This window comes from Leucoraja erinacea, chromosome 38 (genome assembly GCF_028641065.1).
Source record: "Leucoraja erinacea ecotype New England chromosome 38, Leri_hhj_1, whole genome shotgun sequence".
Classification (NCBI taxonomy): domain Eukaryota; kingdom Metazoa; phylum Chordata; class Chondrichthyes; order Rajiformes; family Rajidae; genus Leucoraja; species Leucoraja erinaceus.
The window spans coordinates 9960411-10032163 of NC_073414.1; the positions used below are offsets into that span (position 1 = coordinate 9960411).

General features: G+C 51.5%; 2 protein-coding genes across 2 annotated transcripts in view; one reads left to right on the plus strand and one right to left on the minus strand.

Moving 5' to 3' along the window:
• Positions 1 to 20463: 20463 nt before the first annotated feature.
• Positions 20464 to 58513, minus strand: spred3 (sprouty related EVH1 domain containing 3). The gene is made up of 6 exons (XM_055663522.1): positions 58376 to 58513; positions 38078 to 38234; positions 32884 to 33052; positions 30373 to 30443; positions 27801 to 27973; positions 20464 to 21702 (listed from the first exon to the last, which is right to left on the minus strand). The coding sequence occupies exons 1-6, from the start codon at positions 58384 to 58386 to the stop codon at positions 21165 to 21167; spliced, it is 1119 nt and encodes a 372-aa protein (XP_055519497.1). The 5' UTR covers positions 58387 to 58513; the 3' UTR covers positions 20464 to 21164.
• Positions 58514 to 71385: 12872 nt separating this feature from the next.
• The window catches only part of LOC129714269 (basic proline-rich protein-like), a 6381-nt gene continuing 6013 nt past the window's right edge, over positions 71386 to 71753 (plus strand). The window contains exon 1 of the mRNA XM_055663819.1: positions 71386 to 71567. The gene's annotated coding sequence lies outside the window, so the exon portion shown is untranslated. The remainder of the gene's footprint in view (positions 71568 to 71753) is intronic.

The following is a 71753-nucleotide window of genomic DNA, read 5'->3' on the forward strand; positions in this document are numbered from 1 at the left end:
TCATGTATCTGTACACTGTGAATGGCTCGATTGTAATCATGTATTGTCTTTCTGCTGACTGGTTAGCATGCAACAAACAAAAGCTTTTCACTGTATCTCGATACAATAAACTAAATCCCACTTTCTCATCTACTCCCTGCACACTGGAGGCAATTAATCCACAAACCTGCACGTCTTTGGGAAGCTTGAGGAGGCCGGGGCCCCTGGTGGAAACCCACGCGGTCCCGGGGAGAACGTGCAAACTCCACCTGCCTCTTTATTGGAGGTTTCTCCCTCTGCAAGTACCGCACCTTTGGCTATAAGAGCCGGGCGGGTTGTGGGCGGCACGGTGGCGCAGCGGTAGAGTTGCTGCCTCACAGCGCCAGAGACCCGGGTTCGATCCCGGCTACGGGTGCTGTCTGTACGGAATTTGCACGTTCTCCCCCTGACCTGCGTGGGTTTTCTCCGAGATCTTTGGTTTCCTCCCACACTCCAAGGACGTGCAAGTGTGTAGGATAGTGTGGTCACTGGTCGCTGGTCGGCACGGACTCGGTGGGCCGAAGGGCCTGTTTCCACCCTGTATCTCTAAACTAAACTAAACTAAACTACTGCTGATGTAACTATCTGACACTCACTCCATGAGAAGGGACCCATCTATCTCCAGCAATCTAGCAGTCTCCATTAGTCCTGGGACTCTCACTTTAAAGCCTTATAATTACATATCAAAGGCTCTATTTCCTCATTAATATATTCAAATTGGATATTAAAGGTAGTGCACCCTCATTAATATTTAATGATTGTGTATTAAAAATTATGACATTAATACATTATATAATTATGCTAAAGGTATGACTCATAAATATTTTTAGTTATTAAAGGTGTAACTATCTTTAATATAATTAGGTTTTAACTGTATGTCTCATAAATATATTTAGATATTGAAGGCGGAACTATATTTGATATTATGAAAGTTTAAAATTATGCATCATGAATATATTTAGATATTAATAGTGGAACTGCACTTAATATCGTTAGATTTTAAATGTCTGCTTCACAAATATATTTAGATATTGAAGGTAAATATCTGCCAATAATATGTTAGAATTAGGATTTGGATGATAACTGCATCATATCCAGGTATGCACAAAAAGCTGGAGTAACTCAGCGGGTCAGGCAGCATCTCTGGGAAAAGGAATAGGTGATGTTTCGGATCGAGACCAGACTTCAGACTTGACCCGAAACGTCACCCATTTCTTCTCACCAGAGATGCTGCCTGACCCGCTGAGTTCCTCCAGCTTTTTGTGTCTATCTTCGGTTTTATAGACAATAGACAATAGTATTTAAAAAAGTATAAAAGTATCCTTTATTGTCATTCAGACATTTCAGTTTGAACGAAATTGTGAACCTTGCAGACATGACAGAGAATAAAATAACAGAACACACACTTAACACAGTTTAACATCCACCACAGTGAGTCTACCAGGCACCTCCTCACTGTGATGGAAGGCAAAAGTCTTAAAGTCTTTGTCTCTTCCCTCCTTGTTCTCCCTCTGCGTTGAGGCGATCCAGGCTTCCGATGTTGTGACCCCGCTAGGCGATGGTAAGTAAATCCCGCGGCTGAATCCGAGCTCCGCGAACGTGCCGGTTCAAACTCCACGGCCCGGGGCGGTCGAAGCTGCCGCCCTCCAGTCCAGCGGACGAAGCTGTCGTTGCGGGAGCTCCGGAAAAACAGGTCACCAACCTGGGACCTCCCTCCACTGGGCCCGCGGCCGAGCCTCCGAGGCTCCGAAGTCGGGTCGCCGCCGACTCATAATAGGTGCAGGAGTAGGCCATTCAGCCCTTCGAGCCAGCACCGCCATTCAATGTGATCATGGCTGATCATCCCCAATCAGTACCCCGTTCCTGCCTTCTCCCCATATCCCCGGACTTCACTATCTTTAACCCAGCATCTGCAGTTCCTTCCACTATATGCAAGTATGAATCTTCCTGTTTCTTTAATTACATATAATTAGATATTAAAGGTATTTCTTATCAAATATTATAATTGGATATGAAATATAAAATAGATCATGTATTATGTTATGAAAGGTATGACTTATTAATACAATATGATTAATATTTTAGTTATATCTTAAATATATTACTCATTAATGCTTTATAATTAGGGATGATAGGTAAGCATTTTATTAATTCATTCTAATTGAATTTTCAGTCTCCCCGTCATTTTTATATTCTATTGGTTAATATTCAAGGCAATTATGTAATTCTCAAGATAAGGCTGCCAACCATTTTACATCCCTCTCCCATTCCCACACTGACATTTCTGTCCTGGGCCTCCTCCACTGTCAGAGTGAGGCCACACTCAAAATGGAGGAAGGAACTGCACCTCATATTCCGCTTGGGTAGTTTACACCCCAGGTGGTGAATCTGTGGAATTCTTTGCCACAGAAGGCTGTGGAGGCCAAGTCAATGGATATGTTTAACGCAGAGATACATACAGTCTTGATTAGTACGGGTGTCAGGGGTTATGGGGAGAAGGCAGGAGATTGGGGTTAGGAGGGAAAGATAGATCAGCCATGATTGAATGGCAGAGTAGGCATGATGGGCCGAATGGCTTAATTCAGCTCCTATCACTTATGAAGCCAGCGGTAAGAATGTTGAATTCTCTAATCTTCATCGCATAAACTTCATTGCATACACTTTGGTGGCAAGAACAGGAAGGCAGATTATTATCTGAATGGTGTCAGATTAGGAGAAGGGGAGGTGCAACGAGACCTGGGTGTCCTTGTACATCAGTCACTGAAAGTAAGCATGCAGGCAGTGAAGAAAGCTAATGGCATGTTAGCCTTCACTGCCAGAGGATTTGAGTTGAGGAGCAAGGAGGTCTTACTGCAGTTGTCCTGGTGAGACTGCACCTGGAGTATTGTGTGCAGATTTGGTCTCCTAATATGAGGAAGGACATTCTTGCTATTGAGCGAGTGCAGCGTAGGTTCACCAGGTTAATTTCCGGGATGGAGGGACTGACTCCATGATGAAAGAATGAGTCAACTGAACTTGTTATCACTGGAATTTAGAAGAATGAGATGAGCTCTTTTAGAAACATATAAAATTCTTAGAGGATTGGACAGGGTAGATGCAGAAAAATGTTCTCCATGTTGAGGGAATCTAGAACCAGAGGTCACACAGTTTAAGAATAAGGGGCAGGCCATTTAGGACTGAGATGAGGAAAAACCTTTTCACCCAGAGAGTTGTGAATCTGTGGAATTCTCTGCTGCAGAAGGCAGTGGAGGCCAATTCACAGGATGTTTTCAAGAGAGAGTTAGATTTAGCTCTTAGGGCTAACGGAATTAATGGATATGGGGAGAAAGCAGGAACGGGGTAGTGATTGTGGATGATCAGCCATGATCTTATTGAATGGTGGTGCTGGCTCAACACACTGCAGGCAATTTACCGAAGCCAATTAACCTACAAAACCGCACGTCTTTGGAGTGTGGGAGGCAACTGGAATGCCTGGAGGAAACCCACGCAGGTCACGGGGAGAACGTACAAACTCCGTACAGGTATCACCCATAGTTAGGATTGAACGTGGGTCTCTGGTGCTGTGAGGCAGTAACTCTACCGCTGCGCCACCGTGCCGCTCCACAGATGCTGCCTGACCTGCCGAGTGTTTGCTGGATTCCGTGTGCGTGTGTCACTGGGTGAGGGGGTCTCCCACCACAGTGGGGGGCTGGGGAGCCTGCGATGGGCACCACTTGCCAGCCTTCACCCCCCACGTCTTCACACACCCCCCCCCCCACCCTCCGCTCCTGTTGCCCCCGAGAATCCCTCCTGCCCTCCTGCCCTGGTGGGGTACTGTTCCTCGCTCTCCCCCCCCCCCCCCACCCCCACCACCACCTGGGACTTCTCTGGCCCCCCCCCCCCCCCCCACAGTGTGTACATTCCCGTACCCCCATCCTCTCTCTCCTCACCCCCACTCCAGCTCACACCCGACGTTTCCTTTGCAAACCTCCGTCCTCAGAGACCAATGGGCAGCACGGTGGTGCAGCCAGCGGTAGAGTTGCTGCCTCACAGCGCCAGGGTCCCAGGTTCGATCCTGGCCACGGGTGCTGTCTGTACGGAGTTTGCACGTTCTCCCCGTGACCGGCCTGTGTTCTCTGTTTTCCTGCCACACTCCGAAGACGTACAGGTTTGTAATCATAGAGTGATACAGCGTGGAAACAGGCCCTTCGGCCCAACTTGCCCACACCGGCCAACATGTCCCATCTACACTAGTCCCACCTGCCTGCGTTTGCCCCTCTAAACCTGTCCCACCCATGTACCTGTCTAAATGTTTCTTAAACGTTGCAATAGTCCCAGCCTCAACTACCTCCTCCGGCAGCTCGTTCCATACACCCACCACCCTTTGTGTAAAGATGTTGCCTCTTAGGTCCCTGTTAAATCTTTCCCCCCTCACCTTAAACCCCTACTCTGTGTGTGTGTCTACCTGATCTATTCCTCTTTTGATTTTGTTCACCTCTATAAGATCACCCCTCATCCTCCTGCGCTCCAAGGAATAGAGACCCAGCCTGCTCAACCTCTCCCTATAGCTCACACCCTCAAGTCCTGGCAACATCCTTGTAAATCCTCTCTGCACCTTTTGCAGCCTGGTTAATTAGTAATAGGTTAATTGGCTTCTGTAAATTGTAAATTCTCCCTAATGTGTAGGATAGTGCTGGTGTATTTGGTGATCGCTGGCCGGCATGGACTCGATGGGCCGATGGGCCCAGTGGACTTGCTGGGCTATTTTCACACTGTATCTCTAACGTTCAGTTTAGTTTAGTTTAGAGATACAGCAAGGAAACAGGCCCTTCAGCCCACTGAGTCCATACCGACCAGCGATCCCCACACACTAACACAAGGAACAATTTTACATTCACACCAAGCCTATTAACCTACAAACCTGTGTGGGAGGAAACCGGAGCACCCGGAGGAAACCCACGCAGGTCACAGAGAGAACGTGCAAACTCCGCACAGACAGCACCCGTAGTTAGGATGGAACCCGGGTCTCTGGCGCTGTGAGGCAGCAACTCTACTGCTGCCCGAAGTAATCTTCCCCACGGTCTATCACCCATTTAGAAGCTGCTGTGACATCCACTCAAACAAGAGAAACAAGTCTAACAAGTGCAAAACATGTTTTACTATAAAAAAAAACCTTTGTTTTGTTTTAAATACATTTTTGTTAAAATTTCATTTGCCACAAATCGGTCGACTTCATCGCTCACATTTTTAAATAACATTTTTTTTTCCCCCTCTTTTTAAAATAAAAAAAAAGACCCATTGCAGGGTGAGACAGGGGGTGTCTGTGAGTGGGCAGAGGCTGGTGGAGTTACACCCACTATCTCCCCCCCCCCCCCCCCCCTCCCTCCCCTCCCCCCTCACATCACCAGAGAGGCTTCACAACATGGGTGTGTACAAAGCAGCTGATATGGAACAATATTATATATCACAACACACACACACACACACACACACACAAGGCCCGTCGTATCTGTGTAAAAACACCAGCCCCCCGGACATGAGATGTGTTCAGGCCGGTGAAAGTGCTGGCCTGACAATAGTGCAAGGGTGTTGTGTCTGTACAATTATTTGCACATCTTCACTTACACGCGCCACCACAAAGATAAGGGCCAGATCACACTTTCTCCAAACCGTCATTGGTATTTTAAGAAGCATTCACTTTCCTCGCCTCCCCCCCCCCACTCCATTGCAGGGCTTTTGCCTGTAAGTGTCCATGAGTTTGTAAGTGTGGGGGTAGTATTAGGCCATTCGGCCCAATAGGTCTACTCCGCCGTTCTATCGTGGCTGATCTATCTATCCTAACCCCATTCTCCTGCCTTCTCCCCTTCACCCGACACCCGGTTTCCTGCAGGGACAACGTCTTAGATATTCCCCGCACACTGTGAGACACAGCTGCCTGGCTTTCACTTAGCGTGCTGCTCTCTCACTCTCTCTCTCTCCCTCTCTCCCTCTCTCTCTTTCTCTCTCTCTCCCCCACCCCCTCTCTCTCCGCTGAGAGACCAAGTCGTGTGTGTGCCTCCTATGGGCGACGGAGGGAGTTAGCTCAGCCCCCACCCCGTGGTGTGTGACCCTAGGGTTACACCCCCACCAGCACTGGCACTGCCACTGGCACTGGCACTGGCACTGCCAACAGGGAATTGGTGAAAGGTGCCGCCAGGTAACGAGATGTGCAAATGTGGTCTTGTCATTTCTCGGTCAATATAGTGTGTGTGCACCTGAGAGGTCTCCTACTGATTAAAGTCATCATCTTCTAGGTCTTGCACTAATGTGTAGGAAGGAACTGCAGATGCCGGCTTACACCGAAGATAGACACAGTAACTCAGCGGGACAGGCAGCATCTCTGGAGAGAAGGAATGGGTGATGTTTCGGGTCGAGACCCTTCTTCAGACTCAAGGGTCTTCAGTCTGAAGAAGGGTCTCGATCCGAAACGTCGCCCATTCCTTCTCTCCAGAGTTCTTGCAGTAAACTGGGTTCTTTACACGTTGGAGATTGCCAGACTGAAATATTTCTTTAACAAATAGCAATGGAGGCTGAAAACACAGTCTTTTGATCTGCCTGCCCTGTGTTTCAGATCAAGTCATACTTAGCATATCCAATGACATCATCAAGACTTTTATGACATCATAGAGGACATCCTGTGACACCATAGGATATCCCGTGACATCATAGAGGGTATCCTGTGGCATCATAGTATCATGTGACATCATAGAGGTATCCTGTGACATCATAGTGTATCCTGTGACATCATAGTGTATCCTGTGACATCATAGAGTATCCTGTGGCATCATAGTATCATGTGACATCATAGAGGTATCCTGTGACATCAGAGTATCATGTGACATCAGAGTATCCTGTGACATCATAGAGTATCATGTGACATCATAGTGTATCCTGTGACATCATAGTGTATCCTGTGACACCATAGTATCCGTGACATCATAGTATCCCGTGACATCATAGTATCCCATGGCATCATGGAGGGTATCCTGTGACATCATAGAGAGTATCCAACAGCACCATCAAGAATATCCTGTGGAGCCTGAATTCACAAGACAACCTATCCCAGGGCACCAGTCTGAAAATATCCATTGACATTGATATCATGCTGCAATGTAACATCGTTACGGGAGGAAGGCAGGAGAATGGGGTTGAGAGGGAAAATAGACCAGCCATGATTGAATGAGGGAGAAGACTTGATGGGTCGAATGGCCTAATTTTGCTCCTATGTTTTATGGAATAAGACACCTTTGTTTTATAAAAAAACCTTTACAGAGGACAGGGTAGAGTCAGGCAGATGGATAACAAAGATGACAAGTTCAAAGGTGGGGGGGGGTGCAGAGAGAGACAAAGAGAGAGATGGACAGAGAGAGAGAGAGAGAGAGAGAGAGAGAGAGACAGAGACAGAGACAGAGAGAGAGAGAGAGAGAGAGAGAGAGACACAGACAGAGAGAGAGAGAGAGAGAGAGAGAGAGAGAGCATCAAGCCCAGTGTCCAAGCAGGCAAGCCGGCAAGTGTGGAAATTAAATTTGCAGACATTGACAGAGAGAGAGAGTGAGAGAGACAGAGAGAGAGAGAGGGCGAGAGAGAGAGAGAGAGAGAGAGAGAGACAGACAGACAGACAGACAGACAGACAGAGAGAGAGGGGAACAGAGAGAGAAAGAGAGAGAGTTCTCAAATGGGAAGAGGAACGCTAGGGAGAAGCGGGAGATGTGAGGTTATCCACTTTGGTGACAAGAACAGGAAGGCAGATTATTATCTGAATGGTCAGACTAGGAAAAGGGGAGGTGCAACGAGATCTGGGTGTGCTTGTACATCAGTCACTGAAAGTAAGCATGCAGGTACAGCAGGCAGTGAAGAAAGCTAATGGCATGTTGGGCCTTCATTGTGAGAGGATTTGAGTTTAGGAGCAAGGAGGTCCCACTGCAGTTGTGCAGGGCTCTGGTGAGACCATATCTGGAGTATTGTGTGCAGTTTTGGTCTCCTAATTTGAGGAATGACATTGTTGCTATTGAGGGAGTGCAGCGTAGATTCACTAGGTTAATTCCAGGGATGGCAGGACTGATTTATGATGAAAGAATGGGTCGACTGGGCTTATATTCACTGGAATTCAGAAGGATGAGAGGAGATATTATAGAAACATATAACATTCTTAAAGGATTGTACAGGCTAAATGCAGGAAAAATGTTTCCGATGTTGGGGGAGTACAGAACCAGGGGTCACAGTTTAAGAATAAGGGGTCGGCCATTTAGAACAGAGATGAGAAAAAACCTCTTCACCCAGAGAGTTGTGAATCTGTGGAATTCTCTGCCACAGAAGGCAGTGGAGGCCAATTCACTAGATGTTTTCAAGAGAGTTAGATTTAGCTCTTTGGGCTAATGGAATCAAGGGATATGGGGAGAAAGCAGGAACGGGGTACTGATTTTGGATGATCAGCCATGATCATATTAGACAATAGACAATAGGTGCAGGAGTAGGCCATTCGGCCCTTCGAGCCAGCACCGCCATTCAATGTGATCATGGCTGATCATCCCCAATCAGTACCCTGTTCCTGCCTTCTCCCCATATCCCCTGACACCGCTATTTGATATTGAATGGCGGTGGTGGCTGTGAAGGGCCGAATGGCCTGCTCCTGCACCTGTTTTCGATATGGAGGGGAAGAGACAGAGGGAGGGAATGGAGGAAAGAAGGGAAGGCGGGAAGCAGAGGGTGGTGTACACGTTACACAGGAAGTGACCAACATGGTTACAGGAGCTCGTTGGAAGAGACAGCTACAGAAGCCACATTCTCTCCAAGGACGTTTCAGACACCACAACCCACAGAGCAAATGGATCTCTTCCCAACAGACGATAACATGACAAGATCAGAGAGGCCACAGGACCAAGGGGAAGGTTCAGCTACTCACTGGAGCTGACTAACATGCAATGTGTCCCCACACTGGGAGATGGAGCAATGAGGGGAACAATCTGATCCTGGCGACTGCCTCACCCGTCCACTGGTCTTGACGTTGGGTCTGGATAGAGCGGATGTGGAGAGTGTGTTTCCACTGGTGGGAGAGTCTAGGACTAGAGGCCACAGCCCCTGAATAAAAGGATGAAGATGAGGAGGAATTTCTTTAGGGTGGTGAATCTGTGCAATCCATTCGTGCAGATGGCTGTGGGAGGCCAAGTCATTGGGTATTTTTAAGGCGGAGATTGGCATATTCTGGATTAGTACGGGTTTCAAAGGATATAAGGAGAATGGGGTTGAGAGGGAAAAATAGATCAGCCTTGATTGGATATGCAGGAAGGAACTGCAGATCTAGTTTACCCTGAAGGTAGACACAAAGTGCCGGAGTAACTCAGCGGGTCAGGCAGCATCTCTGGTGAGAAGGAATGGGTAATGTTGCAGATCTCAGTCTGAAGAAGGGTCCCAGCCTGAAACGTCGCCTATATATTTTCTCCAGAGATGCTGCCTGACCCGCTGAGTTACTCCAGCATTTTGTGTCTAGCCATGCTTGAATGGTGGAGTAGACTCGATGGGCCGAATGGCCTAATTCTGCTGCTGGGACTTGTGGATGCCTGGTGACCAGCCCACATTGTCAGAGGGACCACTCCCAGTACGTACCAGCCCAAAGACCCTATAGCCAGCAAGATATTCCACTCGACGAAAAAGACGTAGTACGGTCATGGGCAGATTCATGGGTCATTTTCGGCCCCATTTCCGTAACCGGCTTCCGTCTCTGCACCAAAGATCCCGTAGCGGAGCAAAGATACTAGTGCGGAGACGGAATCCGGTTACGGAAACATCCTCGTAAAAATAAAAGTTATTTGGTGAAAAATCTTCTCATTTTCAGAATTATAATTTATTAACACAAACTGTTCCCCCGCAACGTTGATTACACTGCGAGTCGGGTCGGGTTACTGCAATGGATGGCGAAAAGGCCCACGTTGCGTACTACACGTCAGCCCATTGCATTTAGCAGGAGTGGTCTATCTTGCTCAGCTATAGGATCTTTGTGCTCTCCCTCTGAAGCTCCATCTCCGAAACCACTGCCAATGGTGGCCGGAGACTGGTGGTGCACGAGCCAATAATCACACACACTCTCACGACTCTCTCAAATGGAACGCACACTCAGAGATCTTCCATCCATTAAACACAAGTCACGGCCTTACTGAAAAACACACCAGGATGATAAGTGATAGGAGCAGAATTAGACCATTCGGCCCATCTAGTCTACTCCGCCATTCAAACATGGCTGATCTATCTCTCCTTCCTAACCCCATTCTCCTGCCTTCTCCCCATAACCCCTGACACCCGCACTAATCAAGAATCTATCTATCTCTGCCTTAAAAATATCCATTGACTTGGCCTCCACAGCCCTCTGTGGCAACGAATTCCACAGGTTCACTAAAGAAATTCCTCCTCATCCCCTTCCCAAAGGAGCGTCCTTTAATTCTGAGGCTGTGACCTCTAGTCCTAGACTCTCCCACTAGTGGAAACATCCTCTCCACATCCACTCTATCCAGTTTACACTGCAAAACACAGAGTGCTGGAGGAACTCAGCAGGTCAGGCAGCATCTGTGGAGGGAAGAGACAGGTGACGTTTCGGGCCGGGACCCTTCTTCACATTTCTAGCCCCCTGACACGTCTAGTTCCTCCAGCACTTTTTTTGGCTCAAGATTCCATCAACTTCAGTTCTTCATGTCTCCAGATTACACAGCGGTTTTCGTTTCAGAGATACAGCGTGGAAACAGGCCCTTCGGCCTATCGAGTCCGTGCCGACCAGCGATCCCCGCACACACTAACACTACCTTACACAAACTAGGGACAATTTACAATTTTATACCAAGCCAATTAACCTACAAACCTGTACGGCTTTGGAGTGTGGGAGGAAACCGGAGAAAAGAAAACCCACGCAGGTCATGGGGAGAATGTGCAAACTCCGTACAGACAGCACCCGTGATAACAGTCTCTGGCATTGAGATGTGCAAAGAAAAATTAAAGTGCGCATGATGAATCTAAAACAAGATGTAAAGGGGTGCAGGGAACAAGAAACTGCAGATGCTGGTTTACAAAAAAACCCCACAAAGTACTGGAGTAACTCAGCGGGACAGGCAGCATCTCTGGAGAGAAGGAATGGTTGACGTTTCGGGTCGAGACCCTTCTTCAGAGAGATAGTGCCTCCTCTAACACTATGTGTGGGTCTCCTGGCTCAACGGTGGTGTGAAAGTTCACAAACACAGCTGGAAATGTTATACACTTGAACAAAGGTGAATGTATCTTCTTAGTTGGTTAGACAATATGGATAGTGGGCGGCACGGTGGTAATGTTGCTGCCTCACAGGGCCAGAGACCCGGGTTCGACCCCGACTACGGGTGCTGTCTGTACGGAGTTTGCACGTTCTCCCCGTGACCTGCATGGGTTTTCCCCAAGATGTCTGGTTTCCTCCCACACTCCAAAGACGTGCAGGTTTGTAGCTTAATTGGCTTGGTATAAAAAGTAAATTGTCCCTAGTGTGTGTAGGGTAGTGTTAGTGTGCGGGGATCGCTGGTCGGCGCGGACTCAGTGTTCTGGATGATTGGTGGTGGGCTGGTGATGACCAGTCGTCAATGAGAGCCGGTGAACCTGGCTCCATGACCACTGGTCCTTGACGGTGGGATGTTGGCAATTGGACTGGTCGGTGCTGGATGCTGAGCAAGTCTGGTCCCAACCAGCGGAGTTGCCAAATAGCCGGTGGTGTTGGTATGGGATGGTGCCGATGAACTGGCCAGAGCTGGTCTATGAGGAGGGGGCTGGTTTAGTATAATTTAGTTTAGTTTATTGTCATGTGTACCGAGGTACAGTGAAAAGCTTTTGTTGCGTGCTAACTAGTCAGCGGAAAGACAATACATGATTACAATCGAGCCGTCCACAGTGTACAGATACATGATAAGGGAATAACGTTTAGTGCAAGGTAAAGCCAGCAAAGTCCAATCAAGGATAGTCCGAGGGTCACCAATGAAGTAGATAGTAGTTCAGGACTGCTCTCTGGTTGTGGTAGGATGGTTCAGTTGCCTGATAACAGCTGGGAAGAAACTGTCCCTGAATCTGGAGGTGTGTGTTTTCACACTTCTGTACCTTTTGCCCGATGGGAGAGGGGAGAAGAGGGAGTGGCCGGGGGTGCGACTGGTCCTTGATTGTGCTGCTGGCCTTGCCGAGGCAGCGTGAGGTGTAGATGGAGTCAATGGTAGGGAGGTTGGTCTGTGTGATGGTCTGGGCTGCGTCCACAATTCTCTGCAATTACTTGCGGTCTTGGATGGAGCTGTTCCCAAACCGAGCCGTGATGCTTCCCGGCAAGATGCCTTCTTTGGTGAATCTGTAGAGTTGGTGAGAGTTGTAGGGGACATGCCAGGCTTCCTAAGCCTCCTTGGGACAGTTGAGGTGTTGGTGAGCTTTCAGTGTGGGTCAGGGTGGGACAGTCACTTGGTGTCTGCCAGGGGTGGTGGTGGAGGCAGATACGATAGTGGTGTTTAAGAGGCACATGGATATGCATTTTGTTGTCTCTGTACACTGACAATGACAATTGAAGTTGAATCCGATGCAGGGAATGGAGGGATATGGATCACATGCAGGCAGAGGAGATTGGCTAACCTTGGCATCATGTTCAGCATGGACATTTTGGGCCGAAGGGCCTGCTCCTTTGTTGTACCATTGTCCCATCTACGTCCTATCTACCATAAAACCTCCACTAAATATTGTGTAAATTCCAAATAATATATTATTCTATTTTATAAGTGAGGTGGTGTTCGTTTTTTAATCTTTTTGTTTTTTTAGCGTTTGTTAAAAGTTTGTTTTAATGTACTTAGGTTTGTTTTGTGTGGGGGGGGGGGGAGGAGATCGGGGGAAACTTTTTTTCAGGTTCCTACCTTCCCGGGGATGTGATCAATTTTCGGATCACATTCTCTGGGCTCTGCAGCCTACCATCGATGGAGGTGGAAGCCTCCTCGGACTGTCGTGAGCCCCACCGCGGGGCGCGGACTTAACATCGGAGCGGGTCCCTTGCCTGGGATCGCTCCCACCGCGGACTTTACCATCAAGGGCTCGTAGTCTCGGGTGAGGCTGAGTCGGGAGCTCCAACGTCGCGGAAGGTTCGACCAGCCCCGACACGAGGTTGGATCGCCCGGCGCGGGGGAGCTGACACCCCCCCGATACAGGAGCTGATCGCCTCGACGCGGAGGGCCCGAACGCCGCCGGCTACGGGAGTCAAGATCGTCCCGTCAACGGGGGCTCGAGGCCCACGACCGGGGAAGAACAAATGGAAGAGACGTGAACTTTATTTCACCTTCCATCACAGTGAGGAATGTGGAGGAGTCACTGTGGTGGATGTTCATGTTAAAATGTGTTTTTGAGTGATCTGTTGCTTTGAATTGTATGACTGACCTGGCCAGTGAAATTCCTCGTATGTTGCAAAACATACTTGGCGAATAAAGTGTGATTCTGATTCTGATTCCAACATATTAACGATGGCTTGCCTCCAGAGTTTTAAATGCATGCATTAATGCCAATACTGTTATTGCTGAGTTGCTATTTGATATTAGTGGTGTTCACTATCAAACATTGGTGATAATTCAGAATAACAATGCTGAGAACAAATAAGATATTCATATAAAATATTACTTATTAACACAATATCGGCTGTGGAAATGTGTAGGAAGGAACTGCACAGATGCTGGTTTAAACCAAAGATAAGACACAAAAAGCTGGAGTAACTCAGCAGGACAGGCAGCATCACTAGAGAAAAAGAATAGTCCACATTTTGGGTCGAGACCAGAGTCTGACCCAATGCGTTACTCCAGCATTTGATGTCTATCTTCTGTGCATTCACCCTATCTAGACCCCCTCATGGTCTTGTACACCTCTATAAGACCACCCCTCGTCCTCCTGAGCTCCAAGGAGTAGAAACATAGAATATACAGTAGGTGCAGGAGGAGGCCATTTGGCCCTTCGAGCCATTCATTGTGATCATGACTGATCATCCACAATCAATAACCCGTGTCTGCCTTCTCCCCATATCCCTTGATTCCACTAGCCCCTAGAGCTCTATCTAACTCTCTCTTAAATCCATCCAGTGACTTGGCCCCCACTGCGCTCTGTGGCAGGGAATTCCACAAATTCACAACTCTCTGGGTGAAAAGGTTTTTTTCTCACCTCAGTTTTAAATGGCCTCCCCTTTATTCTAAGACTGCAGCCCCTGGTTCTGGGCTCCACCCAACATTGGGAACATTTTCCCTGCATCTAGCTTGTCCAGTCCTTTTATAATTTTATATGTTTCTATAAGATTCCCTCTCATCCTTCCAAATTCCAAAACAAGCCTAGTCTTTTCAATCTTTCCTCATATGACAGTCCCGCCATCCCGGGGATTAACCCGGTGAACCTACGCTGCACTGCCTCAATAGCAAGGATGTCCCTCCTCAAATTTGGAGACCAAAACCGCACAAAATACTCCAGATGTGGTCTCACCAGGGCCCTGTACAACTACAGAAGGACCTCTTCAGAGTCCCAGCCTGCTCAACCTCTCCCTATAGCTCAGCTTATAGACGTGTACAAAATCACGAGGGAACTAAATGAGGATGAATGCAGTGAAGATAGGCACAAAGTGCTGGAGTAACTCAGTGAGTCAGGCTCTGAAGAAGCGTCTCGACCTGAAACATCACCTATTCTTTTCCTCCAGAGATGTTGTCTGGCCCGCTGAGTTACTCCAGCGTTTTGTGTCTATCTTCAGCTGTGATCAGGTTCAGCCAACTGTGAGTTACGTGGATAGAGTTATGAAGGGACACAGCTACAAAGTCAAAAGTTTGTGTTATGGTTGGGTTGGGCTGGGGGTACCTGGACGTGGTATCGACGGGCGAGAAGCTGAAGGAAAGAAGTCAAAGCCAAATAGCCGAATGGAAACTGAGCCGAAACGCCAACTAACCGAAAAGTTGCATCGCCTACAAGCCAACTGACCGAATGCCGTTCTGCCGACAAGTCAAATAACGGACATGATGTCACCGGGGGGCGGGACTTGTCAGCGATTGTTCCGGACCCCCGCCTCCATCACATCACTGGCCGGTGGAGGCGGGAGAGTTGGGGTCATTTTCCCACACACGCCATTAGTTGACTTATCGGTCGAGCAGCATTCGGTCCGTTGGCTTGTAGGTGACGTAACTTGTCGGTTAGGTGGCGTTTGGGCAGAGCGGCCATTCAGTGAGTTTGCTTTTAGGCGACGCAGCCTTTCTGTCAGTTGGCTTTTCTGCGTCATGCCCTTTCGGTTCGTTGGCGTTTCGGCTTCGTTTCCATTCGGTTCTTTGGCTTCGACTTTGTTGCTTCGGCTTCTCGTCCGTCGGCGCCATGCCCGCACACGGGGATGGGAGAGGGTGAACATGGAAGGGGATTTGTTACAAATCCAGACGTCTACAGTGGACATCTATCCATTAAAGGTGCAAAATGCAACTGGAAGAAAAGAAATAAAATCAGTAATTGCCCCCAGGAGTGTCCAAACTGTGGTAAGTAACTTGGATACTCTACAATCTACATGCAGGAAGGAACTGCAGATGCTGGTTTACATCAAAGATACACTAAATGCTGGAGTAACTCAGCGGGACAGGCAGCATCTCTGGGGAAAAATGAATGTGTGACGTTTTGTGTCGGGGCCCTTCCTCAGTCTGAAGAAGGTTCTCAACATGAAACATCACCCGTCATTTTTCTGATGCCTGACCCGCTGAGTTACTCCAGCTTTTTGTGTATATCTTCGGTGTAAACCAGCATCTGCAGTTCCTTTTTATGGGGACATGTTTCTTCCCAGCTGTTATCAGGCAACTAAACCACAGAACAGTCCTGATCAGCCATCTGCCTCATTGGAGACCTTCCAACAAGGTTTAATTGGACTTTACTGGACTTATTGCACTAAACGTTATTCCCTTATCATGTATCTGTACACTGTAAATGGCTCGATTGTAATCATGTATTGTCTTTCCGCTGACTGGATAGCACGCAACAAAAGCTTTTCACTGTACCTCGGTACACGTGACAATAAACTAACTATAGTCTCCTCTGACTTCACAATTTACACCTCCTTTTATCTTCGTCCCATCTCTGGCATTTGTCCACCCGTTTGCCAATCAACCCCCTCACCCTTCCTGGTCTCCTGTAACCACCTATCACTCTGTCCGCATTAACCAACCTGATCTCCCGGTGGCTCAGCACTTCAACTCCCCCTCCCATTCTGAATCCGACCTCTCTGCCCTGGGCCTCCTCCATGGCCAGAGTGAGGACCATTGTAAATTGGAGGAGCAGCACCTCTTATTCCGTTTGGGCAGTCTGCACCCTAGCGGCATAAGCATTGAATTCTCCAATTTCCGGTAGCCCTTGCTGTCTCCTCCCCTTCTCCGCTCTCCCTCAGCCCTCGGGCTCCTCCTCTTCCTTTCTCCTTTCTTCTCCCACCCCCCCCCCCCCCCCCCCCCCACCCTACCCGCCGTCCACCCTTCAAGGGTTTTGGCCCGAAACGTTGCCTATTTCCTTCGCTCCATAGATGCTGCTGCACCCCGCTGAGTTTCTCCAGTACTTTTGTCAACCTCCACCTATCATTTTAGTCATGCTTTTTAGAAGGATTTCCAGATCCCCCCCCCCCTCCGCCACAATCAGTCTGAAGAGGAGGCCCGATCTCTGAAACATCACCCATCCATGTTCTCCAGAGAAGCTGCCAGACCCGCTGAGTTACTCCAGCGCTTTGTTGGGTATCATTTTGTAAGCCAGCATCTGCAGTTCCTTGCTCCCGCCAGGACTCTCCTATTTGGGACCCTGACTCACGCTACATTCCCGATCAGTTGAGGTACAGGAGCGAACAGGTTCAATGGACGTCTTCGGGATGTGGGAGGAAACCGGAGCATCCGGAGAAAAACCCACGCAGGTCACGGGGAGAACGTGCAAACTCCGTACAGACAGCACCCGAGGTGGGGATTGAACCCGGGTCTCTGGCGCTGTGAGGCAGTGGCTTTACCCGCCGTGCCACCCTTCAGTTAGTCTCCAGTGCTCCACGGACCACCCACAGCGCCACGCGGACCAAACCCACCAACCAACAATGACCCACCAGGCGCGCGGCACTCTGCAAAGTTTAGGTTAGTTCACTGGAATTTAGAAGGATGATCCTTTAAAACCGAGATGAGAAGAACTTTTTTCACACAGAGAGTGGTGAATCTCTGGAACTCTCTGCCACAGAGGGTAGTTGAGGCCATTTCATTGGCTATATTTAAGAGGGAGTTAGATGTGGCCCTGGTGGCTAAGGGGATCAGGGGGTATAGAGAGAAGGCAGGTACGGGATACTGAGTTGGATGATCAGCCATGATCATATTGAATGGAGGTGTAGGCTCGAAGGGCCGAATGGCCTACTCCTGCACCTAATTTCTATGTTTCTATGTTTCTATGAGTGGGGATCTTATAGAAACATATAAAATTCATACAGGATTGCACAGGCTAGATGCAGGAAAACAAATCCTTATGTTGGGGGAGTCCAGAACTAGGGGTTACAGTTTAAGAATAAGGGGTCAGCCATTTAGGACTGAGATGGGGAAAGCTTTTTCACCCAGAGAGTTGTGAATCTGTGGAATTCTCTGCCACAGAAGTCAGTGGAGACCAATTTACTGGATGTTTTCAAGAGTTAGATTTAGCTCTTCGGGCTAACGGAATCAAGGGGTATGGGGAGAAAGCAGGAACGGGGTACTGATCCTGGATGATTGGCCATTGTCATATTGAATGGCGGTGCTGGCTCGAAGGGCCAAATGGCCTACTCCTGCACCTATTGTCTATTGTCTATTTTTCCTCCATTCCCTACACAATTTACAGAGGGCCAATTAGCCCACAAACCCACGTCCCTCTAGACCTTCCTGTCCAAGTACCTGGCTTTGAGCATCTTTGCTTAATTAAAATATATTAATCTCAGATCAAAAATTCACAATCAATTCCCCAAGGTTCTGCCACTGGCCTGTACAGCAGGGGCAATACAGGGTGGGAGGAAACCGGAGCACCTGGAGGAAACCCACGTGGGTCACATGGAGAACGTGCAAACGCCACACAGCACAGACAGCACGTGAGGTGGGGATCAAACCCCAGTGTCTGGCGCTGTGAGGCAGTGGAACTACCCGCTGCGCCATCATGCCAATTTGTGAAGGCAATGAATGTCAATGGCCACAGGAACTCCGGTGAAACTGGTAGAGGTTAAATAGCGGAGTTACTGGGAATGGGAGCTAGGACTTGGGAATGGGAGCTGGGAATGGGAGCTGGGAATTGGGAATGGGAGATGGGAATTGGAAATGGGAGATGGGAATTGGGAATGGGAGCTGGGAATTGGGAATGGGAGATGGGAATTGGGAATGGGAATTGGGAATGGGAGATGGGAATTGGGAATGGGAATTGGGAATGGGAGCTGGGAATTGGGAATGGGGCAGGGGAATTGCGAATTGGGAATGAGAGCTGGGAATGGTAGTTGGGAATGGCTGGGAATTTGGAATGGGGGTGGGAATTGGGAATGGGAGCAGGGAATTGGGAGCTGGGAATTGGGAATGGGCAGCTGGGAATTGGGAACGGGAGCTGGAAATTGGGAAAGGGAGCAGGGAATTGAGAATGGGGAATGGAATAGGGAATGGGAGCAGGGAATTGGGAATAAGGGCAGGGAATTGAGAATGGGAGATAGGAATTGGGAATGGGGGCTGGGAATTGGGAATGAGGGCTGGGAATTGGGAATGGGGAATGCAATAGGGAATGGGGGCAGGGCATGCACAAGGGACAAGGGGATTTAGTGGCAGGGAGGGTAAAGATGCAGGTTGGGGGGAAAGATGGAGAAAGTATCTGCTTAGTTTAGTTCAGTTCAGAGATGCAGCGTGGAAACAGGCCCTTTAGCCCACCGAGTCCACGCCAACCAGCGATCAACTGCTCACACTCGTTCTACGTTATCCCATTTCCGCATCCACTCCCCACACACAAGGGGCAACTTACAGAGGGGCAATTAACCTGCAAACCCTCAAGGATAAGGGGGTGGACAGAGAGTGTGTGGGGACGGTGGGGGAATGCCCGAGGTAAATGCACGGACTGGTGCCGGTACATGGACTCTCACACACACGCATGCACACACACACGCAGACATAAACACACGCGCACATGCACTAACACACGCACCCACACATACACGTGCACACACACATGTACGTGTACACACGTACATGCACGCATGTGCATGCGCACACAAACGTGCACGCGCACATAAAACACACAAACACGCATGCACACGCATATGCTCACGTACGTGCACAAACACACGTGTGCACATATACGCACGCCCACATATGCACATGCATGCAGACACACTCAAACACACACACACACACACACACACACACACACACACACACACACACATTTGCTGTACAAAGGTAGTTCGGAAGATGAACTGCAAGTGTATAAAAGGAAAAAGTATTCTACAGCAGTGTGTCATCGTTTGGTGGGAGACTGAGCCCCAGCGCTGGGCTGAGAGCCCCCCCCCCCCCCCCCCCCCTACTCACTACAAGCATGGAGGGGGCTGTGACAGATGCCAACCCCTGGCATCTCAGCCTCCAGCAGCTGGTATCCCTGTGCCCCTCGGCAGGGCAAGGTGGTCAAGGCTGGAGTGGTAAATGTGGGTGGGGTAGGAAGGAGTGGGGTAGGGAGCGGTGGTGTGGGAGGGTGGGGGTGGGGGTAGGTGGGGGTGGGGGTGCGGGTGGGGTAGGGGGAGGGGTGGGAGGGTGGGGTGGGAGTGGGGGTGGGGGTGGGTGGGGGGTGGGTGGGGTGAGGGTGGGGGTGGGAGGTGGGGGTGGGGGGGGTGGGGTGGGGGTGGGGTGGGGGTGGGGGTGGGGGGGGGAGTGGGGGTGGGGGTGGGAGTGGGAGTGGGGGTGGGGGTGGGGGTGGGGGGGGGTGGGGGGGGGGGGGGGTGGGGTGGGGGGTGGGGGTGGGGGGGGGGGGGGGGGGGGAGGGGGGGGGGGGGGGGGGGTGGGGGGGGGGGGGGGGGGGTGGGGGGGGGGGGGTGGGGGGGGGGGGGGGGGGGGGGGGTGGGGGTGGGAGGGGGGGGGGGGTGGGGTGGGTGGGGGTGGGGGTGGGGGGGGGGGTGGGGGTGGGGGGGGGTGGGGGGTGGGGGGGGGGTGGGAGTGGGGTGGGGGTGGGGGGTGGGGGTGGGAGTGGGGGGTGGGAGTGGGGTGGGGGGGGGGTGGGGGTGGGGGCGGTGGGGGTGGGGGGGGTGGGGTGGGGGTGGGGTGGGGGTGGGGGGGGGGGTGGGGGTGGGGGTGGGGGTGGGGGGTGGGGGGGGGGGGGGGGGATCGGGGGTGGGGTGGGGGGGGATGTAGGGGGGTCGTGTGGGGGTGGGGGTGGGGTGGGGGGGGGGGGTTTGGAGGTGGGGATGTGACCACGTTCACTTCAACGAGGGGCATCACACAGACGGACTGACCTCCCGCTGAGCTGTGGTCTGGGTAAGGGTCAGTCCACCAGTCCACTCCATCTCCCGACCCAGTGGATCACAGCCCACTCACTCACGGACAAATACCATCCAGTTGGTAAACATCGGCCGGCCAGCTGTTAGATACCATTCCAGCTGTTAAATACAGCTCAGCTCCAAGCTGCCAAAATATGCAGCTGTTAAACGCTGTCCAGCTGTCAAACTCCATCCAGCTGTTAAAATTCCACTCAGCTTTTAAATACTGCCTAGCTGCTAAATAGTGTCCAGCTGTTAAATACTGTCCAGCAGTCAAATTCCATCCAGCTGTTAAAAGTACCAAGCTGCTGTTAAAGTACCATCCAGATGTTGAAATAGCATTCAGCAGTTAAAGTATAATCTGGATGTTAAATAGTGTCCAGCAGTCAAATTCCATCCAGCTGTGGAAGTACCATCCAGCTGTTAAACTACCATCCAGCTGTTAAAGGACCATCCAGCTGTGGAAAGGACCATCCAGCTGTTAAACTACCATCCAGTTGTGGAAGTACCAGCCAGTGGTTAAATGCTTCCAGCTGTGATAAATGGTCCAGATGTTGGACATGTTGCAGCTGTTGAGTGGGTTAGCAGGACGTTGCCGCTCGGCCCGTCTATCCCCTGCTTGCCCGGTGCCGGGTGGGGCTCAGCGCGTGGCCTTGTGCCGCCCTCCGCAGCAGCCCCAGTGCAGCCCGCATCGGTGGCAGGCGTGCAGCGGGAGGTAGCAGCACATGCAAGGGGCCAGCAGAGAGAGGGCAGCGAGCGCCAGCCAGCGGGCACAGAGAGGGCGCCCAGCGGGCTCGCAGGAGCAGGGGTCGGAGTAGTCCCCCTCCGAGTCGGACATGCAGTGGTAGAGCAGGGACTCTGCACACCACATGCAACTGAGACGGTGCACGCAGTGGCCGCCAGGGTCCGGCGCGTCCTGACAGCGACCGCGCCCGTTCTCCCCGCGCACAAACACGTCCCCACAGTACACACAGTGAGCCGGCTCCTCTCCCCACCCCCGCTTCAGCTTGTCCGTCCCCAGGGAGGGCGAGGATGGGCCCCCACTCCCACCCACAGCCTCGGCCCCCTGCCCCACCGCCCCCTCACTCCCCTCCCTGCCCTCGCCACCCGGCCCCTTGGCAAAGCGCACGCACAGGTCCCCACGCTCCCCCGCCGCGCGCCGGTAGTCCTCGTAGCCCCTGGATAGCCACGCATCACGGGCTGGGCTTGTGGAGCCCACATCCTCACCACAGCATGGAATCGCTCTCAACCTGCAGGGGGGGGGGGGAGAGAGGCAGAGGGAGAGGGGGAGAGGGGGAGAGGGGGAGAGGGGAGAGGGGAGAGGGGGGAGGGTGAGGGGGAGGAGGGGTGGGGAGAGGGGGAGAGGGGAGGGGGGAGAGGGAGAGGGGTAGAGGGGGAGAGTGAGAGGGGAAATAGAGAGGGGGAGAGGGGAGAGAGAGAGGGGAGAGAGGAGAGGGGGGAGGAGGGAGAGAGGGAGAGGGGGAGAGAGGGAGAGGGGGAGAGGGGGAGAGGGGGAGAGAGGGGAGAGAGGGAGAGAGGGAGAGGGGGAGAGAGGGGAGAGGGAGAGAGAGAGAGAGGGAGAGGGGGGAGAGAGGGAGAGGGGGGAGGGGAGAGGGGGAGAGGGGGGAGAGGGGGGAGAGGGGGGGAGGGAGTGAGAGGGGGAGGAGAGGGGGATGTGAGGGGAGAGGGGGAGAGGGAGAGGGGGAGAGGGGGAGAGGGGGAGAGGGAGAGGGGAAGGGAGAGGGAGGGAGAGGGGGAGAGAGGGAGAGAGGGGGGGAGTGAGAGGGAGACATGTTTAGTGTGTGTGTGTGTCTTTTTCCTTGAGAGAGAGAAGAGGGAGGGGGAGAGGGGGACTGCCCTTCAAGTACAAGTGGTGGATAAAACTCTCATTGATTGAGGGAGAGGGGGAGAGAGAGAGGGGGAGAGGGGGAGAGGGGGGGAGAAGTGAGGGTGAGAGAGGGGGGAGGAGAGAGGGAGAGAGGGGTGGGGAGAGGGAGAGGGGAGGGGAGAGGAGAGAGAGAGAGGATGGGAGAGATAGTGTGTGAGACAGGGTTATAGAGAGAGAGAGAGGACAAGGGGGGAGAGAGAAAGAGGGAGGGAGAGGGGGAGAGAGGGAGAGGGGGAGAGGGGGAGAGGGGGAGAGGGGGGAGGGGGGAGAGGAGGAGAGAGGGGGAGAGGGGGAGAGGGGGAGAGGGGGAGAGGGGGAGAGGGAGAGGGGGAGAGGGGGGGGAGGGGGGAGGGGGAGGGAGGGGGGGGGAGAGAGGGATGACGGAGGGGGGGAGAGGGGGGAGTAGAGGGGAGGGAGGGGGAGAGGGAGAGGGAGATGGAGAGGGAGGGAGGAGAGAGGGGAAGGGAGAGGGAGAGGGAATGGGAGAGGGGGAGGGGAGAGAGGGAGAGGGGGAGAGAGGGGAGAGGGGGAGAGAGAGGGGAGAGAGGGGAGAGAGGGGAGGGGGGGAGAGAGAGGGAGGGAGAGGGGAAGGGAGAGAGGAGAGGGAGAGAGGGAGAGAGGGGGAGAGGGAGAGTGGGAGAGGTAGAGTGGGAGAGAGAGAGGGACAGAGAGGAGGAGAGAGAGGGAGGGAGAGAGGGCGGGGGGAGGGAGAGAAAAAGAGGGGGAGAGAGAGGGGGGAGGGAGAGGGAGAGAGGGGAGACGGGGGGAGGTAGACGGGGAGAGGGGGGAGGGGGGAGGGAGAGGGGGAGAGGGAGAGAGGAGGGAGGGAGAGTGGGACAGAGAGAGGGGAGGGGAGAGAGGAGAGAAGGGGATGGAGAGAGGGGGGGGGGAAGAAGGAGGGAGGGGGAGAGAAGTGGGGAGAAGGAGGGAAAGGGGAAGGAGGAGGGGTGGGGGGAGAGGAAGGGGGAGGGGATGTGAGAGAGAGGGGGACAGAGTTAGCAGCTTGTTGCCATGCAACCTCCCAGCGATGCCTCGTGGTGTCTCCCACAAGGGGGCAGATTGAGCTTGAAGGCTCTACAGGTTCACTGGTTTGGTAAATTTCAATCCTTCTAAACTCCAGCGAGTACAGGCCCAGTGCCATCAAACGCTCAACATATGTTAACCCACTCATTCCTGGCAAAGCCAACAAACGCCCCACCCCTCTCCCCCCCCCCCTCTTTCCTTTATCCCACATGTATGTGCAGCCAAGTTCCCCCCCAATCCCATCTCTCTCCCCCCCTTCCCCCATCGCCTTCCATCTTCATCCTTTCCTCCGGCTTCATTTTTCTCTCCTCATCTCATGTCCTTTTGTCTTGTCACCTCTAACCTTTGTCCACCCATCCAATCCAAACAACCCTTCCCCCCCCCCCCCCCCCTCACCTGTATCCACCTATCACTCAGCGGGTCGTTTGGACCTCCAGGGGTCCAAATGACAATTAAATTGACTCTTGTCAGGCAGCATTTCTGTAGAAAAGGAATAGGTGACGTTTCGGGTCGGAGTCCTTCTTCAGCCTCGACCCGAAACGTCACCTATTCCTTTTCTCCAGAGATACTGCCTGACCCGCTGCGTTACTTTAGACACTAGACACTAGACAATTAGACACTAGACAATAGGTGCAGGAGTAGGCCATTCAGGCCCTTCGAGCCAGCACCGCCATTCAATGTGATCATGGCTGATCATCCCCAATCGTTACCCCGTTCCTGCCTTCTCCCCATATCCCCTGACTCTGCTATTTTTTAAAAGCCCTATCTAGCTCTCTCTTGAAAGCATCCAGAGAACCGGCCTCCACCGCCCTCTGACTTTGTGTCTATCCTTGGTATAAACCAGCATCTGCAGTTCCTTCCTACACATCCATTGCCAGGCTTTGTCCTGCCCCCACCTCTTCCCCCCCCCCCCCCCCCCCACCCTCCCTCCACCATCACACACAGGGGCTCGACCCAAAACATCACCTATCCATGTCCCCCAGAGATGCTGCCTGACCCGCTGAGTTACAGTGAAGATAGACACAAAATGCCGGAGTAACTCAGCGGGACAGGCAGCTTCTCTGGAGAGAAGGAACGGGTGACGTTTCGGGTCGAGACCCTCCTTCAGACCGAGTCAGGCGATAGGGAGACTAGAGATATGGAAGGGTAAGGTGTGAAAACACAGATCAAAGGAGATGATGAACAAGGAAATGTAGAACGGTTCATTGTTGGCTGTTGGGAAGGTGACAACGAGGCTTACAGACAGTAAAATTAATCAGGAGGACAGTGAAACTAGTCAGAGAAATAGGGTGGGGGAGGGATGGAGAGAGAGGGAAAGCAGGGGTTACTTGAAGTTAGAGAGGTCAATGTTCATACTACTGGGGTGTAAGCTGCCCAAGGTGCAGTTCCTCCAATTTGCGCTGGGCCTCACTCTGACAGTGGAGGAGGCCCAGGACAGAAAGGTCAGTGTGGGAATGGGAGGGGAGTTAAGGTGTTTGGCAACTGGGAGATCAGGTTGGTTTGGGCGGACTGAATGGAGGTGTTCAGCAAAATGATCGCAGAGTCTGTACTTTAATCCAGTCTGAGGAAGAGTCTCGACCCGAAACGTCACCCATTCCTTCTCTCCAGAGATGCTGCCTGTACCACTGTTACTCCAGCATTGTGTGTCCCCATTTAACATCAGGTGGCTGCCTGCAGTACCAGTACCTATCTGGAGGTGGCAGTGGCGAGTGGCATTGCCGACCCACTCAGCGGCGCCACCAGCAGGCGGAGCAGCCAACTACAGCCAAAGATTCAGATTCAATTTCAATTTCAATTTTAATTGTCATTGTCAGTGTACAGTACAGAGACAACGAAATGCATTGAAACAAAAGACCCAGACCCAGCTGAAAGGCCCCTCTCTTGTCTTATTTGGGGCTAGGAGAGAGAGAGAGGGGCCGAATGGCCAGCTAATGTTCTTTATGTCAGAATAAGGGGCCAAAAATGGAAAGGCCACACTTGGAGTACTGCTCCAAGAATGGGGTTAGGAGGGAGATGGATCAATCATGGTTGAATGAATAGACTTGATGGGCCGAATGGCCTAATTCTGCTCCTATCACTTATGACCTTGCACTGGAGAAAAGGAATAGGTGACGTTTCTGGTCAAGAACCTTTTTGAGTGATTTCTCTATCTTCAAGTAACCCTTTAGGTTTAGTTTAGTTTATTGATACAGTGCAGAAACAGGCCCTTCGGCCCACCGAGTCACATGCCAACCTGCAATCCCCGCACACTAACACTATCCTACACCCACTAGGGACAATTTTTACATTTACCAAGCCTATTAACCTACAAACCTGTACGTCTTTGGAGTGTGGGAGGAAATTGAAGATCTCAAAGAAAACCCACGCAGGTCACGGGGAGAACGTGCAAACTCCGTACAGATAGCACCTGTAGTCAGGATGGAAACCGGGTCTCTGGTGCTGTGAGGCAGCGACTCTACCACTGTGCCACCATCTCTCCGTCACTCCCCCCACCCTATCGTTGTTTTAGTTTCCCTGTCGTCCTGTTGAGCTTCACTGTCTCATTACCACCTTACCTTCTCACTACCTGTCTCATTACCATCTCATTACTAACTCATTACCATCTCATTACTAACTCATTACCACCTTCCCCACAGCCAACAAGGAACCATTGTGGGCTCCACCTTTCCTTGATCATCGTTTACTTTTTTTTGCATATCTTTCATTCAGTTGTTCTACATCTCTTTATCACCTTAGCTCTCGTTTCTCACCCCTATCCCCAACGCTCAGCCTGAAGAAGGGTCTCGACCCAAAACGTCACCCTGTCCTTTTCGCCAGAGATGCTGACAGTCCCCCTGGGTTACTCCAGCATTCTGTGTCTATCTTCGGTGTAAAAGGGGGAGGGGGAGGGGTATTGGGGTGGGGAGGGGGGGTGGGGCATGGGGGGGGGAGGGATGTGGGACGAGGGGGGGTGGGGGGAGAGGATTGGGGAGGGGAAGGGCGTGGTGAGGGGGGAGGGACGTGGGGAGGGGGGGGGGGGGGGGAGGGGGGGGAGGGGGGGGAGGGGGGGAGGGGGGGGGAGGGGAGGGGGGAGGGGGGGAGAGAGAGAGGTGGGAGGAGAGGGGAGAAGAGGAGGGGTGGGGAGGGGAGGGGTGGGGGAGGGGAGAGGGGTGTGGAGGGGGGGTGGGGTGGGGAGAGGGGTGGTGGGGATGGGGAGGGGGTGGGTGGGGTGGGGGGGGGAGGGGTGTGGGGGAGGGGGGAGGGGTGTGGGGAGGGGAGGGGTGTGGGGTGGGGAGGGGGGTGGGGAGGGGTGTGGGGTGGGGGATGGGGGAGGGTGTGTGTGGGGATGTGGGGGGTGTGGGGATGGGGGGGGGGTTGTGGGGAGGGGGGAGGGGTGTGGGGATGGGGAGGGGTGTGTGGGATGGGGAGGGGGTGTGGGGGATGGGGAGGGGGTGTGGGGAGGGGGAGGGGTGTGGGGATGGGGAGGGGTGTGGGGAGGGGAGGGGTGTGGGGAGGGGAGGGGTGGGGAGGGGTGTGGGGAGGGGTGTGGGGAGGGGGGGAGGGGTGTGGGGAGGGGGAGGGGTGTGGGGGAGGGGGGAGGGGTGTGGGGATGGGGAGGGGTGTGTGGATGGGGAGGGGTGTGGGGGGGAGGGGGGGGGAGGGGAGGGGTGTGGGGATGGGGAGGGGTGTGGGGAGGGGGGGGGATGGGGTGGGGGTGGGGGAGGGGTGTGGGGTGGGGGAGGGGTGTGGGGTGATGGGGAGGGGTGTGGGGAGGGGGAGGGGTGTGGGATGGGGAGGGGTGGTGTGGGATGGGGAGGGTGTGGGGATGGGGAGGGAGGTGGTGGGGAGGGGTGTGGGGGGGGAGGGGTGGGGTGTGGGATGGGGTGGGTGTGGGGAGGGGGAGGGGTGGGGATGTGGGGGGTGGGGGGGGAGGGGTGTGGGGATGGGGAGGGGTGTGGGGAGGGGGAGGGGTGTGGGGATGGGGAGTGGTGTGGGGTGGGAGGGGTGGGATGGGGAGGGGTGTGGGGTGGGGGGGAGGGGTGTGGGGGGGGGTGGGGTGGGGGGAGGGGTGTGGGGTGGGGGAAGGGGTTGTGGGGGGTGTGACCGGAGGGGAGGGGTGTGGGGAGGGGGAGGGGTTGGGAGGGGAGGGGTGTGGGGTGGGGAGAGGGGTGTGGGGATGGGAGGGGTTGGGGCTAGGGGAGGGGGGGGAGGGGGAGGGTGTGTGGGGATGGGGAGGGGTGTGTGGGGGGGAGGGGGAGGGGTTGGCGACGCAAGGGGAGGGGTGTGGGAAGGGGTGGGGGCGTGGGGGAGGGGTGGGGGGAGGGGGGGGAGGGGGAGGGGGTAGGAGGGAGGGTTTGGGAGGGGGAGGGTGTGGGGGGGGGGGACCTGTGTGTGTGGGCGCTGCTCTCCCCAAGGCTGAGCCACAGGGTCGGGTCGGGGGGCGGGGGGGGAGGGGTGGGGGCCGCTGCTGGAGGGAGGACTCGCTGGTCACCACGGTGATATGTTTGGGGATCATCTCCTTTCCTGCTGTTGGGCGATGACTCGCTGTCCGTGTGAGTCTGTGGGGGAGACAGAGCGTGGGGGACTGCACGGAAACACACACCACCCACTCCCCTCAAACCCTGCCTTCCCCTGACCCCCATCACCCCCCTCAGGGGTCAGGGGGTAACCAGGGGTGTAACTCCAACAAGTACTCCCTCTCTCCATCTCCACCAACTCCCCTCCACCACTCTCCCCTCCCCCACCCTCCCCCTCCCCCACCCTCCCCTCCACCAAACTGTCCCCACCCCACCCCCCCACCCTCCCCTCCACCACCCTCCCCCACCCTCCCCTTCCCCATTCCCCTCCCCCACTCACTCCCCCCTCACTCCCCTCCCTCTCACTCGTACTCCCTCTCTCCCCCTCCACACTCTCTTCTCTTACTCCCATACTCCCCTCCCCTCACCTCACCCTAACACACTAGGACCCTCACTCACCATCACCCCCTCCCTCCCCCCCCCCCCACCTCCCCCTGCCTCCTCTCCCACTCCCACACATGTGATACACACAGAACCAGTTTCACTGCACAGTTGTCTGTGTGACAAATAAATCCCCATTGATCCACTGACCATTGGCCACACTGGCCATTGAAGCCCCAACAGCACCCTAGGGTGCTGCACCACCCACTGGCCTGGTTCCAAGGTGCCTCCAGAGGCTCAGGAAGACCCGAGCCACCCTGTCTGTGGGCACCCACAGGTGGGAAGATCCCCGGCTCTTAAGTGATAGGAGCTGAATGAGGCTATTCGGCCCATCAATTCTACCCTGCCATTCAATCATGGCTGATCTATCTCTCCCTCCTAACCCCATTCTCCTGCTTTCTCCCCATAATCCCTGACACCCGTACTAATCAAGAATCTATCTATCTCTACCTTAAAAATATCCACTGATTGGCCTCCACAGCCTCCTGTGGCAAAGAATTCCACAGATTCACCACCCTCTGACTAAAGAAATTCCTCCTCATCTCCTTCCTAAAAGAACGTCCTTTAATTCTAAGGCTGTGATCTCTAGTCCTAGACTCTCCCACTAGTGGAAGCATTCTCTCCACATCCACTCTATCCAAGCCTTTCACTATTCTGTAAGTTTCAATGAGGTTCCCCCCCTATTTCTTCTAAACTCCAGTGAATACAGGCCCAGTGCCGTCAAAGGCTCGGCGTGTATGCGGGGACCATTTGCTGAACGAACTTGGCGAGATGTTGGTGTCAGTGTGGGGCAGTGGTTCCTTCATCTTCATAAGGTATAGGAGCAGATTTAGGCCATTCGGCCCATCTAAGTCTACTCTGCCATGGCTGATCTATCTCTCCCTCCGAACCCCATTCTCCTGCCTTCTCCCTGAAACCCCAACACCCGTACTGATCAAGTGGAATTATTCACACAGATATTTTAGTTTCGAGATGGACACAAAATGCTGGCGTATAATCGGAACTCCGCTAAACCATTGACGGTGTTTCTGATCATTCTGCGCAAGGAAGCAGACCCTGGGCCCCTCATTACTACGTCTCCGCGCGGTATCTCCAAACTAAACTAAAGTAAACATGCCTAGAGACGCACAAACAGAAACATATTCATAGGTGACGATACAACTACAACTTCATAGGTTCATAAGTGATAGGAGCAGAATTAGGCCATTTGGCCCATCCAGTCTACTCCGCCATTCAATCATGGCTGATCTATCTCTCGCTCCCAACCCCATTCTCCTGCCTTCTCCCCATAACCCCTGACACCTCTACTGATCTGACCACATCTGGAGTATTGTGTACAGTTTCGGTCTCCTAATTTGAGGAAGGACACCCTTGTGATTGAGGCAGTGCAGCGTAGGTTCACGAGATTGATCCCTGGGATGGCGGGACTGTCATATGAGGAAAGATTGAAAAGACTAGGCTTATATTCACTGGTGTTTAGAAGGATGAGGGGGATCTTATAGAAACATATAAAATTATAAAAGGACTGGACAAGCTAGATGCAGGAAAAATGTTCCAAATGTTGGGCGAGTCCAGAACCAGGGGCCACAGTCTTAGAATAAAGGGAAAGCCATTTAAGACTGAGGTGAGAAAAAACATTTTCACCCAGAGAGAGGGCAGTGGAGGCCACATCACTGGATGGATTTAAGAGAGAGTTAGATAGAGCTCTAGGGCATAGTGGAATCAAGGGATATGGGGAGAAGGCAGGCACGGGCTTTTGATTGGGGACGATCAGCCATGATCACAATGATGCGGTGCTGGCTCGAAGGGCCAAATGGCCTCCTCCTGCACCTATTTTCTATGTTTCTATGTTACTACTGTGTAGGAAGGAACTGCAGATGCTGGTTTAGACTGAAGATAGACACAGAGACTGGTGTAACTCAGCGGGACGGGCAACATCTCTGGAGAGAAGGAACGGGTGGCATTTGGGGTGGAGACCCTTCTACAGTTGCAGTACTTACCGCAGTCTTGCCTTCCGCTGCATCAGTCTCCCCTTGACTCCTGGAGGAGGGAGAGGTGGAGGTCAGAGACCCTGTGTGAGAGAAGAGAGGGCAGACACACACCCATTACAACCAACCTACCATCCCCTTCCCCTTCAAGCCTGACTTCACAAAGTTGCCAGGGATATGGTTTGACGAGCAGGGGGGCCAGGCTTAGTTCTGTTTGGTTCAGAGATTAAACGTAGGGATAGTCCCGCCCTCAACTACCTCCTCCGGCAGCTCGTTCCATACACCCACCACCCTTTGTGTCAAATGTTACCTCTCAGATTCCTATTAAATCTTTGCACCTTCACCTTGAACCTGTGCCCTCTGGTCCTCGATTCACCTACTCTAAGCAAGAGACTCTACCCGATTTATTCCCCTCATGATTTATACACCTCTGTAAGTGCGGGAACAGGCCCTTTGGCCCACTTAGTCCACACTGACCAGCGACCCCCACACATTAACACACACTAGGGACAATTTACATTTACACCAAGCCAATTAACCTACAAACCTGTACGTCTTTGGAGTGTGGGAGGAAACCGAAGATCTCGGAAAAAAACCTATGCAGGTCACGGGGAGAGCGTACAGCGGTCCGTATCTATAACGCGGATTAGATGTGGGAGTTGGTCTCAGGGGCTGCTGTACTTGCCGCAAGAGGGAGGCATGGTGGCACAGCCGTAGATTTGCTGCCTCACAGCGCCAGAGACCCGGGTTTGATCCCGACGGGACGGAGGTGGAACGCGTTTCCACCTTCAGGTTCCTGGGGGTCAACATCTCCGATGACCTCTCCTGGACCCACAATGCCTCAACTCTGGTCAAGAAGGCTCACCAGCGTCTCTTCTTCCTGAGGAGACTGAAGAAGGTCCATCTGTCTCCTCAGATCCTGGTGAACTTCTACCGCTGCTCCATCGAGAGCATCCTTACCAACTGTATCACAGTATGGTACGGCAACTGCTCTGTCTCCGACCAGAAAGCACTGCAGAGGGTGGTGAAAATTGCCCAACGCATCACCGGTTCCTCGCTCCCCTCCATTGAATCTGTCCAAAGCAAGCGTTGTCTGCGGAGGGCGCTCAGCATCGCCAAGGACTGCTCTCACCCCAACCATGGACTGTTTACCCTCCTACCATCCGGGAGGCGCTACAGGTCTCTCCGTTGCCGAACCAGCAGGTCGAGGAACAGCTTCTTCCCTGCGGCTGTCACTCTACTCAACAACGTACCTCGGTGACTGCCAATCACCTCTCCCCCCCGGACACTCCTCCCACCAGGAAAAAAATAATTGCACTACTATGACTGTATGCACGTAAATATATGTATTTATTGCTCATATTCTATGTTCGCTCTTCTATGGAGATGCTAACTGCATTTCATCGTCTCTGTACTGTACATTGCACAATGACAATAAAGGTGAATCTGAATCTGAATCTGAATCTGACTACGGGTGCTGTCTGTACGGAGTGTGCACGTTCTCCCCGTGACCTGCGTGGGTTTTCTCCGAGATTTTCGGTTTCCTCCCACACTCCAAAGACGTACAGGTTTGTAGGTTAATTGGCTTGGTGTAAATGTAAATTGTCCCTAGTGTGTGTAGGATAGTGTTAGTGTGCGGGGATCGCTGGTCGGCGCGGACTCAGTGGGCCGAAGGGCCTGTTTCCGCGCTTATAGAGGTGTATAAAATCATGAGGGGAATAGATCGGGTAGAGCCTCTTGCTTAGAGTGGGAGAATCGAGAATCAGAGGGCACAGGTTCAAGGTGAAGGGGAAAAGATTTGATAGGAATCTGAGAGGTAACATTTTGACACAAAGGGTGGTGGGTGTATGGAACGAGCTGCCGGAGGAGGTAGTTGAGGCTGGGACTATCCCGACGTTTAAGAAACAGTTGGACAAGTACATGGATGGGACAGGTTTGGAGGGATTGGGCCAAACGCAGGCAGGTGGGACTAGTGTAGCTGGGACATGTTGGCTGGTGTGGGCAAGTTGGACCCGTTTCCACACTGTATCACTCTATGACACTCCTGGTCATTCCGCTCCCGTCCGGCAGAAGGTACAGGAGCTTGAAGGCCCGCACCACCAAGCTAATGTGTGGGAAGGAACTGCAGATGCTGGTTTAAACCGAAGATAGACACAAAAAGCTGGACTAACTCAGCAGGACAGCAGTATCTCTGGAGAGAAGGAATGGGCGACATTTCGGGTTGAGACTCTTCTCGGCCTGAACAAGTTTGTAGGTTAATTGGCTTGGTATAAGTGTAAAATGTCCCTAGTGTATGTTGGATAATGTTAGTGTGCGGGGATCGCTGGTCGGTGCAGCCTCTAAACTAATCTCGAGACTAAACTAAAAGGAACAAAATGAGGCCATTCGGCCCATCACGTCAACTCCACCATTCAATCGTGGCTGATTTATCATCCCCTCTCAACCCCATACATTCTGTTCCCGCGCTGTATCTCTACACAACGCAGGCCATTCGGTCCACTCTGCCCATGCTAACCCGCCTACCTTCAGCCGTTTCCTCCACTGCAGTGTGGACGCTCCTCTCGAAGGTGGCGGCATCGGCAGGACTCTGGAAGGTGAGGCCGAACTTGTGGTCGCCCACTCTCCAGTGGTGGAAGATGGGGTTGACTTTGTTGTAGACCAGATCCCTCGTCAGCGGGCACTCCAGGATCACCTGCACAGGAAGGAAACAGCGAGGAGAGGAGACCCGTCTAGTCAGTCCTCTCACGCTCCAGTAGAGCTGAAGCCATGCCTTGAAGCACCTGGTCGCTGGTTCAAGTCCTGCCTCCTCCAACCAACCTCTTCACTGTACCTCAGTACACAAGTGACTATAAACTCAACCCAACATGACCCTGGAGAGGCCACAACTCTCTAATCCACCCCCTCCGTCTCGGGAAGAGAAAGAACAGGATGATTGGGGCTGGGACACTGAGGAACGCAGGCTATTCTGCCCATCTCCTCATCTGCTGGTCACATGTGACTGAACATCTCCTCCAACCCTTCACAGCGCCAGACACCCTCCGGTTCTATCCTGACCTGTGTGGAGTTTGCACGTAATTTTTTTAGAGATACAGCGCGGAAACAGGGCCCTCTAGCTCACCGAGCCCACGCCGCACATTAGCGCCATCCGACACACACTAGGGACATATCTTTACATTTTATACCAAGCCGATTAACCGACAAACCTGTACGTCTTTGGAGTGTGGGAGGAAAACCGGAGATCTTGGAGAAAACCCACGCAGGTCACGGGGAGAACGTGCAAACTCCGTACAGACAGCACCCGTAGTCGGGATCAAACCCGGGTCTCTGATGCTGAGAGGCAGCAACTCTACCCCTGCGCCACCATGCAACACGTTAGTTTAGATTAGTGAAATTCAAAGAACATTGGCGGGAAATGCATTATTTTATTAAATAGCTTTCTTCTCCCAACGCGGCACGGTGGCGCGGTGGGGAGAGCCGCTGCCTCACAGCGCCAGGGACCCGGGTTCGATCCCGACCTCGGGTGCTGTCGGTGTGGAGTTTGCACGTTCCTCCCCGTGACCGCGCGGGTTTCGCCCGGGTGCTCCGGTTTCCTCCCAAACATCCCAAAGACGTACAGGTTTGTTGGTTGCTACAAAAAGCTAGGGTCACTCAGCGAGACAGGCAGCATCTCTGGAGAGAAGGAACGGGTGACATTTCTGGTCGAGACCTTTCTTCAGGCTCTGAAGAATTTCTGAAGAAGTCTGAAGTGTCCTGACCTGAAACGTCACCCATTCCTTCTCTCCAGAGATGCTGCCTGTCCCGCTGAGTGACTCCAGCTTTTTGTGTCTATCTTCGGTGTAAACCAGCATCTGCAGTTCCTTCCGCAGGTTCGTATAGTTGCCCCCGGTGCGTGGGGAATGGGTGGGAAAGTGGGATAACATAGAACAGGTGATCGCTGGTCAGTAGACACAACAAGCTGGAGTAACTCCACTAGAGTAACTTCATAGCAAAAGGATTTGAGTATAGGAGCAGGGAGGTTCTACTGCAGTTGTACAGGGTCTTGGTGAGACCACCCACACCTGGAGTATTGCGTACAGTTTTGGTCTCCAAATCTGAGGAAGGACATTATTGCCATAGAGGGAGTGCAGAGAAGGTTCACCAGACTGATTCCTGGGATGTCAGGACTGTCTTATGAAGAAAGGCTGGATAGACTTGGTTTATACTCCTAGAATTTAGGAGATTGAGGGGGGATCTTATAGAAACTTACAAAATTCTTAAGGGGTTGGACAGGCTAGATGCAGGAAGATTGCTCCCGATGTTGGGGAAGTCCAGGGCAAGGGGTCACAGCTTAAGGATAAGGGGGAAATCCTTTAAAACCGGGATGAGAAGAACTTTTTTCACACAGAGAGTGGTGAATCTCTGGAACTCTCTGCCACAGAGGGTAGTCGAGGCCAGTTCATTGGCTATATTTAAGAGGGAGTTAGATGTGGCCCTTGTGGCTAAGGGGATCAGATGGTATGGAGAGAAGGCAGGTACGGGATACTGAGTTGGATGATCAGCCATGATCATATTGAATGGCGGTGCAGGCTCGAAGGGCCGAATGACCTACTCCTGCACCTAATTTCTATGTTTCTATGTTTCTATTAACTCAGCGGAACAGGCAGCATCTGTGGAGAGAATGAATGTGTCCTCTCTCCGATGATCGCTGGTCAGTGTGGACTCGGTGTGGATTTAGCTGTTTCCATGCTACATCTCTAAGCTTGCCCACCTGGAATCAAGGAGTTGGGCCTGGGATTGGAGGGGCCAGAGGGATGATGGATGAGGGAGAGATGAACGGGGACTGAGAGAGATGACAGGGAGAAGGTGGATGGCTGAACCTCCTGCACATCACGGTGGCGCAGCGGTAGAGTTGCTGCCTTATGCCCCTGTCCCACTTAGGAAATCTGAACGGAAACCTCTGGAGACTTTGTTCTCCACCCAAGGTTTCCGTGCGGTTCCCGGAGGTTGCAGGAGGTTGCAGGTAGTGGAAGCAGGTAGAGAGACTGACAAAAACCTCCGGGAACCACACGGAAACCTTGGGCGGGGCACAAAGTCTCCAGAGGTTTCCGTTCAGGTTTCCTAAGTGGGACAGGGGCATTAGAGCGCTCTCAGCGCTGGAGACCCAGCTTCGATCCCGATTACGGGCGCTGTCTGTATGGAGTTTGTACGTTCTCCCCGTGACCTGCGCATGGGTTTTCACCGAGATCTTCGCTTTCCTCCCGCACTCTAAAGACGTACAGGTTTGTCGGCTAATTGTCTTGGTGTAAATGTAAAATTGTCCCTAGTGTGTGCAGGGCAGAGTTGGTGTGGGGGGATCACTGGTCAGCGCTGACTCGGTGGCCTGTGTCCACGCTGTATCTCCAAACTAAACAAAACGAGTTATCCTGGGGTAATATCGCGGAATTCTGGATCGAGGGATCTTTGTTACAGTCGGGGTACCACCTCGCCAAGGGATGAAGGAGTGGGCGGAAGATCTCATCCAAACCCCACATGTCCTCCACACCGCATTACATTAAGGTTCATAGTTGTCACGTGCACTGAGGTACAGTGAAAAGCTTTGTTCTTCATGCTATCTAATCAGATATGATCTTCCATACATAAATACAATCAAGCCAATTGATCCCAGGAATGAGTGGGTTAACATGTGATGAGCGTTTGTCGGCACTGGGCCTGTACTCGCTGGAGTTTAGAAGAATGAGGGGGGACCTCATTGAAACGTACAGAAAAGTGAAAGGCTTGGATAGAGTGGATGTGGAGAGGATGTTTCCACTAATGGGAGAGTCTAGGACTAGAGGTCACAGCCTCAGAATTAAAGGATGCACCTTTAAGAAACAGATGAGGAGGAATTTCTTTAGTCAGAGGGTGGTGAATCTGTGGAATTCTTTGCCACAGACGGCTGTGGAGGCCAAGTCAGTGGATATTTTTAAGGCAGAGATAAAATAGATTCTTGATTAGTACGGGTGTCAGGGGTTATGGGGAGAAGGCAGGAGAATGGGGTTAGGAGGGAGAGATAGATGATTGAATGGTGTAGTAGACGTGATGGGCCGAAAGGCCTTATTCTGCTCCTATCACTCATTAGATAGTTTAAAATGAAATATTTGTTGTTGGTTAGGAAGAGCATTAGGAGTAGAGCAGGTAGACATGCTGGAGAAACTCAGCGGGTGAGGCTTCCATAGATGCTGCCTCACCCGCTGAGTTTCTCCAGCATTTTTGTCTACCTTCGATTTTTCCAGCATCTGCAGTTCCTTCTTAAACTACAAGTGTCCAGCAGGGGTCACTGCTGAGCTGGTGGAGGGACAATGACCCTCAAAGATGGGGTGGGAGAGAGGGCAGGGAGGAAGGGTGGCAGACAGGCCCAACTGGGACACCCCTTCCCACCTACCTCCCTCCACGTCTGTGAGAGGCACAGACATGGTAGACAGTCAGAACCTTCTCCCTCAGAGTGGACATGACACAGACTAGAGGGCGTAGATTTAAGGTTAGAAGGATTAGTAGATGTGCGGGGCAGTTTTTTTTGGACACAGAGGGTGCCTGGAACGCGCTGCCAGGGGGTGGTGGTTTCAGGGCCTGCTGGGCAACACAGAGCATGGAATATATCCTTGACATAGTTGTGTAGGAAGGAACTGCAGATGCTGGTTTACACAAAATGCTGGAGTAACTCAGCGGGACAGGCAGCATCTCCGGGGAGAAGGAATGGGTGACGTTTCGGGTCGAGACCCTTCTTCTGACACGTCACCCGTTCCTTCTCTCCGGAGAAAATGCTGGAGAAACTCAGCGGGACAGGCAGCATCTTGGGAGCAAATGAAATAGGCAATGTTTCGGGTCAAAACCCTTGTTCAATATAGTTACTTAATATTCGGTATATATGGTATTTAAAAATACCATCGCATCATCTCACTCTTTCGTTTAGTTTAGAGATACAGCGCGGAAACAGGCCCTTCGGCCCACCGAGTCCGTGCCGACCAAAGATTGTTAAGGGTTTGGACACGCTAGGGGCAAGAAACATGTTCCCGATGTTGGGGGAGTCCAGAACCAGGGGCCACACAGTTTAAAAATAAGGGGTAAGCCGTTTAGAACGGAGACGAGGAAACACTTTTGCTCAGAGAGTGGTGAGTCTGTGGAATTCTCTGCCTCAGAGGGCGGTGGAGGCCGGTTCTCTGGATACTTTCAAGAGAGAACTAGATAGGGCTCTTAAAGATAGCGGAGTCTGGGGATATGGGGAGAAGGCAGGAACGGGGTACTGATTGGGGATGATCAGCCATGATCACATTGAATGGCGGTGCTGGTTCGAAGGGCCAAATGGCCTTTCCTGCATCTATTGTCTATTGACCAGCGATCCCCGCACACTAACACTATCCTACACACACCAGGGACAATTTATACTTATACCGAACCCGATTAACCTACAAACCTGTATGTTTTTGGAATGTGGGAGGAAACCGGAGCACCCGGAGAAGACCCATGCAGTCACAGGAAGAACGTGCAAACTCCGTACAGACAGCACCCGTGGTCAGGATGGAACCTGGGTCTCTGGCGCTGTGAGGCAGCAACTCTACCGCTGTGATGATGTAGTTTTGGTTAACGTTGCGTTATGGTGCTGGAGTTTGTTGTGTTCTACATATTACTGTTGTAAATAATGATGGCTTTGACTACGATTTTTGAAAAACATTTGAGGTAGTGGATTATAACTCGGGCTTACCGCCTGGTCGCGGAGCCGCTCGCCGCGGATGAGCGAGGAGGAGCCGGGGCCGGTGGGCAGCAGCGACACGTAGCTCAGGCCCGGCCCCCCCAGCGGCACCCAGCCCCCGCTAGAGTCATCGCGGGTCATCACCACCGCTCGCACTCGCACCGCCGGCCTGTAGGGGGCACACACACACACACAGCACTGTGAGACAGGGGGGGGGGGAGGGGGGGGAGAGGGAGGGGAGAGGGGGGGAGAGAGAGAGGAGGGGGAGGGGAGAGGGGGGGGAGAGTGAGGGGGAAGGAGAGGGGAGGGAGGGAGAGAGAGGGGGGGGGAGAGAGAGAGGGGAGAGGGGAGAGTGAGGGGGAGAGGGGAGGGGGAGGGGGAAGGAGAGGGGGGAGAGATGGGGGAGAGGCAAGGAGAGGGCTGAGGGGGAGAGAGAGGGAGGGGTGAGGGGGGGGGAGAGGGGAGAGAGAGGGGGAGAGAGAAGGGGAGAGAGGGGGGGAGAGGGAGAGAGAGGGAGGGGGGAGAGGAGGGGAAGAGAGAAGGGGAGAGGGAGAGGGAGAGGGGGGGAGTGGTGGAGAGGGGAGAGAGGGGGGGAGAGGGGAGGAGAGGTAGGGAGGGGGAGGGGAGGGGGAGGGGAGAGGGGGAGAGGGGGGGGATAGATGGGGGAGAGGGAGGGGGGAGAGAGGGGGATAGGGGAGGAGAGGGGTGTGGAGGGAGGGGAGAGGAGAGGAGGAGGAGAGAGGGGAGAGAGGGATAGAGAGGGGGGAGAGAAGGGGAGCGAGGGGGGAAGGATAGGGGAGGAGAGGGGGAGGAGAGAGGGGGAGGGAGAGAGAAGGGAGGAGAGAGGGGGAGGGGGAGAGAGGAGGGGGGGAGAGGGAGTGTGAGAGAGAGGGGAGGGAGAGAGAGGGGAAGGAGGGGGGGAGGGGGGGAGAGAACAAGAGAGAGAGAGAGAGAGAGAGAGAGAGCGAGAGGGGGAGAGGGGGGAGAGGGGGAGAGGAGAGGGGAGAAAGAGAGGAGGGAGGGGGGAGAGAGGGGGGAGAGAGGGGGAGAGGGGGGAGAGAGAGGAGGGGGAGGAGGGGGAGAGGGGGGACAGAGAGGGGGGAAGAGGGGAGAGAGGGGGGGGAGGGGGGGGAGGGAGGGGGAGAGGGAGGGGGAGAGGGAGAGGGGGAGGGGGAGAGAGGCGGGGAATGAGAGAGGGAGGGAGAGCGAGAGAGAGGGGGGGAGAGTGGGAGAGCGAGGGGGGGAAAAAGAGGGGGAGAGGGGGGGGGGGAGGGGGGGGAGGGGAGGGGAGAGGAGGGGAGAGGGGGGAGGGAGAGGGAGGGGGAGAGGGAGGAGGGGGAGAGGGAGGGGGGGAGGAGGGAGGGGGGAGAGAGGAGAGGGGGAGAGGAGAGGGGGGAGGGAGAGGGGGGGGGGAGAGGTGGGGGAGAGGAGAGGGACAAAGGAACGGGGGAGAGAGAGGAATGAGGGATGAGAGAGGGGGGAGATGGGGTGGAGAGACACAGGGGAGTGAGGAATGGGAGGGAGGGGTGCGGGGGGGGGAGGGGAGGGGATAGATAGAGGGAGAGAGAGAGGGGTGAATTGGAGAGAGATAAAAGAAGGAAGAGGGGAAGGAGGAGAGGAGAGGGATGGGGGTGAGGTGGGTGGGAGAGAGAGGGGTAGAGAGGTGTGCATGAAGAGCACCAATAGGGGCAGGACTGGTGCGACCTCAAGCCTAACGTCTACCCTTCAATATGATCACTGCTGGTCAACACTGGCTTCACCTCCTCCTCTGTGCCAGGTGCCCAGAGCAATCAATTCCTTGATCTTTCAAATGGTTTTGGGTTCCCCCTCCCCCTCCCCCTCCCCACCCCATCCCCATCCCCACCCCCCCCCCCCATCTCCATCCATCCCCTCCCCCCCCCCCCCTCCCCCATCTCCCCTCCCCCCCTCTCCATCCCCTCTCCCCCCTCTCCATTCTATCCCCTTCCCACTCCCCTTCTACTCCACCTTCCTCCCTCCCCTTCCTCCCTCCCTCTCTCCCTCCCCTGCTTATCCCCTCCCCTCCCCCTCCTCCCCCCCACCCATCTCCCTCCCCTCCCCCTCTCCCTCAATCCCCCTCCATCCCCTCCTCCCCCTCCCCACCCCCCCCCGCCCCCTTCCCCAGCTTGGAAAACAGGCCACTGGCCGTTCCATACACCATATATCATACGTGTCAAAATGTTACCTCTCAGATTCCAATCAAATCTTTTCCCCTTCACCTTGAACCTGTGCCCTCTGATTCTCGATTCCCCCACTCTAAGCAAGAGACTCTACCCGATCTATTCCCCTCATGATATATGTTATATTTGTTATATCTAACATATATAACAATATATAACCATTTGTTATATGGTTATATTCTGAGCGCAGGTATATGGGACTAGGGGAGATTATGTGTTCAGCACGGACTAGAAGGGTCGAGATGGCCTGTTTCCGTGCTGTAATTGTTATATGGTTATATGGTTATTATATGGTTATGATTTATACACCTCTATAAGCGCAGAAACAGGCCCTTCAGTCCACTGAGTCTGCGCCAACAAGCGATCCCCGCACACTAACACTATCCTACACACACTGGGGACATTTTACATTTACATCAAGCCAATTAACCTACAAACCTGTACGTCTTTGGAGTGTGGGAGGAAACCGAAGATCTTGGAGAAAACCCACGCAGATCAGGGGTGGAACGTACAAACTCCGTACAGACAGCACCCGTAGTCGGGATCGAACCAGGGTCTCCGGTGCTGTAAGCTGCAACTCTTCCGCTGTTACACCGTGCCACCCGCACTGGTCCTACTGTCCTGACTATTCACACTTCTCAGCCCAATGAAAGCCAACAAGATAAAAGCTTGCAACACCCCATTATGTAGCTGTGATGCCATTTATGGGAAGCTATGTACCTGTACCTCTGCTCTACAACACTACTCAGTGTACTGACTGAGGTTGGGGTGGAGATAGGGTCCCTCACAACACTTAAAGCCCTGTCCCACGGTACGAGTTCATTCCAAGAGCTCTCCCGAGTTAAAAAAAAATTAACTCGTGGAAAGCACGGAGAATGAACGTAGCGGGTACGTCGGAGCTCGGGGACGTCTCTTAACGCTAACGGCAGGTACTCGGGAAGACTCGCTAACGGCAGGTAAGCACGGGAAGACTCGTGAAGATTTTTCAACACATTGAAAAATGTCCACGAGAGCCCCGAGTACCGACGAGTGGCCATTACCGTAAATCTCCGAGTTCAAATCAGGGCAAACTCGGGAGAACTCTTGGAATGAACTCGTACCATGGAACAGGGGCTTTGAGAAGCATCTCAACCTGCATGTGGACCCACCAAGAAGTCTACGACCAAATGGGAGTAAATGGGGCTAGCATAGATTGGGGGAATGGTCAGTAGGGAGTCTGTTTCTGAGCTGTACTAATCTCAGCGTGGCGGCCTTTGTTAGCGGGTTTAAGATGTGGTTCGGGGGCGGAGGATAGAGAACTGGCCAGAATTATAACCTCTTCCTTCAGGGCTGCACAATGGCGCAGTGGTAGAGTTGCTACCTCACAGCTCTAGAGACCCGGATTGCATCCCGACCACGGGTGCTGTCTGTATGGAGTTTGCACGTTCTCCCCGTGTTCGTGTGGGTTTTAAGGTAATAAGTTAAAGGATAGGTGCAGAATTAGGCCATTCGGCCCATCAAGTTACTCCGCCATTCAATCATGGTTGATCCATCTCTCCATCCTAACCCCATTCTCCAGCCGTCTCCCCATAACCCCTGACACCCGTACTAATCAAGAATCTATCTATCTCTGCCTTAACAATATCCATTGACTTGGCCTCCACAGCCTTCTGTGGCAAAGAATTCCACAGATTCACCACCCTCTGACTGAAGAAATTCCTCCTCATCTCCTTCCTAAAGGAATGTCCTTTAAATTCTGAGGTTGTGACCTCTGGTCCTAGACTCTCCCACTAGTGGAAACATCCCCTCCACATCCACTCTATCCTTATGTTTCAATGAGGTCCACCCTCATTCTTCTAAACTCCAGCGAGTACAGGCCCAGTGCCGACAAACACTGATCATAGGTTAACCCACTCATTCCTGGGATCATTCTTGTAAACCTCCTCTGGACCCTCTCCAGAGCCAGCACATCCTTCCTCAGATACGGGGCCCAAAATTGCTCACAATACCCCAAATGCGGCCTGACCAGCGCCTTATAGAGCCTCAGCATTACATCCCTGTTGTTGGATTCTAGTCCTCTCGAAATAAATGCCAGCATTGAGTTTGCATTTCTTCTTTTCTCCGGGATCTCCGGTTTCCTCCCACACTCCAAAGAGGTGCAGGTTTGTAGGTTAATTGGCTTCAGTAAAATTGTAAATTGTCCCTAGCGTGTAGGATAGTGTTAGTGTACGGGGATCGCTGGTCGGCGCGGACTCGGTGGGCCAAAAGGCCTGTTGCCATGCTGTATCTTTATAGTCTAGTTAAGCCCTTTCATCCCAAGGTTTAGTTTGGGGATACATTCTACCCAGTATCCGCCTGGATTAGTGGGTTTCAGCTACAGGAAGAGGCTGGATACACTAGGATGGGTTATTTGGAACCTTGGAGGTTGAGGAGACTTGATAGAAGTATATAAAATTATGGCAGATATAAATAGGGTGAACAGTCAAGGGCCTCCTTTACTTAGGCGGTTATTTTTTTGGTGACTGCTGGTGGCTGTCATAGTCGTTGCAGGTCACCGAAAAACCGGCGACTCTACCCCCCCCCTGACGACAATCTCTACAACAATGTACCACCCAGTTAATATCAAGCTACGGCAAGCTAACGACAACCGCCGACCCATTAGGACGTCCATCTACGACCAATCTACGACAATGTACACCTACGTCCATCTACGACCACACCTACGTCCATCTACGACCACACCCACGTCCATCTACGACCACACCTACGTCCATCTACGACCACACCTACGTCCATCTACGACCACACCTACGTCCATCTACGACAACCTACGTCCACCCGCGACAAGGTACGACCCTGCCGGCGACAACTGAAGACAATTCAGTCGCCGCTAAGTCAAGAAGTCACGTCAAGAGAGAGTATACTGTCATGTGTCCCAGATAGGTTGTCGCCAGTTAGCGTAGGTAGTCGCCAATGGAGTTCGCCGAAGCCAGCACCAGCGCCAACCAACGTCACCCGGCGACAACCTACAACAGCACCTACGTTAGGAGAAGTCACGCTACGCTCATTGGCGTCAAGCCGACTGCCGCCGATAAATGGTGAACATTCCAAAATCCAGCGGCGATCAGAAAAACGCTACGACTCTTTGGGCGACTGAGGAGACGACTCACGACCGAACAGGCGACACCCCAGCGACCATGTGGTGACAGTCTAGTCGCCTGTAGTCGCCTAAAATATCGCCTAAGTGGGACAGGCCCTTAAGAACATTTTTCTCAGGGTGGAAATGTCCGACATTAGAGGGTGAGGGGGAAGTTTAATCGAGAATCACAGGCTTTTTTCTTTACACAGAGGGTGGTGGGTGCCTGGAACGCGCTGCCAGGGGTGGTGGTGGAGGCAGATATGATAGTGGTGTTTAAGAGGCTTTTACATGGATACGCAGGGAATGGAGGGATAAGGATCATGTACAGGCAGAGGAGATTTGTTTAACTCGGGGCAAATGTAGAACAAAAAATGTGTGTACAAGGGACAGTCAATCACGTGATGTTTAAGTCCTGATGGAAAGTGGCAATGAACAACAACACAATTCTAAACACAATCACACATATTATTTTACGTAATAAATAATAGGCTCTGATGACGGTGAAAGGCGGTTTTACCAGTCCGAATTGCATGTGTGTACAATTGTGAGAGGAATAGATTGGGTTGATGCACACAGTCTCGTGCCCAGAATGAGGAATTCGAGAAACATAGGTTTAAGGTGAAGGGGGAAAGATTTTACAGTCTGAAGAAGGGTCTCGACCCGAAACGTCACCTATTTCCTTCGCTCCATAGATGCTGCCTCACCCGCTGAGTTTCTCCAGCATTTTTGTCTACCTTCAATTTTTCCAGCATCTGCAGTTCTTTCTTAAACATAGGAATTTGAGGGGTAACTTTTTCACGCTTAGGGTGGTGGATGTGGGTTGAGGTAGTTGAGGCAGGGACTATCGCAATGTTTAAGAAGCAATTAGATTGGTATATGGATAGGACTGGTTTTGAGGAATATGGGTCAAATGCAAGCAAGTGGGACTAGTGTAGATGGGACGTGTTGGTCATTGTGGGTTTGTTCTTTCACTGGTGTGTCAGATGATTTAGCTCGCTGTTGACTTCTGTTGTCGTCCAACATGTTGACAGAATTGTCACCCGATGCGTCTCAGAGTGCATCGTGTCGTCGTATCCAGGGAGCGCCATGCGGAGGCTTCTGTCATAAGTTGGGCCGAAGGGGCTGTTTCCACACTGCGTGGCTCTACTATGGACTGAAGGGCCTGTTGCTAGGCTACACCATTCCAGTCAAGTCAAGTCACTTATTTCTATAGCACATTTAAAAAACAACTCTCTTTGGCCATAGTGCTTTACATTAGACAATAGACAATAGGTGCAGGGGTAGGCCATTCGGCCCTTCGAGCCAGCACCGCCATTCAATGTGATCATGGCTGATCATCCCCAATCAGTACCCCGTTCTTGCCTTATCTCCCCATATCCCGTGACTCCGCTATCTTTAAGAGCCCTATCTAGCTCTCTCTTGAAAGTATCCAGAGAACCGGCCTCCACCAGGCAGAGAATTCCACAGACTCACAACTCTCTGTAAGAAAAAGTGTTTCCTCGTCTCCGTTCTAAATGGCTTACTCCTTATTCTTAAACTGTGTGGCCCCTGGTTCTGGACTCCCCCAACATCGGGAACATGTTTCCTGCCTCCAGCGTGTCCAAACCCTTAACAATCTTGGTGGAGGTACTAACGTTATACAACATTGGTTCATAGATTAAGTATTTACATAAATACATACATGTAGTCCTCCCTCAGAGGACGTCAAGAAAGGCTTGAGAGTAAAGATGAGTTTTAAGTCTTGACTTAAAGGAGTCGATGGAGGGGGCGGTTCTGATGGGAAGAGGGATGCTGTTCCGCAGTCTAGGAGCTGCAACAGCAAAGGTGCGGTTGCCCCTGAGCTTATGCCTAGACCGCGGGATGTTCAGTAACCCCAAGTCTGCCGATCTGAGGGACCTGGAGGTGGTGTGGTGGGTGAGCAGACTATTGATGTAGGTGGGACCAAGCCCATTAAGGGCCCATTATGTTATGGAGTCACACTCATACAGCGTGGAATCAGGCCGTTCGGCCCAACGGTCCCATGTTGACAATGTGATCTGTGTTCTGTGTATTGGGCATGGAAACAGGCCCTTCGGCCCACCGAGTTTATGCCACCCATTGATGGTGTCCAAACCCTCAGCCTGAGCAATCTCGTAACTTTAAATTAACCTCGCAAGGGTGAAGGAGGAACTGGGGCAGAACAAACTCACTGATCAATGGAAGAAGTTGAGTCCTTTGATCTCCCAGTTGCCAAACACTAATTCCCCTCCCAATCCCACACTGACTTTTCTGTCCTAGGCCTCCTCCACTGTCAGAGTGAGGCCCAGAGCAAATTGGAGGAACAGCACCTCATACTTCGCTTGGGCAGCTTACACCCCAGTGATATGAACATTGACTTCTCTAACTTCAAGTAACCCTTGCATTCTCTCTCTCTCCATCCTTCCCCCACCCTAGCCGTTGTACTATTTTCAGTGTCGTCATGCTGAGGTTCATTGTCTGCAACACGTTTTCACCTCTCCCACAGCCAACAATGGACCATTGTGGGCTCCGCATTTCCTTGATCATCGTTACTTTGCTGCGTATCTTCCATTCATTTGCTCTCCACATCACCGTCTATATCACTTGTTTCCCTCTCCGCTTACTCCCAGTCTGAAGAAGGGTCTCGACCCGAAACATCGCCCATTCCTTTTCTCCAGAGGTGCTGCCTGACCCGCTGAGCTACTCCAGCAGTTTGTGCCTGTCCTCTTAGACAGTGCCAGGATTGTCACTAATCTGACCTCTCTGTCCTGGGTCTCCTCCATGGCCAGAGTGAGCACCACCGGGAATTGGAGGAGCAGCACCTCATATTCCACTTGGGCAGTCTGCACCCTAGCGGCATAAACATTGACTTCTCCAATTTCCGGTAGACCTTGCTGTCTCCTCTCCACCCCTTCTCGGCTCTCCCACAGCCCTCTGGCTCCTCCTCATCCTTTCTTCTTTCTTCTCCCCACCCTACATCAGTCTGAATAGACAATAGACAATAGGTGCAGGAGGAGGCCATTCGGCCTTCGAGCCAGCACCGCCATTCAATGTGATCATGGCTGATCATCCACAATCAGTACATCGTTCCTGCCTTCTCCCCACATCCCCTGACTCTGCTATTTTTAAGAGCCCTATCTAGCTCTCTCTTGAAAGCATACAGAGAACCGGCCTCCACTGAGGCAGAGAATTCCACAGACTCACAACTCTCTGTGAGAAAAAGTGGTTCCACGTCTCCGTTCTAAATGGCTTACCCCTTATTCTTAAATGTGGCCCCTGGTTCTGGACTCCCCCAACATCGGGAACATGTTTCCTGCCTCTAGCGTGTCCAAACCCTTAACAATCTTATATATTTCAATGAGATATCCTCTCATCCTTCTAAACTCCAGAGTGTACAAGCCCAGCCGCTCCATTCTCTCAGCATATGACAGTCCCGCCATCCCGGAAATTAACCTTGTAAACCTACACTGCACTGAAGAAGAAGAACGTTGCCTACTTCCTTCGCTCCATAGATGCTGCTGCACCCGCTGAGTTTCTCCAGCATTTTTGTCTACCAGGTGGAGCAGAATGCTTTGTCCAAGATTACCCAGATAGAGAGGAAGTCAGGACAATCTCGTTGCTATGCAGAGTGAGATGGTTACCGTGTGCGTGAGGGAACATGTTTATCCCGTTGCTATAACTAAAGTGGAGACAAGACTATGCACAGTGTCACAGAATTATTAATTAACAGGTATCATGTCGTTGTCATGACAACGGTATAAGGCCGTGATTCCCTCCATGACCAACCAGCTTCCGACCAGTCGCTGATAAAACAACGTTTTCAAAAAGGATTCAGCAATTAATAAATCTTATTTCAAATGCAGATGGGTTACTAATCCTGCTTCAATGTTATGGCAACTCTCAAAGAGTTCTCCATTTTGTTTAGGAAGGAACTGCAGATGCAGGTTTAAAGTGCTGGAGTAACTCAGTGGGACAGGCAGCATCTCTGGAGAGAAGGAATGGGCGACGTTTCGGGTCGAGACCCTTCTTCAGGTCTACCTCCATTTTATTTAGTTTAGAGATACAGCACGGAAACAGGCCCTTCAGCCCACCGAGTCCACAACGGCCAGCGATCCCCGCACACCAACATGTATCCTACACACACTGGGGACAATTTACATTAAATATCTGGGAGTCCACATCTCCAAGGATATGACATGGGCATCACACGCATCAGTACTCGTGAGTAAGGCAAGGCAGCGCCTTTACCACCTCAGGCAATTGAGGAAATTCAGAGTGTCTCCGAGGATCCTCCAGTGCTTCTACGCAGCGGCGGTGGAAAGCATCTTGTCCAAGAACATTACCATCTGGTTTGGGAATTGCTCTGCCAAGGACAAGAAGGCTCTGCAGAGAGTAGTGCGTTCAGCCGAACGCACTATGGGAACTTCACTCGCCCCCCTGCAGGAACTATACAACAGGAGGTGCAACTCCAGAGCAAATAAAATCATGGGAGACCCCTTCCACCCCTGCAACGGACTGTTCCAGCTGCTACGGTCAGACAAACGCCTCCGTTGCCATGCGGTGAGGACGGAGAGGTTGAGAAGGAGTTTCTTCCCAGAGGCCATTCGGACTGTAAACACCTATTTCACCAGGGACTAACTCTACTGAACGTTTTTCCTTCCATTATTTATTATGTAAAAGAATATGTGTGTTATGATTGTGTTTATAGTTTGTTTTTGGTTGTTTGTCTTTTGCACAAAAGTCCGCGAGCATTGCCACTTTCATTTCACTGCACATCTCGTATGTGTATGTGACAAATAAACTTGACTTGACTTGACATTTACACCAAGCCAATTAACCTACAAAGCCTGTAAGTCTTTGGAGTGTGGGGGGAAACCGAAGATCTCGGACGAAACTCACGCATGTCACGGGGAGAACGTGTAAACTCCACACAGACAGCATCCGTAGTTATCGAATCCCAGTCTCCGAGAATGGCGCTACAAGTCAGCAAGTCTACCGCTGCGCCACCGTAACGCCCAGATCGTGCCACTCATGTAATCAAGGTGTTGTTGCCCAAATTAAAACTGGCCCTCTCTGCTGAGATGATCCCATTTTTAATAAGAAGCCTAACGTGTACAGGAAATGAAGCAAAGGGTGGCAAGGACAACAAGGGAATATATAGGCCTGTAACTGTTGGGGGAAAAAAGACACAAAGTGCTGGAGTAATGCAGCGGGTCAGCAGCATCTCTGGAGAACATGGACAGGTGACGTTTTGGGTCGAGACCCTTCCTCAGATATTCAGGGCCTGAGGAAGGGAACTGACCTGAAACGTCACCAAATTACAAGGTTAATACCCGGGATGGCGGGACTGTCATATGCTGAGAGAATGGAGCAGCTGGGCTTGTACACTCTGGAGTTTAGAAGGATGAGCGGGTACCTCATTGAAACATATAAGCTGGTTAAGAGTTTGGACACGCTAGAGGCAGGAAACATGTTCCCGATATTGGGGGAGTCCAGAACCAGGGGCCACAGTTTAAGAATAAGGAGTAAGCCATTTAGCCATTTAGAACGGAGACGAGGAAACGCTTTTTCTCATGGAGAGTGGTGAATCCGTGGAATTCTCTGCCTCAGAGGGCGGTGGAGGCAGGTTCTCTGGATGCTTTCAAGAGAGAGCTAGATAGGGCTCTTAAAGATAGTGGAATCAGGGGATATGGGGAGAAGGCAGGAACGGGGTACTGATTGAGGATGATCAGCCATGAAAGGCATAAAAGGCAGATATCACACTTGCCTCTAATGAGTCACCTCACTGAGAACAGAATTTGGGCTGTCATGTTACAACTGTACATGTTGTTAGAGGGATCACACTTGCAGTATTGTGCGCAGTTCATACCCTCATAAGTGATAGGTGCAGAATTAGGCCATTCGGCCCATCAAGTCTACTCCGCCATTCAATCATGGCTGATCTATCTCTTCCTCCTAACCCCATTCTCCTGCCTTCTTCCCATAACCTCTGACACCCGTACTAATCAAGAATCTATCTATCTCTGCCTTAAATATATCCACTGACTTGGCCTCCACAGCCTCCTGTGGCAAATAATTCCACAGATTCACCACCCTCTGACTGAAGAAATTCCTCCTCATCTCCTTCCTGAAGGAACGTCCTTTAATTCTGAGGCTGTGCATTCTGGTCCCAGACTCTCCCATTAGTGGAAACATCCTCTCCACATCCACTCTATCCAGGCCTTTCACTATTCGGTAAGTTTCAATGAGGTCCCCCCGTCATTCTTTAAACTCCAGCGAGTACAGGCTCAGAGCCGACAAACGCTCATCATAGGTTAACCCACTCATTCCTGGGACCATTCTTGTAAACCCTCTCTGGACCCTCTCCAGAGCCGGCACATCCTTCCTCAGATATGGGGCCCAAAATTGCTCACAATACTCCAAATGCGGCCTGATCAGCGCCTTATAGAGCCTCAACATTACATCCCTGTTTTTGTATACAAGCCCTCTTGAAATAAATGCCAGCATTGAGTTTGCTTTCTTCACTACCGATTCAACTTGCAGATTAACTTTTTGGGAATCCTGCACCAGCGTTCCCAAGTGCACCTCCGATTTCTGGATTCTCTCCCCCTTTAGAAAATAGTCTACGCCTTTATTCCTACGACCAAAATGCATGAGTCCACACTTTGCTACACTATATTCCATCTGCCACTTCTCTGCCCACTCTCCCAACCTGTCCAAGTCCTTCCACAGAGTCCCTGCTTTCTCTACATTACCTGTCCCTCCACCTGTGTTTGTATCACCTGCAAACATGGCCACAAAGCCTTCAATCCCTTTGTTCAAATCATAAATCGTGGACAAGCTTTTCCCTTTGAGAATAGGGAAGATTCAAACAAGAGGACATGACTTCAGAATTAAGGGGCAGAAGTTTAGGGGTAATATGAGGGGGAACTTCTTTACGCAGAGAGTGGTAGCGGTGTGGAATGAGCTCCCAGTGGAAGTGGTGGAGGCAGGTTCATTGGTATCATTTAAAAATAAATTGGATAGGCATATGGATGAGAAGGGAATGGAGGGTTATGGTATGAGTGCAGGCAGGTGGGACTAAGGGGAAAAAAATTTGTTCGGCACGGACTTGTAGGGCCGAGATGGCCTGTTTCCGTGCTGTAATTGTTATATGGTTATATGGTTATATGGTTAAATATACAACGTGAAGAGTAGTGGCCCCAACACCGAGCCGTGCGGAACTCCGCTAGTCACTGGCCCCCTTTATTGCCACTCTTTGCCAACCTGCTGTCCATGCTAGTATCTGCCCTTTGATACCACGGGCTCTCATCTCATGTGCAGCATCTTATAAGCATTCACATAATCTTTATTCTTCCATTCCCTGCAGATCCATGTGCCTATCCAAAAGTATCTTAAACACCACTATCGTATCTGCCTCCACCACCACCCCTGGCAGCGAGTTCCAGGCACCCACCACCCTCTGTGTCAAAAGACTTGCCCCGCACATCTCCTTTCAACTTTGCCCCCTCTCACCTTAAAGCTACGGGGCAGTCACGTTTCACATCCATATAGCCCCTTGTTATATGTAGGAAGGAACTGCAGATGCTGGTTTAAACCGAAGACAGACTTCGGGAGAACGTGCAAACTCCGTACAGACATCACCCGTAGTCAGGATCAAACCTGGTTTGTGTGGGAAGGGACGAGTTGTCATATATACAGCATTCGTCAACATACAACAGCCGTCGTATACAGCATATAATCCTCCGACATTTTCGCCACCTCCAACGGGATCCCACCACTGGCCACATCTTCCCATCTCTCCACCCCTTTCTGCTTTCCGCAGAGACCGTTCCCTCCACAACTCCCTGGTCAACTCGTCCCTTCCCATCCAAAACCACCCCCTCCCCGGGTAACTTCCCCTGCAACCGCAGGAGCTGCAACACCTGTCCCTTTACCTCCCCCCTCGACTCCGTCCAAGGACCCCGACAGTCTTTCCAGGTGAGGTAGAGGTTCACTTGCACCTCCTCCAACCTCATCTACTGTATCCGCTGTTCCAGGTGTCAACTTCTCTACATCAGCGAGGCCAAGCGCAGGCTCGGCGATCGTTTCGCTGAAAACCTTCGCTCAGTCCGCCTAAACCTACCTGATCTCCCAGTTGCTCAACACTTCAACTCCCCCTCCCATTCCCACACTGACCTTTCTGTCCTGAGCCTCCTCCACTGTCAGAGTGAGGCCCAGTGCAAATTGGAGGAACAGCAGCTCATATTTTGCTTGGGCAGCGGGATGAATATTGACTTCTCTAACTTCAAGTTGCCCTTGATTTCCCTCTCTCTCCATCCCTTCCCCCTTCCCAGTTCTCCCACCAGTCTTACTGTCCCCGACTACATTCTATCTCCGTCCCGCCCACTCCCCTGACATCAGCCTGAGGAAGGGTCTCGACCCGAAACGTCACCCATTCCTTCTCTTCAGAGATGCTGTCTGTCCCGCTGAGCTTTTCGCTGCACCTCGATACACGTGACAATAAATTAAACTGTCTTTGCATTCCAATTGCCAGTGAGGTGAGGCTAGGTGAATGCATGGCTGAGGAGTTGGTGCCGGGGACCAGGATTTGGATTTTTTGGACCATTGGGACCTCTCAGTTTAGTTTCGTTAAGTCCAGTTTAGTTTGGAGATGCAGTGGAGAAACAGGCCCTTCGGCCCACCAGGTCCATGCCGACCATCGATCACCCCTTCACACCAGTTCTATGTTATCCCACTTTCTCATCCACTCCCTACACACGAGGGGAAACTTACAGAGGGCCGATTAACCGGCAACCCGCACGTCTTTGGAATGTGGTGGGAGGAAACATGGTCACTGGGAGAACGTGCAAACTCCACACAGACAGAACCCAAGGTTAGGATTAAACCCGGGTGGCTGGTGCTGTGAGGCTGGCTGCACCACTGTGCCGGACTTATCTTTGTGTTGATATATGTAGGAAGGAACCGCAGATGCTGGTTTACACCGAAGATAGGGGCAAAATGCTGGAGTAACTCAGCGGGACAGGCAGCATCTCTAGAGAGAAGGAATGGGTGATGTTTTGGGTGACGGGGGAGGCAGGAATAGTGAGGCTCTATCTTCGGTGCAAACCACCACCTACACACGAGGGACAATTTACGGAGGGGCCAATTAACCCACAAACCCGCACGTCTTTGGAGATAAACTGACACTGCTCTCAGGGGGAACGGACAAACTCCACACAGACAGCATGCGTAACCGGATTGACCTCGCGATTCAGGCACTGAAAGCTCTATAAGGCAGCAACTCTACCGTTGCTCCACCCACCACTGCCATCCCAGCCCGAGACTGGGGTCCCCGCCCTGGGGCACCTTACCCTTGCCCCACCTCTGGGAGTCACTATTCCTGCCTCCACAGGTACAATATGGTTCACCCCTACCACCACATTTTGGGACGTCTAACGTGGCCAATACTTGCACATCTCCCGATGACCTCTCTTGGACCCACAATACCTCAACTCTGGTCAAGAAGGCTCACCAGCGCCTCTTCTTCCTGAGGAGACTGAAGGAGGTCCATCAGGTGAACTTCTACCGCTGCACCATCGAGAGCATTCTTACCAACTGCATCACAGTATGGTACGGCAACTGCTCTGTCTCCGACCGGAAGGCATTGCAGAGGGCGGTGAAAACTGCCCAACGCATCACCGGTTCCTCGCTCCCCTCCATTGAGTCTGTCCAAAGCAAGCGCTGTCTGCGGAGGGCGCTCAGCATCGCCAAGGACTGCTCTCACCCCAACCATGGACTGTTTACCCTCCTCCCATCCGGGAGGCGCTACAGGTCTCTCCGGTGCCAGACCAGCAGGTCCAGGAACAGCTTCTTCCCTGCAGTTGTTACATTACTTAACTCTGCACTTTGGTGATTGCCAGTCATCCACCCCCCCCCCCCCCCCCCCCCCCCGAAAATTGCAATACTGCTACTGTATATACATATATATATATTACTGTTCCATTATTCTGTGTTCACACTTCTGGGTGAGATGCGAACTGTATTTCATTGTCTCTGTACTTGTACACTGCACAATGACAATAATGTTTGAATCTGAATCTGAATCTGAATCTGAATGGTAGGCCTCTGGGTAGTGTTGTAGAGCAGAGGGATCTAGGAGTACAGGCGCATGGTTCCTTGAAGGACGAGTCACAGATGGATAAGGTGGTCAAAATGGCTTTTGGCACTTTGGCCTTCATCAGTCAGAGCATTGAGTATAGAAGTTGGGAGGTCATCTTGCAGTTGTATAAGACGTTGGTGAGACCGCATTTAGAATATTAGAAACATAGAAACATAGAAAATAGGTGCAGGAGTAGGCCATTCGGCCCTTCGAGCCTGCACCGCCATTCAAGATAATCATGGCTGATCATCCAACTCAGTATCTCATACCTGCCTTCTCTCCATACCCCCTGATCCTTTTAGCCACAAGGGCCACATCTAACTCTCTCTTAAATTTAGCCAATGAACTGGCCTCAACTACCTTCTGTGGCAGAGAATTCCACAGATTCACCACTCTCTGTGTAAAAAATGATTTTCTCATCTCGGTCCTAAAAGACTTCCCTCTTATCCTTAAACTGTGACCCCTTGTTCTGGACATCCCCAACATCGGGTATAATCTTCCTGCATCTAGCCTGTCCAACCCCTTAGGAATTTTGAAAGTTTCTATAAGATCCCCCCTCAATCTTCTAAATTCTAGCGAGCACAAGCCACGTCTATCCAGTCTTTCTTCATATGAAAGTCTTGACATCCCAGGAATCAGTCTGGTGAATCTTCTCTGTACTCCCTCTATGGCAATAATGTCCTTCCTCAGATTAGGAGACCAAAACTGTACGCAATACTCCAGGTGTGGTCTCACCAAGACCCTGTACAACTGCAGTAGAACCTCCCTGCTCCTATACTCAAATCCTTTTGCTATGAATGCTAACATACCATTCGCTTTCTTCACTGCCTGCTGCACCTGCCTGCCTAGGGACAATTTACAATCTTACCCAAGCCAATTAACCTACAAACCTGTACGTCTTTGGAGTATGGGTGGAATCCGGAGCACCCGGAGAAAGCCCACGCTGGTCATGTGGAGAACGTGCAAACTCCACACAGCCAACACCCATGGTCAGGATCGAACCCAGGTCTCTGCCGCTGTGAGGCAGCAACTCTACCGCTGCACCACCATGCCACCCCTTCAATCCATTCCTCTCCTCATCCCCTGAGCAACTTAAAATGACCGCTCCCCCCCCCCCCCCTCCCACCTATTTTCCCAGTTCTAACAAACTCTCTGACTAGAAATAGCAACTCTTTTCTCTCTCCACAGAGGCTACCTGACCTCATGAGTATTTCCAGTATTTTCATTTTTTTATTTTTTATTTTTAGCACCTGCAGTTATTTAGTTTAGAGATACAATGCAGAAACAGGCCCTTCGGCCCACCGGGTCCGTGCCGACCAGCGATGCCCGCACATTAACACGCTCCTACAGCAACTAGGGACAATTTTTACATTTACCAAGCCAAAAGTCAAAGTCAACATTATTTGTGACATTTAGGATAGGCAAAAATAAGCTTTGTGGCTTCAGACTATTCATTTTTCGGTCATTGATTATGTGAATGTCGTGTGAAATGGATACAGTGTTGGTTCATATTCACACAGATTGTAAAGTATTGTTCTTTTTAATGTATGACTGAATTAAACCATTCATTCATTCACATGCACCCGAATATGCAGTGAAATTAACCTACAAACCTGCACGTCTTTGGAGTGCGGGAGGAAACCGAAGATCTCGGAGAAAACCCACGCAGGTCACGGGGCGAACATACAAACTCCGTACAGACAGCATCCACAGTCGGGATCAAACCCCGATCTCCGGCGCTGCATTTGCTGTAATGCCCCTGTCCCACTTAGGAAACCTGAACGGAAACCTCTGGAGACTTTGCGCCCCACCCAAGGTTTCCGTGCGGTTCCTGGAGGTTTTTGTCAGTCTCCCTACCTGCTTCCACTACCTGTAACCTTTGGTAACCACCTGCAACCTCTGGCAACCACCTGCAACCTCCAGGAACCGCACAGAAACCTTGGGTGGGGCGCAAAGTCTGTAGAGGTTTCCGTTCAGGTTTCTTAAGTGGGACAGGGGCATTAGGCAGCAACTTACCGCTGCACCACCGTGACAACCTTAGGACTACTATCTACCTCTTTGGTGACCCTCAGACTATCTTTGATCGAAGTGTTCAAGAAGGAACTGCAGATGCTGGAAGATCGAAGGTACACAAAATTGCTGGAGAAACTCAACGGGTGCAGCAGCATATATGGAGCGAAGGAAATAGGCGACGTTTCGGGCCGAAAGGCCTGAAGAAGGGTTTCGGCCCGAAACATCGCCTATTTCCTTCGCTCCATAGATGATGCTGCACCCGCTGAGTTTCTCCAGCATTTTGTGTACCTTTGATCGAACTTTGCTGGCTTTACCTTGCACTAAACATTATTCCCTTATCATGTGCATTATAAATGGTTCGATAGTAATCATGGATTGTTTTTCTGCTGACTGGATAGCACGCAACAAAAGCTTTTCACAGGGACAGGAAACTAAACTGAAATGGTTTTTTTATTTGCTTAGTAATAAGATTGTTCCCAGGACTCGAGGGTGTGAGCTATAGGGACAGGTTGAGTAAGCTGGGACTATTCCTTGAAGTTCAGGAGGGTGAGGGGTGATCTTATAAAGTTGGACAAATCATGAGAGGAAGAGATCGGGGAGATGCACAGTCACTTACCCAGAGTAGGGGGATTGAGGACCAGGTTTAAGGTGAGGGGGAAAATATCAAATAGGAATCTGAGGGCTAACCTTTTCACATAAAGGGTGGTGGGTGCATGGAACCAGTTGGCAGAGGTGGTAGTTGAGGCAGGGATTATCGCTATGTGTTTAAGAAACAGTTAGCAAGGTACATGGATAGGACAGGTTTGGACGGATATGAGCCAAATGCAGGCAGGTGGGACTAGTGTAGCTGGAACATGTTGGCTGGTGTGGGCAAGTTGGGCTGAAGGGCCTGTTTCCACGCTATATGACTATATGGAGAGAATCAGCCATGATCACAATGAATGGCGGTGCTGACTTGAAGGGCCGAATGGCCTCCGCCTGCACCTATTTTCTATGTTTCTATGAATGGGCAAGATAGGACTTTATTTCTTAGATCTCAGGAGGCTGACAGGATAATCTCCTAGATGTGTATAGAATTAAGAGGGGAACTGATAGGGTGAATGCACTCTTTTTTCCAGTTGGGGAATCAAGAACCAAAGGACACAGGTTTAAGGTGAGAGGGGAAAATGAGGGGTAACCTTTTCACTCAGAGTAGATGTATGGAACGAGCTGCCGAGGGAGGTATTTGAGGTAGGGACAATATCAATTCAAACGCACTTGGACAGGTCCATGGATAGGAATATAAGCCAAGCACGAGAAAATGGGGCTAGCCGAGATGGAATAGTGAAAGGCCTTGATAGAGTGGATGTGGAGAGGATGTTTCCACTAGTGGGAGAGTCTATGACTAGAGGGCATAGCCTCAGAATTAAAGGACGTTCCTTTAGAAAGGAGTTTAAGAAGGAACTGCAGATGCTGGAAAATCGAAGTCTGAAGAAGGGTTTTGGCCCGAAACGTTGCCTATTTCCTTCGCTCCATAGATGCTGCTGCACCCGCTGAGTTTCTCCAGCATTTTTGTGTACCTTCCTTTAGAAAGGAGATGAGGAGGAATTTTTTTAGCCAGAGGGTGGTGAATCTGTGGAATTCATTGCCACAGTAGGCCATGGAGGCCAAGACAACGGATATTAATCAGTACGGGTGTCAGGGGTTATGGAGAGAAGGCAGGAGAATGGGGTTAGGAGGGAGAGATAGATCAGCCATGATTGAATGGCGGAGTAGACTTGATGGGCCAAATGGCCTAATTCTGCTCCTATCACTTATGAACTCGTGGAGCATTTTGTTCAGCATGAACGAGCTGGGCCGAAGGGCCTGTTTCCATGCTGTACGATATCTACGACCACACACAAGGATGCTGTTATTCCAGAAAACAGCCTAGCCACTCTGAAATCCGAAACGACTCCACCAAACCTTTGCAATAAAAATACACCTGACCAGGGAGGATCCAACTCCACTGAGAACGGGGTACTTTATAAATCCCATACCCCTCTTGAAGGGGGAACAAAACCTCGCATTTCACATATTAACCGTCACACACTCGCGTGAACGACAGAAACACGAGTCCTTTTTCGCCCCCCACCCCCCAAAAAAAAACACATCAGCCAGAAATACATATTTTAAATACACAACACAAATCGGCAATCCTTTGTTCAAATTCTGCGTGTGATATTTGGAGAGGATTTGAAGGAAGCTTAAGCGATGAGTGTGACTTGTGGGCCTGAAATGGTGAATGGCCGGTGTCGGATACATAGATGTATCATTTTTTTTTGTGAATGGGGGGTTTCACGTGAAGCGGCCCACAAGCTCTTTGTCCTCCGCCTTAAAAAAAACAACAGGTGAAGGGCAACGAACGCAATGTAACACAAAAATGTAACACAGGCCAATGTAACAGAAATGTAACAAGCTCGCAACAACTAACAACAGCAAGAGAGCGCCACAAATCGCACCCAAAAAAGGCATTGATTTTTTCAAAAAAAACCCTCAGATCCACATAAATGGATATTTTTTTATGAATGGAGTCTCAATGCAAATGAGACCGATTCAGAAAATAAGGCTATTCGCTTCCCTCCCTCTCTTTGAAAAAAAAAGACAATGAGCGATTTCATTCACAAAAAGAAATAACATTCTTGTCAATTGCAGCCAGGCTGAGCACAAGGGCTTTTTAAAAATGGATTTTACCAATTAAGCTAATAGTACATGTACATATATATTGCAACGTTCGTGCAGTAGCGCCGTGTAGGCGGGTTTTTATATGTTTGTGAATGATTATTTACTAAGGCCTGCTAGTTATGTTGTGAAAGATAACTCACTCCTCATCCATGACCGGCGATTGCTATTTAGAACATCATCTTTCCCCAATCCAACACCGTGTAGTCTCCATCAATCAGCGGCCATTTTCCTCCAGGGGTGTGTGTATGTGAGCTTTTTCACCCACCCCCCCCCAAAAAAAAATAATATTCAAATAAAATCTCCCCCCGCTCCGCCCGCCCGCCCGCCACCGGGACCTGGCAGCTTCTCGCCCCGGGAGCAGAGTGTTCAAAGCCGGCTGCAATCTGTGCCACAGCCCGCTGGAGCTCAGCGCCCTCCGCCGGGTCCTAGCGCCCGGCCGGTCCATTCAGATTTTTGTTTTGCCCCAGTAGTTCACCGTTCACCCGCGTCAGAGACGCTGTCAGATCCATAAACCCATCACGCGGGTATCAGAGCGCTTTCCGCCGGGTCCTAGCGCCCGGCCGGTCCATTCAGATTTTTGTTTTGCCCCAGTAGTTCACCGCGGTCCTAAAGCCCACCCCGCGTCAGATATAAACCATCACAATGTAAACCATCAAACTAAAGGAGATGAACACAAAATGCTGGAGTGTCGAGGCCTTTTCTTCAGACTGAGATTAAAAAGTGCTGGAGAAACTCAGCGGGTGCAGCAGCATCTATGGATCGAAGGAAATAGGCAACATTTCGGGCCGAAACCCTTCATCAGACTAGAGATAGACTTTGGTTTTAGAAGGAACTGCAGATGCTGGAAAATCGAAGGAAGACAAAAATGCTGGAGAGACTCAGTGGGTGAGGCAGCATCTATGGAGCGAAGGAATAGGTAGCATCTATAGTCTGAAGAAGGGTCTCGACCCGAAACATCACCTATTCCTTCGCTCCATAGATGCTGCCTCGCCCACTGAGTTTCTCCAGCATTTTTGTCTACCATAGACTTTGGTTTAGTTTAGTTTAGTTTAAAGATACAGTGTGGAATCAGGCCCTTCGGCCCACCGAGTCCGTGCCGACCAGCGATCCCCCCACAATAACACTGCCCTACACACACTAGGGACAATTTGACATTTACACCAAGCCAATTAATCTGCAAACCTGTACGTCTTTGTAGTGTGGGAGGAAATCAGAGATTTTGGAGAAAACCCACATGGTCACGGGGAGAATGTGCAAACTCCGTACAGACAGCACCTGTAGTCGGGATTGAACCCGGGTCTCCGACGTTGTGAGGCAGCAACTCTACCGTTAAACCACCGTGCGTGGCCTGGTACTTTGGTGTCACTTGTACCGAGGTACAATTAAATTAATTTTTGTATACAGTATCACTATACATAAGCACTTAAGATACATCTTAGGCAAGCATCTCAGATACAGTACAAGTGTGTAGTAGCAGTACACTACCACAGTTTACAGTCGCCACTCAGTGGATACTAAATATACATTTGTACTGTATCTGAGACGCTTATCTAAGATGTATCTTAGTGTTTATGTCTACTGACACCACAAAAAGCTGGAGTAACTCAGCAGGTCAGGCAGCATCTCTGGAGAAAAGGAATAGGTGACTTTTGGGGTCGAGACCCCACTTCAAACTCAGAGTCAGGGGAGAGGGACATGAGAGGCATGAGAAGGAACATAGAACAGATTGATGAAAGTAATGCAAAATGACAGATCAAAGCCAGCAACGATGATCAAGGAAAGATGGAGCCCACAATGGTCCACTGTTGGTTGTGTTGAAGGTGATAACGAGGGGATACAAACAGTGAAACTAGTACGCTGACTTGGGTGGGGGAGGGATGGAGAGAGAGGGGGTGCAAAAGATTTATACCGCTGGGTTGGAAGCTGCCCAAACAAAATATGAGGTGCTGTTCCATAATTCGAGGCAGTGTGAATGCAGCTGAAACACTGCCTGATGTACAGTGGTACGATCCACAATTAGTTTAGTTTAGTTTATAGATACAATGTGGAAACATGCCCTTCAGCCCACCGAGTCCGCACCGACCAGCGATCCCCGCACACTTATACTATCCCACACACACTGGGGGCAATTTACATTTAGACCAAGCCAATTAACCTACAAACCTGCACGTCTTTGGAGTGTGGGAGGAAACAGAAGATCGCGGAGAAAACCCACGCAGGTCATGGGGAGAACGTGCAAACTCCATACAGACAGCACCTGTAGTCAGGATTGAACCCGGGTCACTGGCGCTGTGAGGCAGCAACTCTACCACTGCCCCACTGTGGGTCCTGTTCTCCCAGTGTTATGGGCAATAGAAAGAAAAAGATGCAATATGAATCACACCCCTTCAGAGTGCAATTTCTGTTATGATATATATATTAAAAAAACATGAAAGTAAACTGACCTTGAGTGTTGTCTGTGTGGAGTTTGCATGTTCTCCCATTTCCCTCCTTATATCCTTGGCACGGTGGCGCAGCAGGTTCGATCCCGACTATGGGTGCTGTCTCTGCGGAGTTTGTACATTCTACATTATAAGTGTAAATTATCCCTAGGATAGTGTTAGTGTGCGTGGATCGCTGGTCGGCGTGGACTCGGTGGGCCAAAGGGCCTGTTGCTGTGTTGTATCTAAACTAAGTCAAAGGAGCAGAATTAGGCCATTCGGGCCATCTTGTCTACTCCACCATTCAATCATGGCTGATCTATCTCTTCCTCCTAACCCCATTCCCCTGCCTTCTCTCCATAACTGTACTAATCAAGAATCTATCTATCTCTGCCTTTGGGTAAAAAAACCCAATGACTTGGTCTCCACAGCCATCTGTGGCAATGAATTTCACAAATTCACCAAACTCAGACTGAAGAAATTCCTCCTCATCTCCTTTCTAAAAGTACGTCCTTTTATTCCGAGGCTGTGACCTCTTAGTCCTAGACTCTCCCACTAGTGGAAACATCCTCTCCACATCCACTCTGTCCAGGACTTTCACTATTCGGTAAGTTTCAATGAGGTCCCCCCTCATTCTTCTAAACTCCAGCGAGTACAGGCCCAGTGCCGACAAACGCTCATCATAGGTTAACCCACTCATTCCTGGGATCATTCTTGTAAACCTCCTCTGGACCCTCTCCAGAGCCGGCACATCCTTCCTCAGATACGGGGCCCAAAACTGCTCACAATGCTTCAGTAATTTATACACTTCTATCAAGTCTCCCTTCAACCTCTGTCTTTCCAGAGGAAACAATCCAAGAATGTGTAACAATTCCCTGTAACTAATAACCCCCAAGCACTTTAAAACCCTTGTCCCACGGTACGAGTTCATTCCAAGTGCTCTCCTGAGTTTGCCCTGATTCGAACTCGGAGATTTACTGTAATGGCCACTCGTCGGTACTCGGGGCTTTCATGGACATTGTTCAACATATTGAAAAATCTTCACGAGTCTTCACGAGTACCTGCCGTTAGCGAGTCTTCCCGAGTACCTGCCGTTAGTGTTACGAGCCGCTAAGAGACGTCCCCGAGCTCCGACGTACCCGCTACGTTCATTCTCCGTGCTTACCATCAGTTTGATTTTTTTAAAACTCGGGAGAGCTCTTGGAATGAACTCGCTCCGTGGGACAGGGCTATCACTCCCCCTCCCATTCCCACACTGACCTTTCTGTCCTGGGCCTCCTCCACTGCCACATCACCCCCACATCACCCCCAGTGTGGGGGTGATGTGAGGCAGTGACTGGCCCCCTCTCACAAGGATGGACTCCATGACTCCATCTACATCTCACGCTGTCTCGGCAAGGCCAGCAGCATCATCAAGGACCAGTCGCCCCCGGCCACTCCCTCTTCTCCCCTCTCCCATCGGGCAAGAGGTAAAGAAGTGTGAAAACGCACACCTCCAGATTCAGGGGCAGTTTCCTCCCGGCTGTTATCGGGGAACTGAACCACCTACCACAACCAGAGAGCAGTCCTGAGCTACTATCTACCTCTTTGGTGACCCTCAGACTATCCTTGATCGGACTTTACTGGCTTTACCTTGCACTAAATGTTATTCCCTTATCCTGTATCTGTACACTGTGGACGGCTCGATTGTAATCATGTATTGTCTTTCCGCTGCCTGGTTAGCACGCAACAAATGCTTTTCACTGTACCTCGTGGCACATGACACACCCTCGACCGGCCTCCAGCAGATAAGACTTCACTCTTCTGAACTTTGAAACTTTATCGGCATCAGAGTCGCTGCCTCACAGCGCCAGAGAGTCTGTACGTTCTCCCCGTGACCTGGGTCTGTTTTCTCCGAGATCTTTAGTTTCCTCCCACATTCCAAAGACGTACAAGTTTGTAGGTTAATTGTAGATTGTAAATTGTCCCTAGTGTGTGTAGGATAGTGTTAGTGTGTGGAGATCGCTGGTCGGTGCAGAGTCGGTGGGCCGAGAGGTTTGTTTCCGCGCTGTATCTCTAAACTAAACTATCTTCATCGGCAGTCACTCAAAATGAGTATAACTGCCCTCTCATGGAGGACGCCTGTGCGTGACTTTGTTTAACGTGGGGAGACTGGTACACAAACAACCACCACACAGTCCTTGACAGATCTGGGTCAGGATCCAGTGGCATGGAGTCCAAGACGACCGGAGACCCTTTTCTGCTGCAGCCTTCATCCGCCTTCCCTGACCCGTTGTGACGGTCCACTAAGGCCAGCCATCGTCCTCCGCCTGTTCCACCGTTGAGGTCTTGGTTGGATTGCTCTTTGTCAGAGACCTCCCCCTCGACCTTACCGCCATGGGTGGCCCTACCAGGAGCGTAGCTCCAGACGGCATCGCTCTCAGGATCTCAGGACCACCACAACAAGGTGACAATCCACTGTCATTGCATTTTTGCCATGCTTTTTAGAATGCTTTTACTGGATTATGTGCCAAACAAAGACTATCTCTGTGCTTAAGGTACATGTGACAAATACCATTCCTCAATGCTCTCTTGTGCAGAACCTGCTATTCATAGTCGGCACAGCAGAGGGCGAGATAGGTCAACCTCAACAGCCCAGTGGTGGAGATCCATCGCCACCTGGTGTCAGCGGCCTGAACAGCAGGGCAACAGCGATTCACATTTAATGCAGGAAGGAACAAAATGCTGGAGTAACTCAGCAGGACAGGCAGCATCTCTGAAGAGAAGGAAGAGGTGATCTATCTGGTCGGGACCCTTCTTCAGACTGAGAGTCAGGGGAAAGGGAGACGAGAGATACAGACGGTGAATATAGAGAGATATGGAACAAATGAACGAAAGATATGAAAAAAGAGTTCCCGCGCAGTATCTCTAAACTAAACTGAACGTTAGAGATACAGTGTGGAAATAGCCCAGCAAGTCCACTGGGCCCTTCGGCCCATCGAGTCCATGCCGACCAGCGATCACCAAATACACCAGCACTATCCTACACATTAGGGAGAATTTACAATTTACAGAAGCCAATTAACCTATTACTAATTAACCAAGCTGGAAAAGGTGCGGAGAGGATTTACAAGGATGTTGCCAGGACTTGAGGGTGTGAGCTATAGGGAGAGGTTGAGAAGGCTGGGACTGTATTCCATGGAGCGCAGGAGGATGAGGGGTGATCTTATAGAGGTGAACAAAAGCAAAAGAGGAATAGATCGGGTAGACACATACACACAGTCTCTTGCCCAGAGTAGGGGTTTAAGGTGAGGGGGGAAAGATTTAATAGGGACCTAAGAGGCAACATCTTTACACAAAGGGTGGTGGGTGTATGGAACGAGGAGGTAGTTGAGGCTGGGACTATCCCAATGTTTAAGAAACATTTAGACAGGTACATGGATAGGACAGGTTTAGAGGGATATGGGCCAAACGCAGGCAGGTGGGACTAGTGTAGATGGGACATGTTGGCCGGTGTGGGCAAGTTGGGCCGAAGGGCCTGTTTCCATGCTGTATCACTCTATGATTACAAACCTGTACGTGTTCGGAGTGTGACAGGAAAACAGAGAACACAGGCCGGTCACGGGGAGAACGTGCAAACTCCGTACAGACAGCACCCGTGGCCAGGATCGAACCTGGGACCCTGGCGCTGTGAGGCAGCAACTCTACCGCTGCACCACCGTGCTACCCATTGGTCTCAGATGGGCCGAGGGGTCTCTGAGGACGGAGGTTTGCAAAGGAAACGTTGGGTGTGAGCTGGAGTGGGGGTGAGGAGAGAGAGGATGGGGTACGGGAATGTACACACTATGGGGGGGGGAGGTGCCAGAGAAGTCCCCAGGGTGGGGGTGAGGGGGGGGGGGGGTAGCGAGGAACAGCACCCCACCAGGGCAGGAAGGCAGGGGGGTTGAGGAGGGTTTCTCGGGGGCAACAGGAGCGGAGGGTGGGGGGGGGGGGGGGGAGACGTGGGTGGAGGGTGGGGGGGTGGGGTGAAGGCTGGCAAGTGGTGACCATCACAGGCTTCCCAGCCCCACACTGTGGTGGAAGACCCCGTCACCCAGTGACACACGCACACGGAATCCAGCAAACACTACCTTCAGGTAGAAGGTACAGGAGCCTGAAGACTGCAACGTCCAGGTTCAGGAATAGCTACTTCCCCACAGCCATCAGGCTATTAAACCTGGCTCGGACAAAACACTGATTATTAATAACCCATTTTCTGTTATTTGCACTTTATCCGTTTATTTATTCATGTGTGTATATATTTATATTATGGTATATGGACACACTGATCTGTTTTGTAGTAAATGCCTACTATGTTCTGTGTGCTGAAGCAAAGCAAGAATTTAATTGTCCTATACAGGGACACATGACTCACTTGAACTTGAACTTGAACTTGAGGTCAGGCAGCATCTGTGGAGCGGCACGGTGACGCAGCGGTAGAGTTGCTGCCTCACAACGCCAGAGACCCACGTTCAATCCTAGCTACGGGTGATGCCTGTACGTTCTCCCTACAACCTCGTGGGTTTCCTCCGGGTGCTCCGGTTTCCTCCCACTCCCAAAGACGTGCGGGTTTGTAGGTTAATTGGCTTCGGTAACAATAGACAATAGACAATAGGTGCAGGAGTAGGCCATTCGGCCCTTCGAGCCAGCACCCACATTCAATGTGATCATGGCTAATCATCCCCAATCAGTACCCCGTTCCTGCCTTCTCCCCATATCCCCTGACTCCGCTATGTATAAGAGCCCTATCTAGCTCTCTCTTGAAAGCATCCAGAGAACCTGTCTCCACCGCCCTCTGAGCAGAGAATTCCACAGACTCACCACTCTCAGTGAGAAAAAGTGTTTCCTCGTCTCCGTTCTAAATGGCTTACTCCTTATTCTTAAACTGTGTGGCCCCTGGTTCTGGACTCCCCCAACATCGGGAACATGTTTCCTACCTCTAACGTGTCCAAACCCTTAACAATCTCATATGTTTCAATGAGATGCCCTCTCATCCTTCTGAACTCCAGAGTGTACAAGCCCAGCTGCTCCATTCTCTCAGCATATGAAAACATTTGTAAATTGTCCCTCGTGTGCAGGGAGTGGACACGGTGGTGGGATCACATAGATCGCGTGTGAACGGGTGATCAATAGTCAGCATGGGCTCAGTGGGCCGAAGGGCCTGTTTCGATGCTGTTTCCCTGAAATGAAAACGAAAACCGAGTGAAAGACTTGTCATACTTGGATTGTTTTCTCCGGAGCGCCGGAGGCTGAGGACAGACCGGAGAGATGTACAGTGTAGGACATTACAAGAGGTAAATTGTCAAGGGTTAGGGGGAGAGGGCAGGAGAATGGGGTTTGGAGGGAGAGATGATTGAATGGCAGAGTAGACTGACCCGCTGAGTTACTCCGGCACTTTGTGTTCAGTTTTGTTTACTTTGAGATACAGCGCGGAAACAGGCCCTTCTGCCCACCGAGTCCACGCCGACCAGCGATCCCCGCACATTAACACTATCCTACACACACTAGGGACAATTTACATTTATACCAAGCCAATTAACCTACACACCTGTACGTCTTTGGAGTGTGGGAGGAAACCAAAGATCTTGGAGAAAACGCACGCAGGTCACAGGGAGAACGTACGATCTCTGTACAGACAGCACCCGTAGTCGGGATCGAACCCGGGTCTCCGGTGGTGCATTCACTGTAAGGCAGCGACTCTACCGCTGCGCCACCGTGACCGCCTTTTTTTCTCGTAAACCAGCATCTGCAGTTCCTTGTGCCTCCATCTTAGAATGCCTTGGCTGCTTCACTACCTGTCTAAATGCCTCTTAAATATAATGTCTGTATCTGATTCCACCACCTACTGTGGCAGCAGGTTCCTAATATCAGCCTGAAGAAGGGTCTCGACCCAAACCTCACCCATTCCTTCTCTCCAGAGATGCTGCCTGTCCCGCTGAGTTACTCCAGCATTTTGTGTCTATCTTCCAAAAACCGACTCCTTAGACCCACTTTCAACTTTTCCCCGCACTTTAAGCCCAGGAGCCATTGAGTCGTAGAGGTAGTTCCACTTTTAGTTTAGTTTAGTTTAGAGATACAGCGCGGAAACAGGCCCTTCAGCCCACCAAGTCCGCACTGACCAGCGATCCCCGCACACTTAAGCCCCCGTCCCACTTAGGAAACCTGAACGGAAACCTCTGGAGACTTTGCGCCCCACCCAAGGTTTCCATGCGGTTCCCGGAGGTTGCAGGTGGTTGCCGGAGGTTGCAGGTAGTGGAAGCAGGTAGGGAGACTGACAAAAACCTCCGGGAACCGCATGGAAACCTTGGGTGGGGCGCAAAATCTCCAGAGATTTTCGTTCAGGTTTCCTAAGTGGGACAGGGGCATAACACTATCCTACACACAATTAAGGGATATTGGGGAAAAGCAGGAACTGGGTACTGATTTTGGATGATCAGCTATGATCATATTGAATAGCGGCGCTGGTTGATAGGGCCGAATGGCCTCCTCCTGCACCTATTTTCCATGCTTCGATGCTGTCTGTACGGAGTTTGCACGTTCTCCCCGTGGGTTTTCTCCGGGTGCTCCGGTTATACTCCCACACTGACTGTGTGGCTAGATGCTGGCGGTCGGGGTGTGAGCGCTTGTCTTGCAGAAGTCCAAGTGCTGGAGTAAGTAACTCAGCGGGACGGGCAGCGTGCCAAGGGGAAAGGCCGATGAGACTGAGCTAGGGGATGGATGGGGTGTGAAGTTGGGTCTAGGGGCTGGGACAACGTGCCAGCCAGCGTTGTCCCAGCGGCCGGGCTAGGCTGTTGTTTTCCGAGCGGGGCGCCGCGTTCGAGAATGAGCCGGGAGAGGGGACGGTTGTGGGGCGGCAGAACGCGGCTGGAGCGGCGGGGAGAGGAGGCGAGGCGGCCGGCGACCCGCGGCAGGTGAGGTCGGTGGATGAAAATCCCTGGGAAAGAGATCCCAGCTGGAGATACACACTCCGGGGACAGCGAGGGGGTGGCTCTGAAGGCATATCCATCCGGGGAGACAACTCGGCCCATTTGCTCCATACTAGCCCGCTGCAACGCCAATTCTGCTGTTCCCCACTGAAGAAGGGTCCCGATTCGAAATGTCCCCCATCCATGTTCTCCAGAGATGCTGCCTGACCCCGCTGAGTTACTCCAGCACTCTGTGTCTGGCTGTAGAGATGTCTCAGTGTAGAAAGCATCAGTGTAGTTTACCTTTCTCGCCCCAGAGAGTTGTGAATCTGTGTAATTCTCTGCCACAGAAGGCAGTGGACGCCAATTCACTGGATGTTTTCAAGAGAGAGTTAGATTTAGCTCTTGGGGTTAACCTGAATCAAGGGATATGGGGTGAAAGCAGGAACGGGGTACTGATTTTGGATGATCAGCCATGATCATATTGGATGGCGGTGCTTGCTGGAAGGGCCGAATGGCCTACTCCTGCACCTGTTTTCTATGCTTCTGTGGATGAGAAAGTGGAATATCTGTGAAGGGTGAACAGGTGATCTCTGGTCAGCGTGGACTCGTTGGGCCGAAGGGCCTGTTTCCACACCATCTCGTTAAACTAAACCTTCCGACTATTTGCTGTTAACTCATAGATTTAGTTTAAAAATACAGCATGGATATAGCATGTCTAGATCCATCTTTTGTTTCATTAAATGTGCTGTTATCAAGGCGAATGGTTCTTGGTTTCCTGGTCTTCCGAAATATTCCAAATGGAATTTAAACGGTGAATGGAGTTTCTTATTACAATTAACGACACAGGAGTTCTGGAGTAACTCAGCAGGTCAGGCAGCATCCTTGGAGAACATGAATCTGTGACGTCTCGAATCGGGACCCTTCTTCAGACTGATTGCCCCTCATTAGACATTGTTATGCGATTGTACACAGAGGTGCAATGAAATCATAGATAGACATAAAATGCTGGAGTAACTCAGCAGGACAGGCAGTATCTCTGGAGAGAAGGAATGGGTGACGTTTCGGGTCGAGACCCTTCTTCAGACTGAGCTTGGCTTCAGTGACATCATGCTTGCAGCAGCATCACTGGTAATGCACTCAAACAAGCACAGAAGATGTGCAGGAAGGAACTGCAGGTGCTGGTTTAAACTGAAGATAGACACAAAATGCTGGAGTAACTCAGTGGGTCAGTCAGCATCTCTGGAGAAAGGGGATAGATGACGTTTTGGGGCCAGACAACCGCACAAAATGTTGCTTAAATCTAAATCACACATGAATTCTGTGATACAGTTAAAAAACAGGACATTAGTGTGTGGCACGGTGGCGCAGCGGTAGAGTTGCTGCCTCTCAGCGCCAGAGACCCGAGTTCCATCCCGACTACGGGCGCTGTCTGTACAGAGTTTGTACGTTCTCACCGTGGGTTTTCTCCGGGTGCTTTGGTTTCCTCCCACACTCCAAAGATGTACAGGTTTGTAGGTTAATTGGCTTGGTATAATTGTAAATTGTCCCTAGCGTGTGTAGGGCAGTGTTAGTGTGCGGAGGTCGCTGGTCGGCGCGGACCTGGTGGGCTGAAGGGCCTGTTTCTGCGCTGTATCTCTGACCCCTAGACAGGATTGAACCCGGCTCTCTGGCGCTGTTAAGGCAGCAACTCTACCGCTGCGCCACTGAGGATCCTTGAATGGGAAGCGGTGGAGGGGCACAGAGCAGGTTTTAGACGGAGGGCAACCCCAGGCACGGAGACACATAAGGGGGGTCTCTGATGTGGGGAGGGCAAGAGAAAGAGTGTTGGTGAGAGGGGGGGGTAAGTGGACAGCCTTACAGCACCAGAGATCCGGGTTCCATCCTGATCACATGTGCTGTCTATGTGGAGTTTGCACATTCTCCCTGTGACCATGTGTGTTTCCTCCAGGTGCACCGGTTTCTTCCCACATCCTAAAGACGTGCGGGTTTGTAGGTTAATCGGCCCGCTGTAAATTGCCGTTTGTGTAGAGAGAGTGGGCGTAAAAGTACAATAACATAGAACTAGTGTGAATGGGCGATCGGTGGTCAGTGTGGACTAGGTGGGCCGAAGGGCCTGTTGCCATGCTGTATCTGCCAATTCAGTTCAATTCAATTAAGGGAAGGGGAAAAGCCTTCAGAGGCCAGAGGCTGGCGAGGGGCTTATTTTATAAGGTGCTGATGAGGCCATATTTGGAGTATTGTGAGCAGTTTTGGGCCCAGTGTCTGGGGAAGGATGTGCGGGCTCTGGAGAGGGTCCAGGGGAGGTTTACGAGAACAATCCCAGGATTGAGTGGGTTAACATATGACGGCACTGGGCCTGTACTCGCTGGAGTTTAGAAGGATGAGGGGAAGGAAATCCATTGAAACGTAATGAAAGACTGAGATTGAGTGGATGTGGAGAAGATGTTCCTAGCAATGGGAACGTCTCGAACCAGAGATTAAAAGGACGTTCCTTTAGAATAGAGATGAGGAGGAATTTCTTCAGCCAAAGATTGGCGAAGCTGTGGAATTCATCACCATAAACAAGTCATTGGGTATTTTTAAAGTGGAGATTGGAGCAGGGTGGAACTGCAGATATTGGTTTAAACCAAAGACAGACACAAAAATGCTGGAGTAACTCAGGGGGTCAGGCAGCACCTCTGGAGAAAAAAGGAATAGGTGACGTTTCAGGTCGAGACCCTTTTACATAATGCCACATTTGTGTTTGAGTTTCAGTTTATCATCATGTATACATTCAGATACGAAGGGCATCAAAGATTATACATAGAAACATAGAAAATAAGTGCAGTAGGCCATTCAGTCCTTCGAGCCAGTGCACCACCATTCAATATGATTCTTGGTTCTTGGTTGACTCTTGATCCTCCAAAATATTCCAAATGGAATTTACACTGGAGGTGGTGAAGGGAGGGATCATGGCTGATCATCCAGAATCAGTACCCCGTTCCTGCTTTCTCCCCATATTCCTTGATTCCGTTAGCCCTAAGAGCTATATCTAGCTCTCTCTTGAAAACATCCAGTGAATCGGCCTCCACTGCCTTCTGTGGCAGAGAATTCCACAGATTCACAACTCTCTGGGTGAAAAAGTTTTTCCTCATCTCAGTCCAAAATGGCCGACCCCTTATTCGTAAACTGTGACCCCTGGTTCTGGACTCCCCCAACATGGGGAACATTTTTCCTGCATCTAGCCTGTCCAATCCCTCAAGTATTTTACATGTTTCTATAAGAGTATTGTGTATAGTTCTGGGCCCCCATGTCTGAGGAAGGATGTGCTGGCTTTGGAGAGGGTCCAGAGGAGGTATACAAGAACGATCCCAGGAATGAGTGGGTAAATGTATGATGAGTGTTTGATGGCAGTCCCTTGATGGGGAGATGGCAGGAGAATGGGGTTGAGAGTGAAAGATAGATCAGCCATGATTGAATGGTGGAGTAGACTGGATGGGCCGAATGGCCTAATTCTGCTCCTTTATGTTCTGGCCTTTTAGCCGGCACTGAACCTTGCAGTGGAATAATGGCCAAAGGAAACGCAGATACTGGTTTACACCGAAGATAGACACAAAACGCTGGAGTAACTCAGCGGGACAGAGAAGGAACGGGTGACGTTTTGGGTCGAGACCCTTCGTCAGGTGTGGTTGTGCTCAGCTCCATGGCGCCTCCACTGGCCAACCCTGGTATTGGGCTGTCTCACAATGCCCACTGTCACATCACTGGCCCCTCACCTGTGGCATCACTGATGTGGACAAAGGGAGGGGGCTGCCCCTCACAAACAGTAGCTGGCGTTAAGGGTTTATACGTGGTTACCTCCCCACCCCACCCCACACCCCTCCCTCCACTCCACTCCACTCCACCACAGTGAAGCCCCTCACGTTTCTTCAACAAGGGCATGGGCAACTGGCATCTGCCACAGAGCAGACTCATCATCGGATCCGCTCGGACCACAGGCCAAGGAGGTGGGTCTTGACCAGGCTTCCGGAGTTTGTACATTCTCCCCCGTGGGTTTGCTCCGGGTGCTCCGGTTTCCTCCCACACTCCAAAGACGTACAGGTTTGTAGGCTGCCTCACAGTGCCAGAGACCCGGGTTCCACCCTGACCACGGGTGCTGAATGCAACCTCATCTATTGCATCCGCTGCTCTAG

Coding starts and splice junctions, on each gene's coding strand:
- spred3 (XM_055663522.1), bottom strand. Junction 30,444..32,883: donor AGTGGAGGAAACGGCTGAAG/GTAGGCGGGTTA, acceptor TCTCTCACACAG/GGTCTCTGACCTCCACCTCT. Junction 21,703..27,800: donor AGCAGCGCCCACACACACAG/GTCCCCCCCCCC, acceptor GTGGCTATCCAG/GGGCTACGAGGACTACCGGC.